The 72,089-nt window shown below is 39.3% G+C and overlaps 2 protein-coding genes across 2 annotated transcripts; both read right to left on the bottom strand.

Moving 5' to 3' along the window:
- Positions 1-23,173: 23,173 nt before the first annotated feature.
- LOC131428680 (uncharacterized) lies at positions 23,174-29,125 on the bottom strand. Its single transcript, XM_058592724.1, has one exon. It carries the CDS (start codon positions 29,123-29,125, stop codon positions 23,174-23,176), a length of 5,952 nt encoding a protein of 1,983 aa, XP_058448707.1.
- A 34,650-nt stretch (positions 29,126-63,775) lies between these two features.
- LOC131430758 (chaoptin-like) lies at positions 63,776-66,348 on the bottom strand. Its single transcript, XM_058595960.1, has 2 exons — positions 66,200-66,348; positions 63,776-66,140 (listed from the first exon to the last, which is right to left on the bottom strand). The coding sequence occupies exons 1-2, from the start codon at positions 66,211-66,213 to the stop codon at positions 64,616-64,618; spliced, it is 1,539 nt and encodes a 512-aa protein (XP_058451943.1). The 5' UTR covers positions 66,214-66,348; the 3' UTR covers positions 63,776-64,615.
- Between the last annotated feature and the right edge of the window lie 5,741 nt (positions 66,349-72,089).

Raw genomic sequence — 72,089 nt, forward strand, 5'->3', positions numbered from 1 at the left:
GACGAAAAAGACATTTTGACTGAAATGCTGAAGGAAAGCGTTGTCCGTGTGCAGCGAATCACCAGGAAAGAAGGTGAAAAGAGAGTTAATACACCCGCGCTGATCCTAACGTTCTCCAAAACCACGTACCCGGAGTACCTCAAGATCGGTTTGCTGCGTATTCCCACCCGGCCATATTTCCCGAATCCTATGTTGTGCTATAACTGCTTCAGCTACGGCCACACCCGTGTCCGTTGCCCTGGGCCACAACGCTGTTTTAACTGCTCTGGCGATTATCACGGAGAAGAGGAGTGCAACGAGGCTTCCCAATGTAGAAATTGTAAGGGTGATCACCGTCCTACCAGTCGACAGTGCCCTGTTTACAAGAAGGAGGTCGAAGTCATTAAAATTAAGGTCCGCGATAACGTGTCTTTCCCAGAGGCTAGGAAACGTACTGAGCTACAGACAGGTGGTAGCTATGCCCAAGCGGCATCGCGATTTAGTGAATTTGAAAAAAGATTGCGGGAACTTGAAGCGACCGTGAAGGCAAAGGACGAGGACATAGCCAAACTGCGCGAAGAAATCAAGCAGAAAGACGAAAAAATTAACAGTGTGAACAATCTCAACCAACTGCTGAAACAGAAGATTTCTGATGAACGATCGCGCAGCGCAAGCCGTGGAAGTCAACATCACAGCCAAAGACCAGTACCAGCACCGACGTGGTCGAATCCGGTCACTCGATCAAGTAGCCACTCTCCAGCCGTTCAGGAACCGAAGCGAGGCCCTGGCCGCCCCCGAAAGTACGACAAATCGGTCATATCGCCTGACCCTAGCCCGCCCCCGAAGAAAACTGCTGTCACTACACCCGATCCCATGATGATGGACTGTGTCAGCTATGAAGTGGAGATACCGGCCACACCCCCCAGTCAGTATCTTCGATAATTCCGCCACTCAACAACGTTTGGACCACCATGACGACCCTAGCACGAACACGGACAACGAGATTTATCGGTTCGGAAGCGGAGAAAGTGTAGTACCCCCTCCGACGCAAGTGCAGCAGGTTGAAGGAGTCGCCCGGGACGTCTTACCCCAACCCGTTGATGACGAATTCACCTCTGCAGCCGATCACACCACCGAAACATCTACGATACCGGAATCCTGGGATAGACGGCAGGGAGAAGGGATTGCCCTTCTTTGCCCTGGCCGCCGCCCTACGCAACCAACAATCAACCCTCTCATCGAAACCAACAGCCGAGAAACCAGCGAATCTACAAAAAGTCTTTCCCCAGTGCCAAGTGGCAACGGCTGGCACTGTGGGGCAAAGCGTCCCACAGGTCAGTATTCCTATTCCCAAGATTCAAACCGATACTGCTGCGCCCGTTGTTTCAGGCGACAACACGAATATTCCAGTTCTCTCGCCTGGCGAAGGCCCATCAAGATCCCGCACGACGTATATTACACAAAGCGCTTCCCCGGTGCCGGCTGTTGTCGGTAGTGGAAAATCTAGTGTAATGGTTTCGACAGCGGCTGGCACTGTGGGGCAAAGCGTCTCACAGGCAAGTCTCTCCACGAACCGATTACCAGTAGCGGTTACTGCGGCATCTCCCTATTTTCCAGCCGACTCATCTGCTGGAAGATCCACCATCAGTTCCGGTACGAACAGCTCCTCCGGCAGCTGCTTCGCACTCCAATGGAACCTGCGCGGCCTTAGGGCAAACATCAGCGAACTGAAGCTCCTCATCGCCAACCTCGAACCTTACGTCATTGCACTTCAAGAGACGAAGGTTAATCAAACGGTCATACCTCCAAACTTCGTTGGCAGAACTACACGCTACTGTTGGAGTCAAACAGCACCCATTACTGGCAACATGGGGTAGGCCTTGCTATCCGAGAAGGTATACCGTTCGAGCGTCAGCAAATCAACACCTCCCTCCATCTAGTCGCTGCGCGTATCTATGCGCCGGTGCAGGTAACTGTTGTGTCTATCTACATTCCGCCTAGTTCAGCCCAATATCAAACCGCTTTGAGCGAGCTCCTCGATAAACTGGATGGCCCGGTTATATTTCTGGGTGACTTCAACGCACATCACCTTGCGTGGGGGTCATCATCATCGAACGCGCTTGGCCGATTCATAGCTGACACGACATTAGACAGGAATCTTGTGATTCTCAACAGTGGCTCTCCCACACGCATCGACCCGGCCACTGGTCATACTTCGGCAATCGACGTTACCTTCTGCTCTAAGAGTCTGGCTCCCAAGTTTACATGGCGAACTCTTTCGGACACCCACAACAGTGACCACTTCCCGATAACGGTGACCATACCTGGATGGTCTAGCACGCGAACCGTGCGACGGAAATGGCTCTATGACCGCGCCGACTGGTCGCTGTATGAACAAATCACCGCTGAGACAATCTGCCCAGACGTCGAGTGGAATGTTGACAGCTTCACGGAGAAGTTGATAGCAGCAGCTAACACTTCCATACCACGCACCAGCGGCCGAGTTGGACCAAAAGCGGTACCATGGTGGTGCCCAGAAGCGAAGACTGCCATCCGACAGCGACGAAAGTGCTTGCGGGCCTTACGGCGCCTGCAGAGATTCGATCCAGATCAACCCGCAGCGTTGGCTAGTTTTCAGGAAGCTAGAGCAGCAGCACGAAAGGCGATTAAAGAGGCAAAGGAACATTCGTGGGAGAATTTCGTAGCAACAATCTCTCCGGACAGCTCGACGACAAAACTATGGCAGACGGTGAACTGTTTGCGTGGCAGCCGGCAACAACGCACCATAGTAGTCAAGGGAGCGGATGGTTTCATAGACAATCCCGAAGAAGCAGCGGAAGAACTGGCCAGTCACTACAGCGAGAGATCAGCGACCTCCAGCTACCCTCCATCTTTCCAGATGGCGAAGGCAAGAGCGGAACGAGAGTCCATAGATTTTTCGCCCAATACCGAGGATGTATACAACACCGACATCACCCTGAACGAACTTCTGTGGGCTCTCGACAAAGGACGAGGTGCCTCTACAGGACCCGACATGATAGGGTATCCTCTGCTTCAACGCCTGCCCCTGTCCGTGAAAGTGACGCTCCTCGAGCTGCTCAATAAAATCTGGAGTAACGGAGAGTTTCCCGCTAGCTGGCGGAATGCCATCGTCGTTCCCATCCCAAAACCTAATTGTCACGATACCGGGCCTGCTGCCTTTCGGCCAATCTCGCTCACCAGCTGCATGGCAAAGCTGCCACAGTGCGAACAGCCATCCGAATATATTCGCATAACCGGAATAACGGTACCCTTCCTCTGATCCAGCGAGCATCAGACCGGCTGGAAGAACTAACCGGTTCACCTCTTCCTGTTGTCGGCCAACTCACACGGCAGAGTAGTCGTGCATGGAACGCACGAAAGCCGGCGATTGTGTGGGAGGTGAAGGAAAATGTTCGCGCAGGAGATCCACCTCAGAAAGTTCATCCGATCTTTCGGCAAGTACTCGACACTCGTTTCCGCCATTCGACCGTCATCTATACTGACGGATCCAAGTGTGAAGACACGGTAGGGGCAGCATTCTACAACGTCGGGATAGCCCAGAAATACAGTCTTCCGAAAGAATGCAGTGTCTTCTCAGCAGAGGCATACGCCATTAAAATGGCACTCTCTATACCGAATGTTCGCAACGAAGTGGTGATCATGACCGATTCGGCTAGCTGTCTCCTGGCCTTAGAAGCAGGACATTCTCGCCACCCGTGGATACAAGAGATCGAACAAATAGTGCGAAACAAATCCGTTCGTTTCTGCTGGATTCCGGGGCATACTGGCATCAGCGGAAACACGGAGGCAGACCGATTGGCTAACGAGGGCAAAACACAACCTGTCACCAATATCCCAATTCCAGCGGAAGATGCTGCAAGGGCAGCAAAGCAGGCGATTCGCCTCCGATGGGAGAGGCAGTGGTTTGAAGCGAGAGACGTGAAGCTGAGGGAGGTCAAACGCGACACGCTTAGGTGGACCGATCGCGGCAGCCCTGCTGAACAGCGTCAACTTACACGGCTGAGGATTGGCCATACACGGCTGACCCACACCTTCTTGCTGAAAAAAGAAGAACCGCCGAACTGCGAATGTTGCGGTGTAGAGCTGACGGTGCGGCATATTATCCTCGAATGTAGGAAGTACGATGGAGAGCGAAGAAAATACAACATCGGCAGCAGTCTATATGAAGCTCTGGGAAACACCGATGAACAAGCAATCCAGTTGCTAAACTTCCTACGTGAAACAAAATTAAACAACAAATTGTAGATCAAAAGTGGCTGGAACAGTTTCGATTAAAGAGGCTAAGGGGAAAAATTAAATCAGAAATACAGAGATGAAGTCTAGATGATGATTAAGTTGAGAAGAAGAAGAAGAAAGTCAAAATGTATACGGAAATGTAAACGAAATGAAGGGGAGATGATAAAAGTAAATTGAAGATGATGATCAAGTTGAAAAAGAAGAAGAAAGTGAAAATGCATACGGAAATATAAACGAGACGAAGCGGAGAAGATTAAAATTAAACTCAAGATGAAGAAGAAAAATTAAAGGAAGAAGAAGAAAGTAAAAATGTATAAAAGTAGAGGAAAATAGGTAGATACGAAACGAAGAAAATGAAAGTAAAAGTGATTAAAACTTGCGCTGTAACATAAACACACAATAACACACTCACACACAACACCACATACACAAAAACACCCTTCTCTGACACGAATGCACGGCAAACACCGTGTAAAATGTCAATAATAAAAGAAAACAAAAAAAAACAAACATTATTATTATTATTATTATTATTATTATTATTATTATTATTATTATTATTATTATTATTATTATTATTATTATTATTATTATTATTATTATTATTATTAATATTATTATTATTATTATTATTATTATTATTATTATTATTATTATTATTATTATTATTATTATTATTATTATTATTATTATTATTATTATTATTATTATTATTATTATTATTATTATTATTATTATTATTATTATTATTATTATTATTATTATTCAGCACTACACAACGTGTACGAAATAGAACAAAGTGTTTTCTTCTTCTTTCGGTGTTGTACATATTGTCACTCTATATGGCGATTTGAAAACTTTGACACTCATCGCCCTGCAACTGCGGAACCGGAAGTCGGATCCGGATGAAATTTCACAGTAGGTTTAAAGACAGTATGAACTTTAATTCAACTCAAGATTTGTGAAAATCGGTTCAAGCATCGCAAAGAAATCGAAATGAACTTAGTTTTAGAAATTTTTCTTCTCCACTTTCGGTGCTCTTGGAACAGGAAAAGAGGGGACCAGTAGTGCCGAATTAAGTTTTCATGCCCACAAACTAACAAGCTCTGAAAACTAGAAGAATTTATTGGACAGTTTTATGGGATTTGTACCTGTTTTTAACCATCGTTCGTGGAAAAATACTAATAAAATTGGTAATTTTCCACTTATCACGCTTTAGTTCCGAAACCGGAAGTCGGATCCTGATGAAATGTTCCACAAATTTTTAGGATATTATAACCTTTCATTTGAATCATAGTTTGCAAAAATCGGTTGAGTTGTGGCAGAGATAATTGAGTGTAATCTTTTTCTCAAATTTTCACATATTACCATATAACTCCGAAACCAGAAGTCACATTCAAATGAAATTCAATAGCAAGCTATGGGACCATAATACCTTTTATTTGAATCTTAGTTTGTGAAAATCGGTTAAACCATCTCTGAAAAAAGTGAGTGCATATTTTTTTTCACTTTTTTTGGTACATATCATCTTATATCTCCGGAACCGGAAGTCGGATGAAATGGTCTCTATGGTCTCAAAACGCGTTCCCCGTAATGGCAATTTGAGTCTAGAGAAGAGGAAAAAGTCACACGGGACCATATCTGGAGAGTACGGTGCTTGGTTGATGATATTGGTTGAGTTTTTGGCCAAAAACTGCGACCAACCACGACGCTGTTTTTGAATGAAATTCAGCTTTTTTGGCACCAGCCGAGAAGCGACGCGTTTCAAACCCAAAACATCAAGGCAAATGTGTTCGGCTGATCCTTAAGGGATGCCCAACAACACAGCAATCTCTCTAATCGGTACAGAACGATTTTGCAACACGATTTGCTTCGCCGATTCAATGTTTTCTTCAGTAACAGATGTTGTTGGGCGGCCAGGGATCTCATCATGATCCAAGCTTGTACGACCACCTTTGAAGCGTTTATACCACTCGTATGACTGTGTTTTTCCTGGACAGGCTTTACCAAAGGCCTTTTCTAACATTTTCAACGTTTCGGAACACTTAAAACCATTTGCAACACAAAATTTGATGCACGCACGTTGTTCTAAATTTTCATCCATTATAAAAATCGCCACACGAAAATTTTTCAACTTCTTTGTATAGACGCCAAACAAAAACTAATCGTACGATATGCGTCAAAATAAATGAAATAATATGTTATGATACAATATATAACAGGTGATGTCGCAGTGTAAGTTATGCTCTTCTTTCGTCGTAGTACTGCAAATATATTCCTCTTTTAATAATATAACGTAATATAAATCAATTCAATTTATAATGAATAATGTAAAAAAAAACAACAGAATGTTGCAATAAACTATGACAAATAATGCATTTCAGGATGGGTTTTAACTTATATGCTATTTTGCACCCTCTCATTCCGCTACTAACGCAGTCGACGCCGTTCTATTGACCAAATGTCATCATAGACACACGGGGAGGCATGAGATAGGAACTTAACTCCTAAATGACCATACTGTTTTCCGGTTCCTACTCATCATATCCATTTACAACATTCATTGCACAAACTTTTGTTACAAAGAAAATTCTCAATATTTAAACTTTTTGCCTTTCTCATATAGATAGGCTCACTGTGAAAACCGACTTACCATTTGACTCAGCTCGACGAACTAAGCAAATTTTCGTGTGTGTGGCAAAAATGTACACTCGATTTTCACGGAAATGGCTGACTGATTTTCACAAACTTAGCTTCAAATAAAAAGTCTCATGGTTTCATACAAAGTTCCTGAATTTCATTTGGACCGACTTCCGGTTCTTGAATTACAGGGTGATATGCACCAAAAATGTGAAAATAATGCCACTCGCTTTTCTCAGAGATGGCTGAACCGATTTCACCACATTAGATTAAACCACAGATAACAGATATACAGGCTCGAACAAAATTTTTCAAATTCCTGTGTAAATTTCTAATTTGCTATACGTTGGAAACACTACTGCCACCTACTCGACTGTTCGCCGCGATCTTTCAAAACGTTCCACTACGTTCCGGAACGATAACAAAATCCTCCTGCCTGTTATAGAAAAATTCCAACCATTTTTACACTTACCACACGATTTTCCTAAGTGTTAAAGACAACTTAATTTCCATAGCGCATATATCACACGAGAATTCGATCGGAATAAAACCAAAATAAACTTGTCATTTTAACCAACAGCAAAACAAAAATCTAGCGTGAGTGAATGTTGCACCAAAAAATTGTGGCTCATGTGAAAGCGGCACCCAAATCGTGGTTCCACCTTGTGTTGATCGTGGTGACATCTGCAAGTGTTCGCCACGTGCTTGAGCAAATTTTACACACAGTTCATATGCGAGCCTGTATATCTGTTTTCTGTTATTAAACTGAAAGGTCTTTGGATGCCATAAGAATATTCCAATTTTCATTTGGATCAAACTCCTGGTTCCGGAGGTAGGGTGCTTAGTGTAAAAACTTCCATTTCAAGAATATTTGCAGACCACGAGAACCACGAATTTTTCCAAGTCCGACTACCAGTCCAAAATTCAAATAGTAATAGAAAATCGTAAAACAAATTGTAGGTCATATTAGTTTATGGTACCGAATGTCACTATGCCGATATCCAGCTTTCGGTTCCAGAAATACCAACAATAGTAATCAAATTTAATACAATGGAGCTAACTTCACCTTCTCACATATGATTGAATAGATTTTCACTAACTTAAATTCAAATGTAGTACATCAATGTAGTTGTAGTATACAACATAAATTTTTAAAACTCTTAAAAACTTGTTTAAATTGTAGTATTTCGGAAAATTTATACTGTAATATATAGGAAAAAATGAATAATATGATAAAGGCAGCATTACACCACTAGGTGGATTAAAGCAGGTTTTTATGAACTGATTCAAACTACCACTTTAGTTCATAAATGGAGGTTTCGGTGTAATCGCAATAGAATAATATTATAATAATAAGAGACTGTAAGTCATCATCTTGGTTTTTAGAACGAACTGTTTTTTTTTTCAGATATACGTGTAATATAAGATTTTGAGAAATACCGATAATCTGGAAATTCCCATACTCTTAAAAAGATTAACACAACATTTGGTCAATAGAATGGCGTCGACTGGATGCTTTTGCCTTCTGCGTTAGTAGCAGAATGAGAGGGTGCGAATTGGTTTTTATGTAATCACTCATTTGAAACAAAACATGAAACATGAAGCAAATTTCTTGTCTTAATTCCAAGCACCGGCAAGGTATGAAGTCGTTCAAGGTGAAAAGTGTACTGAACCGTAATGATAAATAGAATGTGTATTGTACCACGAATATTTAACGAAGTTTTCGTGCGTGATAATGGATGATGAAATTTTTATGCTTTTTATTTTTTGCAACGAAATAGCGTAGAGAAGCACTTCAGGACGAAGAAAAAGGCCAAAACTATTTGGTTTGACAGGCAGCTGTAGTCGAGCAAGCCAAAGCTTCATCACAACTAGAACGGCAAACACTTTCTTCACTATTCTAGCGTGATTTGGCGTCTTGTTACTACGCAAAGTTCGAAAAAATCTTGTGGTTTTACATCTTATAAGATGCACATAAATGCAGCGTCGTATTTCTCTCAAATCTGTATTCAAGAACATGTAAAATTGTGTGATTTGAAAATTATATGGCTTGAAATCAAATTAAATATAAAAAAAAGATCGATAGCAACAGCGAAACTTGAACCGATAAACATTAGATAACAAAGCACGCCAGTTATTGACTGAGCCACACAAGCACATACCTACATACCATACCGCGGCAATTAGTAGCCGAACGCAAATTACACTTGGAGCCTGCAAAATTCTGTACGAATGGAATATTGCGTCATTTGACAAGTTGAGTAGCTATTAATTGTATTGTTTGTAAAATTACGTCACCTGTAAAATTGATTTTTGTTTTCTGCGCGCCAAAGATGTTTTGTAATGGTTTAAAGTGAATGAAGTGCATGTAGCAGCATCAAAAGAGACAAATTCACCTAACTGCCCGGAGTATCAAACTATGGACAATCTAAGGAAAAATTCGACATAATAGACAAAAGCTAGATCGGTTGCAGAGAAGTCCACTCAGACTCTAATGGCTGAAGTAAACTTAAGAGTTCGTAGTTTCTTCATGCAACCTTATTAAGTAACTGTTATTGAGCTTGAAGCGTCTAGAGCAAATAGAGATTCTTAAATCAAATCACTCTACAGGTGCATCGCTTCAGATTACAACCAAACCAAGCCATGACGTAAAATTATGAACTTGTTGATAACTTCTTAGTCTAACTTATCAACCTGCTCAAATCTCCTACTAGCCAACCTGCCACCTACCACCAACAACTACTACTGGAACTATAATTAATAGTTCATTCCCAGCGAAACCAAGAGTTCCGCCTAATCACACTCAGCAAACAAATCATTTACAAATATCAATCAAAGCTAATACTTTATAAACGATTCGGCCATATCTTTTCTGTAATCAGTAATCTCCGCATCTAGGCGGTGGCGGTGAAATGAAACGAACGATTTGAACGAACGAGTGCTAAAGAAATATGTTTCAGCTCGAACCCGGTGATAGTAATCGGTTGGTGAGGTGAGGTAAATAGGTGATTGTTTTATCACAGCCAGCCGTACGAGTAACCTTCGGTTCGTTAGCCGTCCCTCGATCTTTGTCTTTTGATGTTGCACACATTTTCAATGCAGAAAGTCAATCTGATTCAAATTTTTGGGAACCACACTAAAACCTCCCCACTTTTTTCGGCCATTGAGATTAAACCGCAAAACGCTCAGGGTCCCGGCGATTAATTACGATTACGACTATTATCGTCGAGTTTGCCCCTGATTGGGGCTCTTTCGGAGGAAAAATATTCAGCTCACGCGCGCCTACCGAGCATAATCAATCACCGCTGACAAGGGAGAAAAATGGTAGAAATCATAAAATAATTATGATATAGTTTTGACATAAGTATTCTACCGACAAGGTGTTGTAACCCGTGAAGAGCCAGGGTCAGACCCGAACACGAATCATTGCACCTGTGGTATTCCGTCAGGTAGTTGTAGATGTATCAACTTTTGAACTTTTAACTACCGACGGTGACGGTGGATTCCGTAGGAAAGGTGAAATCGTTGCCCGGTTTGATCAAGGTTTGAGCTACCGCACGTAAATCACGACACTCTCGTCAGGATGTCAAAATATGTCTCGAATAAGTGCGTACAGCTAACGGAATCTTAGTCCGGCCGGGCTAGTTTCATAAGCACCATTTAAGCCGCGCCACATGGAATATTTGCGAAGGTCTCCCGAGCAGTGGTGAGTGACCTTTCTTTTGCGTTTTAATGGCGTGTCAGCCACTCCTTACTGTTGTCCGCCTGCCCGACGGTCCACAAGAGTTCAAGTGAAAATGGTCTGATCCGAAGAAAGCGATAACAAAATCCGGTTGGCACGAAAGTGCGGAGTACATTCCAGTTCATTACTGGGGGGGACCAAAAACTCACTTTCAAGGATCACATTGAAGGAATCCAGGCAAAGTGTAATAAATATATTAAATGTTTATATCCTCTTATAAACAGAAATTCTAAGCTCTGTCTAAAAAACAAATTGTTAATTTATAAACAAATTTTCAGACCAGCCATGCTTTATGCGGTACCAATTTGGTCAAGCTGTTGTTCCACCAGGAAGAAAACGCTTCAAAGGATTCAGAATAAAATTCTGAAAATGATTTTGAAGCGTCCTCCCTGGTTTAGTACAAATGAGTTACACAGACTCACAAATATAGAACCATTAGATGTAATGTCACATAATATTATAAGCAAATTCCGACAAAAATCGATGCAATCTTCAATTGAATCGATTCGCTCTCTGTATTAGTTAGTAAGTTAGTATATAAGTTCCTTTTCCCCATTACACAATACAAGTAGGTTTAGAATTTTCCCTACACAAAAATCTCAGAATTGCGGAAGCAAATAATGTCCTCATGGTAATAACCAAATCATATATATTTAGATGCACATCTCCTTCGAATTGGGCTCTCCGAGACTAATCATTGTGCTTGTGGCGAAGGTTATCGAGATATTGATCATGTCGTTTGGACATGCGTGGAGTATCGTGATGTCAGATCTCAACTAATAAATTCTTTGCGTACCCAAGGTAGACTATCCAATATCCCAGTTCGAGACATTCTTGCTTGTCGTGACCTTTCATACATGAAACTTATTTATCATTTCATAAAGAAAACTGGAGTTTCAATTTAATAAAGGCCCCTTTCAAGACTTAGTTCTGATCCCAGCTGCGTCCATGAGTTCAACCAATAGCTAAATTAGAATAAAAATAATGTAATGATACAAACAAACTCGAAACAGTTTATGAAATTATTAACAAAATGTCTGAAAATAACAGCTTATTTTATAATTTATAGAAGTTAATCGTTTGGTTATAACCTAAGATGATATTTAAGTAATAAGAGAATATGTTTTAATAAATGCAAAACGTTGTGACTATGTTAGAATTAAATTAGGATAAGAATATTATGTAAAAGTGATGCTACGGCGAAGAAAAACTTATGTAAACTGCCTTAAGAAATAAACGTATTTATGAAAAAAAAAAATCATATATATAATAGGGCTGAAAAGTCACCACTTGTGGCTGAACACCCAATTTAAATCTTAATAATTTAATTTTAACTCATATTCCAATAAATAGCTATTTAAAAAAAAAAAAAAAAAAACTGGGGGGACCACCCTTCAGGAGTGAATAAACGTTTCCCGTCCAAAGCGTAGCAAAGCGAGCGGCAGCGAGCTCAAGTTAGGAATCGTGGTCGAAGCTTTAGGAACCCGTAGTTTGCCAAGGTATCAATATGAGTAGTGATGACATGTGAGCCGCAGGAGTTGAAAGTTGTTTTAGCTTATGACAATCCTGCTTAGGCTTGACCAATGACGGATGGTTTCTTATTTTATGCTAAACGATTGGACATGGACTGTCATTCGCTTTGAAGATATGCGAGCAAAGTGAGAACGTTTGAATTCACATAAAGATTATAGCATTTGCACCGCCGTAAAAAGATTTCCAAACGAGCACGATGCTAAGACGTTATCCTGATTTGGCTGCTACTGTTCCGATATCTGTAATTTCTTTGCATTAAATAAAAAATCGTTTGTCTCGAAGTATGGAACGAAAGAATCCAAGTAACCATACGTATTGCATCACTGCACATTTACAACACTCAATCCAGTTACCGATTTTTTCTTCATTTCCTGACTCTAGTTCTACAGTTAAGTTCCATATCCAGAATTCAGGGCCATAATCGACTATCAGAAGTCTAGAACTTCAACAGAATTTGAACTGACATCAGGATCTTTATTCTAGACCTGGACTCTGGAACTAAATTTCAGAAATAAAATTTGATTAAGAACAAAATTCAGGAACTGGAATTAAAGTTGGAATCCAGTTTCAGAATTCAAGTTGGGAACGCTGAAACTCAGTTCTAAACCCGAATATCTGGAACCTCAAACTGAAATCCAAAACCAGAATTTAGATCCAAAACTCTGCTGCATTACCTGAATTCAGTTCTAAAATGCATTCCAAAATTAAGATTCAGAATGCAGTTCTAGGATGCAGGTCTAGAATTTGATTCCAAAATTTAGTTACACAATTCTAGAAGTGTAACTGAACTCAACAACTATATTCTGAAAATTTTTAAACTAAATTTTGAATCTGGATTCTAGAGCTGAGTTTCGGAGCTGAATTCTGGATCCGAAATTAAAAACTGAATTCTGTACGGGAATTCGGTAACTAAAATTCAGAATTCAGTTTCTGAATCCTGAAATTCAATTTCAAAATTCTGCTCCAGAACACAGGTTCAGTGATTAGTCCATCAATCCTGACCCAGAATTCAGTTTCAGAATTCGGTTCCACAATCTAAGTTCCAGAATTTCAGATCCAGGATTCAGATTCCTTAACATCAAAGAAACTGAATCATTCATTTTATTCCGTCATCCGGGTGAGTCTCTAACATTTCTTGAATATAAATGTGTGTCATGCCAATTTTTAATGATGATTACATACTAAAAATATACGATTTTTTTACGATTTTGATGTCTCCTGTTGACCGAAAAAAATTATGCACTCTTACTTATATCGTGAATATGCGGGTGAAAACGTGCTTAAGGTGACCATGAAAGCGAGCCACAAATGACAACCAAGAAACCGCCTACCCTCCCACTCCACCTTCCGCTATTTTGCCCTGCTCTTGATGTAAACAAACCATGAAACACATTTTTTCTACGCGTAGGGGTAAATATGTTGCGTAGAATTGCTACTGCAATTTGGTGACATAATCACTCGTCGTATTGATATATGTTTACGATAAACTATCAACACTGAAGAATGATTTGTGCAAAACTTTTTCGGACCTTCATTAGAAGGTTTCTTCTTAGAATGTTATTATTTTTCACTCACCTCAAGATTTCAACTGCTTTTTATAGCTCTGTGACATAAGTGAACTTTATGAAACGATTTTGAGTTGCTCTTCACTGGTGAACTTATCATCTGCTCTAAACATTTTATTATAAAACCTCTGAATAACTCACAGTTCTGGTTTTAAAAATTTTCCGAAAATCCACGATAAAAAGTTTGCCGGCCTGCTTTAGTATTGGTAATACCACCCTTTTATGTTGGCAGTGATGCCATACATAATTAGAGAAAAAAAACTTTGCAATGCACTAAAAATGGCAATATTTTTAATTAGTCGCACATTGATATAGTTAAAATTACGGATCAAAACTACTTTCGTACGTCACCGTCTAAAATTTCAAAATTAAAAACAAAACGATAACATTTGCCTAATTTCCATTTTAAATACTGCTTCCACTCCTAGTTATATTATTATGTTGTCTTATTTACCGTCGCTATGGAATGCAAAAAATAAACAAATAGTTAAAGTATTGCAATCTTTTCGAAATGCCTCGTCCATATAAGAAGAAGAAAGCAGCGCTCATTCGCGAAAATCAATAGAAAAATAGATGGAATATGTTGATAGAGTGTGTTTTGGGTAGTGAGTATGTGCGGGACTCATCAGTTCAAACAGTGGAAGAAGTGCCGGTTCAAAACAATACCACGGAATTTAGAAACTGTACTTGATCAAATAATTTGATATCAATAGGTAAAGTTCTAAAATATTTTCGTCAATATATGAAATTATATCTTCAAATTTGCATGATAAATCTTTTTAAAGCAAATAGCCGATTTATCATCAAGCCCTCTCGTCAAGTGCCACTTGACTGTTCTCTGGGTGAGGTTGCTTCGCTATCCGAAAACGATGATGTTGTCGACAAAATGGAAAATGTATAATTTGTTGGTTTGTATTTTTTGAATATGTGAGCTTCATATTCAAGAATAAAATTAATACAAAAAGCCATTGCAACAGAGTTTGTTCTGATTTCGTGTGGTGTTACTATACTTAATCCATCAATGTAACAGCTTCCTTTTTACTTTGTAATGTAAGAAAAATGCCAAGAACCAAACGAAGGCAAATAGTAAACTATCTTCTTTGGCACAATCATTATATTCTCATGATTGAAATTTGTTAACTTCAGAATGAGCATGAAGATGAGATAAGTCCACTCTGTTCAGCTAGGTAATTTGAATAGTTTCAATGTTTACATTTTATTCTTGCAACTGTATTCCTTTCAGCACACAAATATTATTATTTCATTCCTCTCTACTCACAAATACTATTACTATATGAAAAGTATTGTTTCACCAATATTTTTACATTTATTTTCCTTGGCTTCTGTCCACGGTCACCTTAAGGCCATCGTTCAACCATGCGCACGGGTGGTTTTAGAAAATTTAAAAAAAAAACATACAAAAAAAATTGCCAAAATCAAAAACCTTTGAAAAACTTTTATATATCTTCAGGGCAAAAGTGGCTGAAAAATTCGGAGGATTTTTCGAGTGTTATCAAAAACAGCTCTGAAAAATGAGTGTTTTTGTGATCTTTCACAATTATTTGGAAAAATAATGCGATGACATGATAATTTTTTCTCGAATAAACCTTTTTCTGGCTGCAAGGATTAAATTCAGACACATTTTTAAAAAACTTTCCACGCTTGTCATGGAAACTCAACCGATTTCATATAATCGATTTCGTTGCATTTTGACGAATTGAAAGTACTAAATGAAATACAAATTATTTCGCAACGATACTAATTTAATTTATAAACGGAATAAAGTTAGTGTTGTGAAGTTTTCTAAATTTAACACAGAATAGGATCAGATTTACAATGATCTGAAGAAAATAAGCTTGAGTTTGAATGTGTGAAAGATCACAAAAACACTCATTTTTCAGAACTATTTTTGATAACACTCGGAAAATCCTCCAATTTTTCAGCCATTTTTGCCCTGCAGCTTTTCAAAAATTTCAACGAAATCGGTTATATGATATTCGTTGATTTTCCATGAAAAGCGTAAAACTGTTTTCCAAAAATGTGTCCGAATGTGATCCTTGTAGCCAGCATAAGGTTTATTTGAAAGAAAAAATTTCGACGATGGCCTTAATCCATCTAGCAATGAGATGATATCTTTTTATCAATCCGCATGTGTTTTTTAGCGTGAATATGCTTCGATGTTTTTAGTTTTCATGAAAATGTTTCAATGACCGTCATTTTAAATGACAGTTTGAAATTTCAATCACTCATTACCTTGTAATTTTGAAACTGCAATGAAACCTTAAAATTATTCCTTTCAATCTAAACGTTTGACAATAGATTAAGCATTCCATCAGATGTAGAAGCGAGTTCCTCTTTAAAGTTCTTGTCATTATTTATGATATTTCCAGAAACGGTATTCAGAGACCAGCATAACCCAAAAATAGTTTATATTCCCATGAATTAGAATGCCGAATAAATTAAAATAGTTTTGATCTCAACTTTAAATATTTTTTTGTATCGTCATCTTCTATGACGGTTTGAATTTTAAAAACGCATCACTCTGTAATTTCAAAATTGGAAGTCGGAATCGGATAAAATTCATCAATTTTGTATGGGACCATAAGTTTATTATAATTTGAATTTTTGTTTATTAAATTCCTTTTGACTTTCTTTAGGCTTCTCTATTCCCGATACTTTTAGACACGGAATACGAAAATAAGTCAAATTCACCTTATGGATTGTAAACCAATTCATTTGACTTGAAATTTTTGAAAATCAGTGTGGTCATCTTAGAGAAATCGTAGTGCATTTCAAATAACATATTTGAGTACCTACCGTGCTAAATTCAAAACGTCATGAAAAAGGGTGCCGTGCATAGTCTTTCAGAGGCTAAGAAACATCTGCATGAAACAGTATTGAAAATCGTGTTTCACTACTACTACTTGAATAAGGCGAAAAGTCGCTTACACAAAAATATCGATATCGCCGTTAAAAATGGACGAATTCTGACAATCTATAGGTTGTTGGATAGCTATTACCGTGCGGAATCGAAAAACATATTCTGTTTTCAAGGTGAATTGTGACAGATATTGTCAAAAAACTGAAAATTTTGACAGAAAACTTAGTCAACTCAAAAAAGTAAACATCCGATCTAAAAAAAAGTTTGATCAAAATCGGTCCAGTCATCTCTGAGATCTCGATTACTATGTTGACAACACACATACACATGTACGTTTGCTCAGTTCGTCGAGCTGAATTGATTGGTATATGACACTCGGCCCTCCGGACCTTGGAAAATTTTTCTAAAGTTTAAGCGATTTCTATACCTATTTTTTATATTTATAAAAAAAGCAATTATAACTAATCGCCATAAAATCAATGTGGTTTTTGCCTAAGTCTGCATGATTAATAATTGGCCATTCATCATCATTTTGTTGTAAATCAATTTTGATGCGTAAAAGAATAATGCAGGTGTTACGAAAATTAAAAATGAAAGTCTTTTCCACTTGCAGGACGGCTCGCTGGAAGTGCATTTCCAATTCCGTTTTTAAAAAATGTAGCTGATAAGCTTTATACATACTAGAGGTGCACTTTCAACAAATACTATCGCTTCACTTCACCAGCAATTTTAAATCAATAAGCGTAGATAATTACATTAGAATTTCAATTCAAGCAAAGCGAAAATCTTAGTCTAAAACTCTTCCCTTTTTCTGAAAATTGTTTGAGAAAATTATTTCAGCTTCAGCTTATTTCCACTAGCACATTTGATTAGCAACGAACACATTTGTTGCTATAGATGGATTTCCTCTTGCAGAAGTTATTGCGAAATGAAGATTTACGTACCTTCTACTAGTAGTCCCACAAAATAGGAAGCTTTAATTCAACACACGAATGGCAATGGATATGGAAGGTTGTCGTCAGACTATATATTTTCCGGAAAACTGCTTTTTAACAGAAAAGTTTTATTCCATAAATACGTTTATTTCATAAGCAATATACATAAGTTTTTCTTCGCCGTGGCATCAACAATACATAGTACTTTAAACCTAATATATTTCGAATATCATATTAGTATGTTGGTACTCATTACTTAAACTAAGCACTGTATTTATCAAGCTTTATTTATATTGCTATTATAAATTTTATTAAATAAAATACATTTATTTTGTACATGAACTTATAACTATTTCAGGTTTGTTTGTATCAATTCATCACTTTCATTCAATATAATATAGTTGGCTATTGGTTGAACACATGAAAGAGAAAAAGGTCTAACATAAAATAAAATTTAAATTGTAACTCCAATGGACTTAATGAAATGATAAAGAAGTTTCATGAAAGGGAGGTCACGACAAGCAAGAATGTCGCGAACTGGGACATTGGATAGTCTACCTTGGGTACGCAAAGAATTTATTTGTTGAGATCTGACATCACGATACTCCACGCATGTCCAAATGACATGATCAATATCGCGATAACCTTCGCCACAAGCACAATGATTAGTCTCGTAAAGTCCAATTCGAAGAAGATGTGTATCTAACGTGTAGTGATTGGTGCAAAATCTAACATTCGGAACTACCGTGGAATAGCCATTATCTCATGCATTCCAAAATTATTTGAAAAAATTGTGAACGAAAAACTTTTTCATCTTAAAAATGTAATAACAAACAATCAACATGGCTTTTTTAAAGGCCGCTCGTCTACAACAAATCTCTTAGAATGACATTCACTCTGAATGCAATGGACGCTAGCAATTACGTAGAAACTCTTTACAATGACTTTAGCAAAGCCTTCGACCGTATTGACATACCATCACTTCTACACAAACTACAAAAATATGGCATAAAACATACTCTTCTGGAATGGCTCAAATCATACTTAACGAAACGTGTACAGGTAGTCCGCTCCCAAAACATACTGTCTGAATCAATTTATGTAACTTCTGGCGTACCTCAGGGTTCTCACTTAGGGCCTCTCCTTTTCATTTTACATATAAACGACATTTCCTTCATACTCAAAAATCTGAAAGTGCTTATATATGCAGACGACATGAAACTCTTCATTGAAATAAAAAATATCAAAAACGCTGTAATATTCCAGAACAAAATCAATCTATTCCACATTTGGTGCTGCAAAAGTCTACTCCAACTCAATGTAAAAAAATGTAACTCAATAACTTTCAGTAGGAAAAATGAAACTATACCTATAAACATACATCTAGGAAATCAACTTGGAGAAAAATGTAAAATTGTACGAGATTTAGGCGTAATCTTAGACTCCAAGCTCACTTTTGTGGAACACTACAATACCATAATTAATTAAGCAAATAACATGCTGGGCTTTATTAAACGCTTCAATCATAACTTTCAGGACCCATACACAATTAAAATATTATACAGTGCATATGTCAGATCTAGCTTGGAATATTGCAGCGTAGTATGGAATCCATACAATATTATTCACGAAGAACGCATCGAATCTATTCAAAAACAATTTCTTTTATATGCCCTTCGTAAATTAAATTGAACAGCATTTCCTTTACCACCGTATGAAGCACGCTGCATGCTCATCAATATCCAAACACTTAAAGAACGCCGTGACCTTGCAATGCTTTATTTTATCAGCGACGTAATTTCTCAACACATTCAATCACCGTCTTTATTATCGCAATTAAATTTTTATACACCTAGCCGTCAATTACGATCCAGGAAATTATTTTTAGAAAGAAACGCTAGAACAAATTATGCAAAATATAGCCCAATCAATCGAATAATGCGCCACTACAATCAATATTGCGAACATCTTGACCTTGATATGTCCAAAAATGAAATGAAATTCCAGCTTAGTCGAAGAAATTATGCGTAGTAGCTACATTTGCTTGACGAAATAAATAAATAAAAGATTTCCCAAGCACAAATTCTGATTTCTATCTGGATCCGACTTTCCGTTCCGGAATCACCGTTGCCGTTGCATAAAGTAACGATACAAAAAAAACATAAAAGTTTTCAAAACTTAGCTCAGAGCTATTCCAACTTGCCTATACTTAGATTCCTGTGTATCGGAAATAGTGGTCAAAAAATCCAAAATGGAACTAACTTCATTTTCTCGAATTGGTTTTTAAAAGCTTAGATAGAAATAAAAAATCTTATGGCTACAAACAAAACCTCAGAATTTCATCCGGATTCGTAATTACTGAGTGATGTTTGTTTCAAATTTTCAACAGTCATTTGAAATGACAATTCTTATAAATTTGGCTATAAACTTGATGGTTGACTGTTTCATTTCATAAAAGTCGAAAGTCGGATAGCAACCAAGATAACTCAACGAAACCAAACAATTTCCTTTGCCCGCCGAGGAAAGCAAACATTGAACATCCAAGCCAGACGATTGTAGATCGTAACTTCACGATACCGTCAACGACAAGAAGTAAATTTTTGAGCACAAATTGAAACATCACAATAAACAAATTTGCCAATGTATCCCTACTTTTCACCATACAGGGCCCCAACTCGCGGATCGTGATACACAAAGAGCGCTAGGGTCACGACAGCGAAGAGCCCACGACCGCCGCGCTCTGAGTGGACACGACGAGGACGCCGGACAACCGATGTCATCGTGTGTGCCGTCATAAAGTGTTTCCTCTGCCATAGTGCGGCGATCCTCAGGAATCTCCTACGACGACGACGGTGGCGGTGGAACTGCCGGCGCTTTGGAATGGTACCTAACGATGCGCTTTGGTGGTTAGCTTCAATATGGTATCGAGTGATTTCTCAAACCGCCGCAACCTAATAAGGAAAAGCACATCACCACCACCGCCAGCACCGACCTCGAAGCCACAAAATAAGCTGATGCCATCGGTTGGCAGGTGAAGATGCGCTGTTTGTGGCGTGGTCGGGAGGTCCCGAAAGAACCACATGGCACACCAATCGTCGACACGGTCGCTCGCACAAGATCGGTAATTCGCGACGAAGACGAAAGTGAAGATGGTTGTTAGCTTTTCGACAGCTCTTATCTATTCTAATTAATAGCGTGGCGTTACAAAACCACAGCCGACCGTCGTGAACACAAAAACCGTCCTCCCCGCTGCATCGGTCCATGTAAGGACCCTGTCAGGATTCGGGGGAGGCAGGTCTGTTCGAAAGAGTCGGCACTTTGAACAACCTGAAACCGAGGATCGACATCTTCAACCACAGAGCTCCACAACGAATCGAGAGGACCGACGAAGGAAGAAGAAGAAGAATTTGGAGCGCCTGGCCGTCGAACCACGTGTGGTGGTTAACGAGGATTATCATGCCGGTCATACCGAAATGGAAATGAGAAAAAAATAAAACGAATCTGCACACACAAACGGAGGTTCGCTGCAGCGGCAATTTATGGCTAATTAGTGTTAAGGCTGTTGAATTAAGCGATCGACGAGAAGAGCAACGACGACAGATCGAAATTCGTGACTGGTGAAGAGCGGTTTGATCCATAAATCGTACAACATGGCATTATTTATGTATTGTCGTTTGTTTATTTCTACATCGGGGATATAGCGGGCCGATAGGATAACATCTACCTATTCATTGCACCGTGCCGGACAGGCAGCCTTGACGGGTTAAGTGGTCTCTTCGAGCGGATCGAGTGCTGGTGCCACAATGTGAGGCGAAAAAGTGTGATAAAATAATAAAATAAACAGAAGACGGCACGAAGCAAGAAAAAAAATGTTGGGCAAGGTTATGTCTCAGGCTATTTTGTCATGATGGTATTTTGGCACGACTTTGTGCACCTTGCACATAATCAGTTCGATTATTTGGCAAGGAGGTGACAGGTCCGCAGTAAAATAGTGACCGAAAGTGTTACCTAAATGCCTGTTACCTGGGCAGCCTTGTCCGATCTGCTGTTGACAGTCGAACAAAGTTCCACAAAGGCTGTTTGAACATAAATTTGATTAGCAGTAATGCAGGTGCCCGGTCTGGCTGGTTGGAACGGATCTGGTAACGCCTGAGCCTATGGTTTGGTGGCCCCATGAACGCAGGTAATAATTTACATAATGTATTTATATTTTATCGATCTGTAGATTTAATTAGTAGCAATTAAAAATCAATTCCAGACTCAAAACATAGTTAGTTTGGGATCGTGTGTACCCACCAACTGTGAACAGGCCGTGACCGTTTAGAGCCTCCATTAAAAACGGGGCGGTTGCCACTGATCATATCTTTAAGTTGTAAAGTTACGATTTCTGCTGCGTAGGAAATGCTAGGGTATTAAGCAGACATCGACCAAGCGTGCTCGAGGATGAATAATTGATTGTTTCTTGTGTCGAACGGCTAATCTGGAGGATGTCCACCCTCCACCCTTGCTCTTGTTCACCACAGTGGACCTGCATACTATTTTACACGTTCCTGTCACACCCCCAAGGAACATAAAAACACCAATCATCGCTGCCGGGTTTGTGAGGTTGAAAAAAAAATCTTTCTCTTTAAGGTAACTACTCTACGCAAATTTATTACGTCCGAAGTTTGTCTAATTACAGCGGCCACTCCGTCCGATAATACGCACGGAGTAAAATAGAAAACAATCAGTTTGTTGATCACACGCTGATCACCGGGGAAAGTCACTGAAACGATGATAAATCATCGGCGACTTGTCATTATAAGCATTTGGTAAGTTGATTATAAACTCCAAGCAGTTTGATTAAGATTAGAGATTGCTACCCAATACTTCGTTAGCTCGAGAACAAACATAACAGTAACGCCATCTCGCGACAGAAAAGGTAGTTAATTTAATTCATTAACAAATAATTTTCTTTTCTTTTTACTAAGTGCTGGAATTTTTCTTCAATTTTGCTATTAACTGTATTACTACAAGTTGTTACTTGCGTCTCGCGGTAACAAGAAAGACCGTTAATGATTTCCAAATTCGTAGCGACGTTTATTCGTTCGAAGTTTAGCCGCTTTAAATTCCTGCATGTATATATATAACTTAGAATTAATGCATGTTTAGTTTAAATTTTACAATTATTTCATTACGTTTTAGTGCATATACACGTCTTTCGTCCTTTTGAATCCTTAGCTTGTCGTAACCTGCCTGCTCAAAAATCCCGATCAAATTCAACCGTACTACTGAACGTTCAGTCGCTCCGTACTATTAGGTTAAGTTTTAGCACGTTAGATTCTAAATGCATATATGATCAATGTTTAGCCAATTAGTTACTGATAATAATTATAATAATGATAATAATAATAATAATAATAATAATACCTTCGATTACGGTTCAGTTCAGTTAAATCAAGAGTATTATGTATGAAGCTCAAATCACTTAATCCGAAAGAAATTAACACGAAATTTCACACGAGCACGTCTTGCTCATTATACTATCACTTTTTCTCTTCTTTTTCGCCTACCAGTTTCTTTATTTCCCGTTTCGAGCTTGCAGTATGACATTTGTATAATCGTTAAGCCGGGTTGCCATTTATTCGCTGGTATCGACACCAAGGGGTTTCGGTGACACTCCCCCCCAGTTCGCTGACTCCACCACTGAGTCTGCTAACTCCTTCTTAGGTGCTTCACGTTGGGAACCACTGACGTCAATTACCGCGACGTTTACAGCTGCTCTCTCGTAGACACCTTTAGCTGTTCGTATCGTCACCTTGCGTACCTGCCCATCTCTATTTACTGTGCCAATAACGCGCCCCTTGGGCCAACAATTTCTTGGACTCTCCGGATCCACGATCAGCACTATGTCACCCTCTTTAATCGGTGGAACCTTTCGGTGCCACTTGCTGCGCCTCGTTATCTCCGGTAAGTACTCCCTGAGCCATCTCTTCCAGAAGTGATTTGCAAATACTTGGGATAGATGCCAGCCACGTCGCAGTGCGATTGAATTACTGTCCAGCAGAGACCACGGTTTTGATCCATCAGACGATCCCAATAACCAGTGATTTGGGGTAAGTGCAGGTGCCGCCTCATCTTCGATTGCCACGTGCGTGAGTGGTCGCGCGTTGAGGATTGCCTCAACCTCCATCAGCGCGTTCTTAAGCTCCTCGTCTGTCGGTCTTGTAGACAGTTTTATTTCCGATAAGGTGCGTTTAACAGACTGGACGAGCCTCTCCCAGCTCCCCCCCATGTGGGGCGTGGCTGGTGGATTAAAACTCCATACGGTACTAGAACTAACAAACTCCTGTGCCATTTTATTTTTGTCAATGGCCTCCAACGATTGCTTAAGCTCCCGCTCGGAGCCGATGAAGTTGGTACCTCTATCACTGTAAAATACAGCTGGAGTTCCACGACGAGCTATGAAATTTCTTATGGCCATTATGCATGAGTTAGTGGTTAAAGAGCTAGCTAATTCAATATGGACGGCGCGTATAGTGAGACATGTTAAGAGAACCCCCCACCTCTTCTCGACTCTTCTACCAATAGACACTTCCATTGGACCAAAATAGTCTATTCCGGTGTGAGTAAACGGTCGAACGAACGCGGCAAGTCTGCACGGAGGAAGATCTGCCATTGCTGGAGGACGGGGACGAGCATCTTTCAAATTACAGTGCTGACAATCACGTCTAACTTTGGCGTACACTCGGCGCAGTCGACTAACGCAAAACCTTTGACGAATTTCGTTGATAACCGATTCATGATTGTGATGGTGAAATTTGTCGTGATAGCTCCGTATGAATAGATGTGTTACCGGGTGGTCGCGAGGAAGGATGATAGGATTGATCGTGTCTGGTGAAACATATTCGCATGCCCCTATTCTCCCTGCCATACGTAGTAGCCCTTTTTCGTCGATATAGGGGGACAATTTGAATAAGATGCTTCGTTTAAGAAGCGATGCGTCTTTACCTTTCTGACGAAGTGTGGAGTACTCTTCAGGAAACTTAGCCTGCTGTGCAGCGCGAATATGAAATGTTTCTGCTCCACGAATTTCATCGCTTGTTAAGCCGTTGCTAAGTCTAGTATATTTGTTCGGTTGAGCGTTACGAAGGAAGCGGAAGATATATGCAGTTGTGCGAGTCAGTCGCTTCCAATCGCGGAAATTGTTCACTGGAAACTCCACTTTTATTGATGTGTAGTGAATGTGTATGTTGACTCGTAACTCTTCGGAAGTTTCGGCAGTTTCAGCGGGTGTAGCGGGCCATTCGTCTTGTCGTCGCCAAAGAAATTCGGGACCTTGAAACCATCTACTCTGATTAACAAAGGAAGGACGTCGTTGCCACTTGGTTCCGTCATCTGCTACGTTCCATTTAGTAGAAACCCATTTCCAATCCGATGCGTTCGTCAGATCTAAAATCTCACTAACGCGAGCAGCCACAAATTGGCTGTACTTACGGTGATCTGCGCATATCCAAGATAGAGCGTTTCTTGAATCTGTCCAGAAGGCGCATCGAGATACTTTGAAATCTAGTCCTTGTATGACAGAATTCGCCAATCTGGCACCAATGAGCGCTGCTTGCAGCTCCAATCTAGGAATGGTGGTATATTTGAGTGGAGCTACACGGGTCTTTGCGGTAACTAACGAACATTCCACTGTGTCGGTATTCTCGAAACGTAGATACGCCACGGCTGCCATGCCATTTTCGCTGGCATCAACGAAGGTGTGTAGTTGTATTGCTGTTTGTTTATCTATTGATATTTTGCGCCTATAGCATCGCGGTATTTCCAAATGCTCGATGTCAGGTAGAAGTTTCAGCCACGACTGCCATTTATCAAAGCACCTTTGATCAATCTTCTCGTCCCATCCAACGCCTGTGCGCCAGATTTCTTGATATAATACCTTTAGGTACATGAGGTAATGAGAAATTAGGCCCAATGGATCGTAGATGGACATCATGATGCGCAGTACTTCGCGCTTCGTGGGAAAACACTTGCCGCCCAACAGATCTTTTCCAAACCTCGTCCAATTCAACTTATAGGTGAAACAGTCAGACTTCGTGCACCACCACATGCCAAGCACTTTCTCAGTCGCTAAGGCTGACGATAGCTCGAGGCTTTTCTCAGTAGCTTGATCGCCACAAAGTGCATTTAGAACTGCTGGCGAGTTAGACATCCAATTCCGAATTTCAAATCCACCGCTTTTGTGAACAAACCAGACAGACCTTGCCAGCTCGATTGCTTCCTGTTCCGTTTCAGTACTACTCAGCATATCGTCGACGTACGTGCAACGTATGATTGCTCTCGCAGCAGCAGGATACTGATTACAAAATCGTTCTGCATTCATGTTTTTTACGAATTGCGCAATTGCTGGAGAACAGGAAGCACCGAAGGTCATAACCTGCATAACGAACGTACTGGGTTCCTCAAGTTCCACTTCATCCCGCAGGAAAAAACGCTGACTATGTTGATCTTCTTTGCTCATAGCTACCTGGTGGAACATTTCGCGTATGTCTCCGCATATCGCGAAGCGTCTCGCTCGAAAATTGTAGAGAACGTGTACCAACGGTGTAAGCAGATCTGGACCAGTGAGCAAAGCAGAATTCAGCGATATTTCACATGTCGTAGCTGCTGCATCCCAGACGAGTCTGATCTTCCCCGGCCTATTCGGGTTTGTTACCGGAAAGAACGGTAAATACCAGGTGCGTTCGTGAGTTTCTGCCAGTTCGTCGGTGGTCAGCTTACGTACATAGCCTTTGGCAATGTAGTCTATAAGTTTCTCTTTAACTAACCGTGCCAGATCAGGATCCTTGGCCAATCGCCGTTCAAGATGGTTGAAACGTTTTTGCGCCATTGTTTTATTGTCAGGTAATCTCACATTATCGTGCTTCCAGAGCAGTCCTGTTTCATACCTGTCTCCGTTGAAATGAGTGCGCTCTCGCAAGAGGCTTAACGCACGATCATCTTCGAGGGAACGAATCTGCTTAGCCGGTGACATGATGCCAAGACTTTCCAATGAGAAATACTCCTTCATGGCATGGTTCATATCCATGTCAGTAATCTGTTCGGTCTCATTTTCACAGCAGGAAACATGATACGTATAGTGAACCATGTTCATAGGCTGATCACTTGGAGCCCCTCCGTAGATTGTCCATCCGAGATTAGTTTTAACAGCTATCGGATCACCTGGTTTGCCTTCACGACTTTTCCGTACAAGTGTAGCATTCGCGTGTTGAACACCTATTAGAAGACGTGGCCGAACATCTCGATAAGATTGCACTGGAACTCTTTTCAAATAATTGTATTCCGTCTGTAACTGTTCCAGGTTGAGCGTTTGATACGGCAATTGAAGTTCTTTCACTGTCCGAACGTCCTCAAAAAGGAATCGTTTTCCTCTCAAACCAGAGATTTGGAATTTAACGCTGTGTGAATCATCTTCCGAACGGTGCATGCCTCCGGTCCATTTGAGGCATAATGGGCGGCGTTCACCAGAGAGATTTAACTCCTTCGCCAGCTCCTCATCCATAAAAGTCTTCGAGGATCCATCGTCCAGAAAGGCATAGCAATGCATCACAGTTCCATTACCGTAAATCACGACCGGAATGTACCGGAACAAAATAGAGCTTGAACAAGTCTGATGGGCGTTACACGACTGCTCTTCACGCTTCGGTTTAGTAATCGGTGACGTATCTGCATTCAGCTCTTTGTGTAGCAAGGGATGATGCTTGTAGGTACATCCATTTACTCCACATTCCTTTGATTCACATCCTCCGTTGTGCTGCTTCAAACATTTCCGGCAGACTCTAGCCTCTCGGATGGCTGCCCATCTTCCGTCATATGACAAATCCAGAAACCTTTTACACTTTGCGAATGAAGCGCAAACTCCTTTGCATACTATACACTGGTACACAGGCGTTTTTTGCTTGGAAGCACCGGATGCTTGTTGGCCTTCTTTCTTCCAATTCTGCTGGTCGATATGGGCATTCAAGAAAGCCTTTGGCTTTTTGCGAGAATCGGGATATTGGGTCGTTTCCTGATTCCTAACTGGTTCAGCTACCAAACAAGCATCCTCAGCCATGTCATAAATCCATTTACTGAAACCTGCTAACGTAATTTTTCGCAAGCATCTAGTATGCCTGGCCCATTCTAGCTTCATCGTGACTGGAAGTTTGCCAATCAGGTCGTTTATCAGGGATGAATCTCGCTTAAGCTCGCTTTGGCCACACGCATCGATTGTAGCTTCAAGGTTTTGTACCGACAGAGCAAAATCAATCATTTTATTCAGTGAGTCCGGTTTTACCGGGGGCATTGCCAAAATTTTCTCTTTTAACGAATGAACGACAAACCTTGGCTGGCCAAATCTCAATTTAAGTGCACCCATTGCTCTATTCACTGTCGACGGATGAAGTAGAAAGCTCTTTACTGCGGCGAATGCATCTCCCTTTAGACAGCTTCTTAGACGAATCATATTTTCATCGTTGGTGTACCCGCACATTTGCGTTGTACTCTCAAAAGTGGAAAAGAAAATTGGCCACTCTTCTGGATTTCCGGAGAATATGGGCAGATCTCTGGCAACAACTTGGCGGGCCGCGAGCTGGTTTCGAGTCAGGCTGAAATTCAGTTGATTACCACGGATACCAATTTTCTTCTCCTGCCTTCGTGGGACAGTTTTAGGAGTCGAACGTTGCGTTGGCTCAAAATCCTTGTCACTGGATGGTGGATCTTGTTGCTCTTTCTCGTCGGTATCATCTTTCATATCAGTCCTAAGATAGTCCTCGTTTGAATCCGCCGTCTCGTCTGTATTATTATCTACTCCGTCGCGTAGCCAATCCTCCACCTTGGAAACACCATCTACTGAGTCGGTTTTACCATCTTCATCTTCAAGTTCCGCTAACTCTTGTAGAACGCTGTATTTTTTGTCAATCAGCTTCTTTTTCTCTTCCAGTAGCGACTTCTCTGCATCTAGTTTTCGCAGCTGTAACTCTAGTTGAAGTCTAGTAGATTTTCTAGACGTATACGACATCACGGATATCGACTCTGGAGACTTAGACTGTTGATTACTCTCCTCCTGTTGTTTGTACTGTTTCACGGCATCTGGTTGCTTCTTCGTGAATCCATCTACCGCTGTATCTCCCTTCACGGAAGTTGAAGCCTTTTTATCCACTTTTTCCGCCTTCGATCGCTTGGATACTCGTTTCTTCACAACCGTAACGCACTTCAAACACCGCCACGATCTATCCTCAACTCGATCATCGACACCCACGCAATCGAAATGATGCCAACCATCGCAGGCATCGCACTGTACCATTTGATTAGTATCAACCGATTCACACGTTTGACAATTGTAACCAATCGTTTCAGTTACTACTCTACGAGAGCCGCGTGTTCGCGCCGATTTACCTTTGACAGGGAGTACTTTACTATTGCCATTGGCTTTGATATAATTATCTTTGCGATTGTCGAGAAGGGGGGTTTCTTTCGCGCTTAATGCTTTATTAGCTGAGCTCTTACCTTCAACTTCAATGGCGTCTATAGCAGGTCCTGGATCAGACATCCTTCCTGATTCGAATAAAACGAATTTAAAGATTTGTTACTTGCGTCTCGCGGTAACAAGAAAGACCGTTGATGATTTCCAAATTCGTAGCGACGTTTATTCGTTCGAAGTTTAGCCGCTTTAAATTCCTGCATGTATATATATAACTTAGAATTAATGCATGTTTAGTTTAAATTTTACAATTATTTCATTACGTTTTAGTGCATATACACGTCTTTCGTCCTTTTGAATCCTTAGCTTGTCGTAACCTGCCTGCTCAAAAATCCCGATCAAATTCAACCGTACTACTGAACGTTCAGTCGCTCCGTACTATTAGGTTAAGTTTTAGCACGTTAGATTCTAAATGCATATATGATCAATGTTTAGCCAATTAGTTACTGATAATAATTATAATAATGATAATAATAATAATAATAATAATACCTTCGATTACGGTTCAGTTCAGTTAAATCAAGAGTATTATGTATGAAGCTCAAATCACTTAATCCGAAAGAAATTAACACGAAATTTCACACGAGCACGTCTTGCTCATTATACTATCACTTTTTCTCTTCTTTTTCGCCTACCAGTTTCTTTATTTCCCGTTTCGAGCTTGCAGTATGACATTTGTATAATCGTTAAGCCGGGTTGCCATTTATTCGCTGGTATCGACATCAAGGGGTTTCGGTGACACAAGTAGTAACTTGATATGTTTATTTATTTCAACAGAAGGATATCAAAATCGTTCAATTTTGATTCCAATCCAGTCAAAAGGTCTTCAGTTTTTTTACGCTTCCCATTTGAAAGAAAGAAGAATGTCTTAAACTATGAATTTCTTGTATATAAACATTAACGAAGAAGAATTACTTTATTTTGAGTGCAATGAACTTAAACATTGAGTTAAACTCAATTTTTTTCCTTATTTTTAGTAATATACCTAAACTAGTACAAAAGAGGCAGCATCGCACTTTCAACCATCAGAAGTGACAAACTCAAGAAGGTTGCAAATAGCACACCGAAATACTAGTTTCTCTGTCTTTTACTATCACGCAACCTTAGTGGCGAAATAGTAAACATTTTTAAATATAATGGAATTAAGTAGCAAGACTCTTTGCAAACGTATAAGTAATGGCAACAATGTGTGCGTAAAACCAAATTCCGCCGCTTCTTTTCCTGATTTTAATCAATAAATCTTCCATATGGTTGGAAAAAAAACCGATCGGATCATTCTGCTTAAAATTACAATTCAAGAAAAGCGAAAATCTTAGTCTAAAATTCATCCGCTTTCGAGAAAAATTATTTCAGTTTCAGCTCACATCCACTAACACATTTGATTAGCAACAAACACATTCCTATATGGATTTCCTCTTGCAGCAATTATTGCGATATAAAGATTTACGTACCTTCTATAAGTAAACCCAAAAAAAGAAACCTTTAATTTAATACGCGAAAGGCAATGGATATGGAATGTTGTCGTAAAACTATTTATTTTTCCGGAAATTTTAACAGAAAATATTTAGTTTTGTTTATTTTGTGTAGCGCAATCTAATACAAATCCATTGAAGCAGTGCTGCTAACTTTTTTTTTATTAAAGAATTCAAATCTACATTCATAAAATGTAAGCAATTTTCCATCAAACGTTGGTAAAAAATTTATCAAAACTGATATTTCATCCAAAATGTCTGGCTTAACGTTCGTTTGAGAATAAATTATTGCCAAAAAAGATTGTTTGAAACTCAATCGTACAAGCCACTTTGATAAACTAGTTGCACTGCATCTATGAATACATAGATTTATGACATACGTACCAAATAAAATGTACATAATACACAAATTACCAACACAAGTTAAGTTCGTTTTGATCGATTTACTCATTGCGGTTTAGATTGCTTACGAAATGACAACTTGATCCGTTGATAATAATTCAATCTTCTGTTGTCCCTTTCTTTAAAAAAACACGTTTTAATCCACCTAGTGGTATAATAATGCCTTTCGCATTTTAATCACATCATCATAAATATTACATTATCTACCAAAATCTACAAACCCTGTTGTTGTACTATCCCCAAAAATCGAGGAATTCCGTATGAAACTGTAAATCTTTTACTTCGAACCTGAAAATAGATTTGGCCGTGTTGAAGTTCCGTGATAGAGATGTTTTTTGCAGTTTTTGATCACTATTTCAAATATTTCCGAAACCGGAATAGCCGAAATTGGATCGTATGACAAGCAACAAGTATGACCTACAAATTGGAACAGTTCCTCATTTGCTTCGTTGCTAAAGGAGGCGGAATAAAATGTTGAACGCTTAACCCAGTAGCTCCGGAACCGGAAGTCGGATTCAGATGAAATTCAGGAATTTCATATGGGACCATAAGACTTTCTACTTGAATCTAAGTTATCGGTTCAGCCATCTCAAAGAAAAGTGAATGCATATTTTCGTTACATGCATACACACATAGACTCACACAGAAATTTGCTAAGTCCGTCGAGCTGAAAAGTTGGTTTACTGCGAAAAGTGAGTGAGGTCAATTTTGGAATATATGACCAGTATTTCCAGTGCTTACAGAATCCGAAACTGAAAGCCAGGATAGCGAGAATCGGTTTGTTTGGCCATCTATTGAAATTATTACCGATTCGAACAGTTTGAGCAGAGTTTTGAAAGTTATTTACCTGTTTTACAATGATTTTTGAGGGAAGGGTGTGGTCTAAATTATGAAAAAATCATCTCGTTGTCCCCTTTTTCTAGGGAGAGAGGAGCTTCCAACTCCTTCCTGTGAGGATTGAGGGGCACTTTGTTCGTGGTTCGTCTCGTCATCCATTGCCGCATCGGTGGTATTGTTGTTGATTTCCGTCTTCTTTTTCGCTCAAAATGTCAGAATTTTCCTTAAAAAGGGCCGAATGCCAACTATGACACAACACACGATATTTAAAAAAACAGTTTGGAATCATTTCGACTTTTAAAATTTTTTGGAACGTTTTTATTACCTTTCGTTTCAAATTTAGAATCTTACTCTGCAGTTAATATGGAGAACTTTAAAAAAAAAACAAAAAAAGAATTGTTACTATTTAGGCATTAGCCCTCCTAAAAATACAAAATGCAGAACCAGAGATGCCATTTATACAGATTTATCTGTATTGTATAGATTTTTGCGTTCGCATACTGATTTAAATCAGATAACAGATTTTATACAGATTTTCTAAATTTAATACAGATTTGTAAAGGTTCATAAAAAGTGAAAAGTAAAACGTTAGACTTTTCTCTCTGAGTATCTATTAGTATTTGATTGCAGTACTTCTTTAAAAGCTTATTAATCAACGGACAAATCACATGTTAAAATGGAAATCTTTTGTGCAAGTGTCTGCTGATGAACACTGATAAACATTTATATTAAAATTTAAAACCAATTTGAATTTGAATTTGATTCATGTTATTAGTGAAAACAGATAGAGCAGATATATATTTTCTATGAAAATATCTGGCATCTCTGTGCACAGCCGATGAAACACACACATTTAACAGTGTTATGGTGACATATAGCGGAAAGAAACCAGTGCTACTAGATTTGCCACAATGGTTATTTGATTAGTAATGAACACGCTCTATTTCGTACTATTAGAATCCGAAACAGGTTTATTTCAAATTTTCATCACATTTTTTTAATTGCTTTTGTTGCTCATCAGATAATTTCAAAAGTCTTTAATCGTTGAACAAACAAGTGGAAAGTGAACATTACTAACTATAAAGTAATCCAACATTGAATAGTGGTGTAATTATGTGAAATAGTGATAATGTTTTGAGATGAATCGATTAGTAAATATACAGAAACATGATGAATTGTAAAACTTCAGACGAAAGTGATTCCTAAATCAAAAAGTGAGTTCATTTTAAATGAAAAAAGTGATCGTTTAAGGTTTTTTAACTATTTTTTTCAATCGGAAATTGTGGCAAAACCTAGAATAAATGTTTTAAGATGTTTCACAGTTTTTTTCAGGTACGCTTAAAAATAGGATTAATGTTCAATGTTATGAGGTGAAGGAATGAGATGGAAATTGGAGCTGAGATGAAATAGGGAGCCCTTACCCTATGAGAAAATACAAAGTAAAACATAAAAACATACCCACCCCTTAAGTGATGGTATAATTTTTTTTAAACTATTCGACCTGTTATTCCGAAATCGGAAGTCGAATCTCGATGAAATTCAGGAGTTTTGCATGGAAACCTTTCATTCGAATCTAAGTTTGTGAAAATCGTTTTAGCCATCTCCGAGAAAATTGAGCGGAGGAAAAAATGCATTTTGTCTGTTATGTCACTTATACCAGCATTTCTCTAGAACCGAAAGGGACAACCTTCGAACTTGATTCACAACCCAATAGTAGCTTTTAAACGAGCCTAAGTTTGTTAAAACCGGTTTAGGAATTTCCGAGAAAACTGCGCGGGGAGAAAAATGTTTATAGACGTGCACACACAGACATTTTTCGATCTCGTCAAGTTGAGTCGAATGGTATATAACACTAGGAGTCTCCAAAGCTGCACTCAAGAGTCGGTTCCTGTAGGAAATATATTACCTTTCTCTAGAGAGTTACTACGTAATGGTGATGGTCGCATGCTTGTCCGTATGGGTCCGCGGGAAATGGACCACATTCCCTCAACACTTAAAGAACTCGCAATGCTTTATTTTAGCCACGACATTATTTTTCAACGTGTCCAATCTTCTTCACTATTTTTGCAATTAATTTTTATGTATCAGCCCGTCAAGTACAAGTTTGAAAATTATTCTTAGAAAAATAATATAATAGAACTAATTATGCAAAAACTTCAATTTCGTACTTAGCACAACAAAAATTTGGTATGTCATTCCTTTACAGAATTACAGTACAGAACCATTGCATTGCAATGATCATACTGACACTGAGAATCCTTAGTCCTAATCCAACTTGACCTTACTATGTCCAAAAATTCAATTAAATCTTCCTGGCTGTCGACAAATGATGTCTGTTCGAATTTTTCTCATGTGCGTGACGGATTAAGGTGTGTTGCTCCTCTTGCTTCGACGCCATTTTCAAGATTCAACCAAAATGGAGGTTGTGTAGGTTATTTAAAACGATTCATATTCGGAGGAGGCCTATTTTTGATCGTAAAACCCTTTAGTCGAGATCCATCCAAGTCGGCATGACGAATGCAACAAAAATTAAAGTCATATAAATCAAATTCAGTAAGTAAGCAAGTACTTCATATAGGTAATAATCAGGGCCGGTGAAACATGTTAAGCCCAGATGGGTAGTTTTTCGATTTTTTAATAATGTTTTGTTTCGTTATTAATTTGCACGTGTAAATTCGAAGGTTGAAGCGTTTTCGGTATTTTGTTATAGGACTCCTTAACTAGATTTAAAATCACTGCCAATATTTGTTTTGAGTATTAGGGCAGTGGCCTTGTCTTGTTCCGTATAAACTTATTTGTGTGTGCGAATTTTCGAAATTAATTCTTTGAGAATTTTAGTTACTCTGACCGTTAAGTTCGTTGGGGCTGATGATGGAAGGTGCTGAATTCGCGCATGTCATCCTGCCGATTTTCGATCAAAATATGTCTCGTGCGAAGCGAACGGCGCATAAAACAAATCCATAAACAGTCCAGTCGCTGATGTGCATAACACATTGCTCAAAAAGTCCCAAGGCTGGCCCAAATGTCAAACTTACCTCATTTTTCGAAAGAACCAACCTTCAGATGTCGAATTTTCACCTTGATCTCACCGTGGCGTTACTTGTTCACTTATGAAAAAATGGAAATAACGTGTTCTGTATGCTGATAAAGCAACGGTTTGAGAGGTGTTACCCGCACTCGGATCCATTGAAAATAAAGATTTGTGTGTATTCTGATTTCAAACGGGACCAAATGATGCAATCGTCAGAAAAAGTCAAGCAAGTTTCGATAATCGCGATGAATGAACGCAAAATTGAGGTTCGTAAAAATTAAATATGCTGAAATGATTAGGACATTAACTGGAAGCGCCTTTATGATTTTACGCGAAAATCTGGGCATACAAAAGGTTTTTTCCAATCGAACAAAAGCAACAACGCATTAACGATCCAGATAGCTGTTTGGCACTGTTAAGTCGCAAAAAAAGGATTTCTTTCATTTGTATGAAACAGTGAACGAAACTTGGATCCACCATTTTTCTCCGGAGTCATATTAGCATTCATACGGAGAAAGTCGTCCGAAAATGTAACAGGTAGCTGGAACAATCATGGCGTCAGTTTTCAGATACTCGAGGTATAATAAACATTAACTATATTGAAAAAGAAAGTACCATCTAAAGTGATTATTACATTGAAGTATTGATGCGTTTGTAATGCAACATCGGAAAAACCATTTTTACCAAAGACAATGCTCCGTGCCACAAGTCAATGAAAATAATGGCCAAATTGAACTGATTGGTCTTCGTTCTGTTTCCTCACCCACCATATTCTCAATAACCTAGCCCCCAGCGACTACTTGTCCTACGAAGGACCGGCGGTGGCCCGCATGCTGGTCATCGACTGGAGCGGTCTTCCGTGGGCGGTAATGGTGATGTTACGGAAGAGGAACGTACTCACTGAAGAGCAGAAATCTTATGAAAACCGGGGAAATCCTGATAAAATGTTTTGGGAAACAAGAAAAATTAGACATGGTTCGTTACACATTGAAGTTTGAATCATCAATTATCTAAAATATATAGATTTACCTACTCGAATCGTTGCGTAAAAATATATCCAAACAGTATGTGTAATGATATCGAAAATCAGTTGAAAAATAGTTGAGATGTAAATGTTCAAACCACTGTTTGTATAGTTTTATTTCCTGTATTTTGAACTTGCACCTCGGTATAGCAAACAAGGACGTAGCCCTACGTCAAAAGATTTTGAGTAATTTTATTTTTTGTATCGGTACTTTCCAATACACGAGTGATTCATTGATCAAATGCTTAAGCTCGTCTCCTCTGGTTGGAAAAAAGTAAAAATTAAGTTACTAAAAGATTTCTGCTTACTCAAATGATCCTTGTCACATCTTACCTTTCTGCTGTATATCTTCACACCATTACTCTACTAGCTGAGTACTAGGGTTCTATAATTTTGATTTTATTTATTAATCGAGTTACATTAAAAATATTCTAATTGTTATGAATAATACTTACTCTTAAACCTTCGATATTCATGAATAATACTTATATTACCATTGTTTTTCGTTAGAAATTTCTGGTGGGTAATTACCTACCTTTGGAATTTTCAGGTGGGTAGAACTACCCACCGTACCCATTTCTTTCACCGGCCCTGGTAATATTGCCAAATAACCATATGCCTAACGCCAAACAACGTATTACTAATATTTGCCAATTGTCCATACGTATACTCGTAGACAATATACCGAATTCAACTGTTTCACTTGAACATTCCGTATGACGCTGAACAAGTATGAGTTTGAACACCCTATTTTTCATCGCATAGACAAATATAGTAGCCAACTGTCAATCCACTTTCTTTTCGCAATCTGATCGCCGTTTTCGAATTAACACAAATTGTCTTTTATTTTAACCTAACAGATCAACTTGGTTGCCGACAACATCTAGTGAAAATCTGACAGAGCATGTAAAATACTACATCGCTATCGGTTGAGATTTCTGATAAGTGAACAAGCTAATTTGTCCACCGATGCCAAGCCTTGCACTGTTCAGTGGTCAGAAGCCAATTTCCTAGGACGGCACGGATTCCGGTTTTGGTCCCGGTCCGAATCGAGCGTGAATGACAAATTTGCTCCGAAGATTTGAACGCATTTTATATTGTTAGGTTTAGGCTGATTAGGCACTCGTGCGCGACCCTTTCGGTAGAATCAAAGCACATACCAAACTCGATTATTAACGGGCCATGCCTTGCCACTATGCCTGTACGCGTTGGATCGACACGGCGAAAGCCAAACAGTGGAGCAGATTTAAGCGAGTCCACCACCCAACACTTGCCTTTAGCTTTTGAGATTGATATCAGATAAAACTGATCAGATAAGACGTTAGAAATCAGCAACAAATTATACCTCCGTTCGGTTAATTTAAATGTGGCTCCGATATACGCGTAGGGAGATCCGCATTCACGACCGAATCGAGGCGGCAGCTTTGTTCCCCCGGCGAAAACCTGACAGTTTTGTCAAAGGATCAATGGTCAAATCTCCGTTGATGTCAAATGATTGCCCAATGACCATCGACCACAAAGGTGCCGCACGGGGTTTCACGCAACATACAACACTGCTGGTAGAGGTGATTATGATATGAGTACTGTAAATTGATAAAAACCGGTAGTGATCATGTAACAATATATGATCGCAGTAAACGGACTGAGCATTCTGACACTGACACCGGAATCAGGTTTAGTAATACATTTCTATAGCTTTTGATACGCTGTATTTTTACACAAAAGCTGCTATAATTTTAATTTTAAATGTTCACAATTTCCTGACGACCAATACTTTGCCACTCGTTTGCGATCGGGATACCAGAAAAGACATTTGGTAATTTACGAGTACAACTGTGTCTTTCAATGGGGGAAGAACTAATGAAAACAGTAAACAATGTAAAAAAGTTTATAGGAAAACAGTGAAAACAGCAAACAGTAGGAATAGTACAACAGTAAAAAGCGAAAATAAGAAGTCAGTATACAGTGGAAGCTGTAAACCGTGAAAACAGTAAACAGTGAAAACAATACACAGAGATAACAGAAAATAATAAGAACGGTAAAAAATTAAAACAGTGTACAGCAAAAACAGTTAATAGTAAAATAGTAAAAAGCGAAAATAGTATCCAAGTAAAAGGTGGAAACAATGATGACATTAAACAATGAAAACCATACATGGAGAAAAGACTCAACAATAAATACGGTAAAATATGAAAACAATAGACAGTCAACAGTGCAAATAGATCAATCGAAAATAATGAAAATATTAAAACTATCTTTGAAAACGATAAACAGGACGAACAGTTATAAGGAAAACAGTAAACAGTGAGAATAATAAAACAGTGAAATAGTAATTCAGTATGAAATAGCAACAGTAAAATGTAGAAACTGTAGACAGTGAAGACAGTATCAGCAAACCCTGAATAGGGAACATTAAAAAGCGAAAATAGTGAGTCAGTGTATAGTGGAAACAGTAAACAGTGAAAATAATGCACAGAGCAAACAGTAAACAATACAAAAGGTGAAAATGGGATCAGCAAACACTGAAAACTGTAAACAATACTCAGTGAACACAGTAAACAGTGAAAACAGTGAAAAATTGAAAATGTTGATCTGCCAGGCCGTGTGCCATCGTACGGAATAGGTGGAAGTCAGAAGGAGCGACATCTGGGCCGAGCATTGTCGTATGAGCGACGTGAGGCCGAGCATTGTCGTGTTGGAGGATGACTTCAAATCGCTCTCGATATTGTGGCCGCTTTTATTTTAGCGCGCGACTAAGGCGCATTAGTTGCATTCTAATGCATTATGAGCTCGTAGTAAATCACACCGAGCTGATCCCACTAAATACAAATCATTACCTTGGCGCCGTGAATATTCGGTTTTGCTTCGACGAAGTAGCATGCCCGGGCTTTCCCCATGATTTTATGCGTTTAGGATTATCGTTTCGAACCCACTTTTCATCACCGGTTACGATTCGATGTGAAAACCCCTTAGAATTTTGTCTTTGAAGCAGTTGCTCACATACAAATAAACGGCGTACGGTACCCAGTTTCCTTCTTTCTGAATCATGCCCAGGGCCTTGAGACGTTTGGAAATGGCTTACTGACTCACTCCCAACGATTCGGCAAGCTCTTCTTGGATTTAGCACGAATCTTCATCAAGCAATGCTTCTATAGGGTGATTTTTTAAGAGCTTGAGAACTTTTTTAAACAATAAAACGCATAAAATTTGCAAAATCTCATCGGTTCTTCATTTTAAACGTTAGATTGGTACATGACATTTACTTTTTGAAGATAATTTCATTTAAATGTTGACCGCGGCTGCGTCTTAGGTGGTCCATTCGGAAAGTCCAATTTTGGGCAACTTTTTCGAGCATTTCGGCCGGAATAGCCCGAATTTCTTCGGAAATGTTGTCTTCCAAAGCTGGAATAGTTACTGGCTTATTTCTGTAGACTTTAGACTTGACGTAGCCCCACAAAAAATAGTCTAAAGGCGTCAAATCGCATGATCTTGGTGGCCAACTTACCGGTCCATTTCTTGAGATGAATTGTTCTCCGAAGTTTTCCCTCAAAATGGCCATAGAATCGCGAGCTGTGTGGCATGTAGCGCCATCTTGTTGAAACCACATGTCAACCAAGTTCAGTTCTTCCATTTTTGGCAACAAAAAGTTTGTTAGCATCGAACGATAGCGATCGCCATTCACTGTAACGTTGCGTCCAACAGCATCTTTGAAAAAATACGGTCCAATGATTCCACCAGCGTACAAACCACACCAAACAGTGCATTTTTCGGGATGCATGGGCAGTTCTTGAACGGCTTCTGGTTGCTCTTCACTCCAAATACGGCAATTTTGCTTATTTACGTAGCCATTCAACCAGAAATGAGCCTCATCGCTGAACAAAATTTGTCGATAAAAAAGCGGATTTTCCGAATGGACCACCTAAGACGCAGCCGCGGTCAACATTTAAATGAAATTATCTTCAAAAAGTAAATGTCATGTACCAATCTAACGTTTAAAATAAAGAACCGATGAGATTTTGCAAATTTTATGCGTTTTATTGTTTAAAAAAGTTCTCAAGCTCTTAAAAAATCACCCTGTAGTTGTTCATCTTGGAATGTTTTTTCTCTTCCACCACCATGTTTGTCTTCGACATCGAAATCACCACTTTTAAGACGTTGAAACCACTCCCGACACGTTCTTTTACTCAGAGCAGCATCACCGTAAGTTTCTGAGAGCATTCGATGCGCTTCAGCTGCATTTTTTTTCGAATTGTAACAGAAAAGTAATACTTCCCGCAAATGGCGAGAATGGGGCACATAAACAGACATTTTCGAGCGTGAATAATACGAAAACAAGAACAACTGTCACTGAAACGGCGATGACAATTCGTTAGGCACTGTACACACTCACTTTAAAGGCACTATCACCTATGTATTTTGACCAGCCTCAGCCGGTACAGCCACCTATCGGAAAACGGCGGAAGCAAAGTTGTACACCTGATATTAAAACAGTATATCGTGGAAGAATTATTTCAGTAATCTGTGAAACAATAAATAGAGAAAACAGTAATATTTGAAAACAGTAAACAGTAGAAATAGTAAAACAGTGAAAAGCAAAAGTAGAAATTCAGTAAGCAGTGAAAACAGTAAAACGTAGAGACTAGAAATAGTGAAAACAGTAAACAGTGCAAACACCGAACAGGGAAGAAGCGAAAACAGTGAAAAGTAAGAATAGTAAAACAGTAGAAAGTGAGAATAGTAATTCAGTAAGCAGTGGAAGCAGTATAACGTGAAAACAGTAAAACTTGAAAACACTATTACTATTTTCGCTATTGACTTTTTTTCTATTTCTACTGTTTACCATTGTCAAAGATTACTGTTTTCTCTATGTATTGTTTTACAGTTTACTAAAATAGTTTTTCCGCTATTTACTGTTTAAATATTTTCATTATGTTCTGTTATACTATTTCCACTGTTTATTGTTTTCACTGTTTACTGTTTTCATAATAAAATAAAACAACAGCTGCATAATATTCGCGTTAAAGTCATAACAAAACAAGTCGGTTTATGTGGATGACAATAGAATCAAATACATGTAACACACTTACATCTCATCGTACTTACTTACAATTATATTACACATTTGTTAACGTAGTTTGATAAATAAACCTTAATAGATATGAGACATCACAAAACAAAACTCCAGATCTAGAAAATATTGGCAGTAACACTAACTATGGAAAATAAAGTTTTCTTTTAGTTCCATGATTCATGAAATTCTAAATTTGGTCCAAGTGCCTTACATTTTTATATCCAGATTGGTTTGCCGCTTAGAGATTTTGTTTTATCACAGTCTTATAATGTCGTTTGTTTTTCAGTAAACGAAATTGTCTTCAGCCCAATAAAATGTAATATCCATCATAGATTAATGTGTTTTTCGTCAAAGCATATGTATGCTTCTGTGTCTCAGTCAAATGACGGACGTGCTGTGTGATACAATGATTCTCGGTTCAAGTCACCGTTGTCGTTATCATTTTTTTTTTCAACACAACAATACACATTATTATGCGTAAACTGGCGTAAACAGCGATGCTTTATTCATATGCACCTTTCAAGATGTAAAATCACAAGGTTTTTTAGAAGTGCATAAATATTAAATGCAGGTCGATATTTAAACTCTAAAATATCGATGGCGGACATATTGCCAAGAAGTACAATGATCAACTTCACATTGAATTTTCAATTTCATAAAAATTTACAGCCGCAATGATAAATTTTAATATGTTCAAAATGCATATTTAAGTTATGAACCTCGAAGACCTGAATGCATAAGTGCTGAAGTGCTGTAATTTTTCATATTCGCGTTCTGTTTTATCAAAAAAGTACGCATTTGTGAATTCCGAATAAATCAACCAAAATTTGTATTAAAATTTAAAACGAGACAAAATTTTAATAAGACTATTTAATTAGTAACGAAAAGGCATTATCACACCACAAGGTGGTTTCAGAAAGGATTTTCGCCTTTCTCATAAAGAAATGCTATGAAATTGTTAAACCCGACTTTTGAACGAAGGGCCGAGTTTCATATACCAATGGAAGCAGTTCGTCGAAAACAGTAAATGTCTGTTTGCATGTGCGTGTGTGTGGCAAATATTGTCGCTCAATTTTTCGGAGATGGCTGAATCGATTTTCACAAACCTAGATTCAAATAAAATGTCCTAAGGTCCCAGATAAGGTTTCTAAATTTCATCCGGATCCATTTTTTAGTTCCGGAATTACAGGATGATGTGTGTAAAAAAGTCAAAATAATGTAACCCACTTTTCTCGAAGATGGATCAACCGATATACACCATCATCTCAAATTCAACTGGAAGGTCATAAGTAATCATAAGTATATGTCGGTCTCATAAGACGTAAATTTACACGATTTTTTCTAGGTGTGTAATTATACTATTCTCATATTATTCATTATCTCCTCTACATTACGGCGGGATTAATTAAAATACTACCAATTAAAAACACTATTATACTACATTTGAATTCAGTGAAATTTTTTTTTTTTTTATTCAATAATATAATATAATATTAAGGCACACTGCTTAAGCTCTAAGATGCCAAGGGTATTTACTAATCTTAATTATCGTCTAACTTAAAACTAGAGTAGTATCATTATGTAATATAGTATCTGGCGATCGGTAGTGGCCGGTGAATTGAATTTAGGATGAGATGATTCCAGATGGCGATGGTAATTTTCTATGTTGGCCTTCAGTGAAAATTGATTCAATCGCTAAAGAATAAATTAAATGAGTTCAATTTTAAAGATTTTGACCACTATTTCCAGTAATTCCGGAACCGAAAACTGGATTCTGAACTTCGGTTCATTCAACCATGAACTAATATGAATTATAAATTGAAAGTTTTGAGCACAATCAAAAAGAATTTCAAAATTGTTGGCACCTACGATCTAATCAAGGACTTAAAACAGATCGTATGGATATAAGTTAACAAAACTACAAATTGAAATAGTTTTGAGCCTTCTAGTAAGCTCGCACGGTACGGGATGAGGCTGTCTTCTCGACGATAACAGATCAACTATGATCCATGATATCTGCGACAACTTCAATATGACAATCTTGAATACGGGAGAAATGACACGGATTCCTGCACCACCAGCAAGACCAAGTGCGCTGGATTTATCCCTTTGCTCGACATCGCTATGGTTGGACTGCACGTGGAAGGTGATCCCTGATCCCCACGGTAGCGATCATCTACCTATCGTGATTTCAATCACCTACGGATTAAGACCATCGGAGACAATCAATGTTTCGTATGACCTCACACGAAATATTGATTGGAAATGCTACACAAATTCGATATCTGAGAAACTATAAACAACACAAGAACTTCCTCCGGAGGAAGAGTACACGTTTTTGGCTGGCTTGATTCTCGACACCGCGACTCAAGCTCAGACGAAACCTGTACCCGGCGCGAAAACTAACATCCGTCCCCCCAACCCGTGGTGGGACAAAGAGTGCTCAAAATTAAACGCGGAGAGAACTTCATCATTTATCGAGTTTAGAATAAAAGGAACACCTGATAATTTTAGAAACTACGCGGCATTAGACGCTAAAATGAAAAGCTTGATTAAAGCGAAGAAAAGCGGTTATTGGCGTCGATTTGTAGACGGATTATCGAGAGAAACATCAATGAGCACTCTTTGGAACACAGCCCGACGAATGCGCAACAAAAACACCTCGAACGAAAGCGAGGAATATTCTAACCGCTGGATATTCGATTTCGCTAAAAAAAAATTGTCCTGACTCTGTTCCGGAACAGACGATCATGCTCGTCGCCTCATCTAACAAAAACGAAACAACTTTTTCGATGGTCGAGTTCTCACTTGCGCTTCTATCGTGTAACAATAAAGCTCCGGGGTTAGACAAAATCAAATTCAACTTGTTGAAAAATTTGCCTGACTCTGCCAAAAGGCGCTTATTGAATTTATTCAATAGGCTTCTTGAGGATAATATTGTCCCACATGACTGGAGACAAGTAAGAGTTATCGCCATTCAAAAACCAGGGAAACGAGCCTCCGATCACAATTCGTATCGGACGATTGCTATGCTTTCCTGCATCCGAAAATTTTTCGATAAAATGATTCTCTTTCGTCTTGACAATTTAGTGGAGACTAATGGCTTGCTTTCAGATACATAATATGGTTTCCGCAGGGGGATAGGAACGAACGATTGTCTTGCGTTGCTCTCAACCGAAATTCAAATGGCATTTGCTCGTAAATAACAAATGGCGTCAGTTTTCCTAGACATCAAGGGGACTTTTGATTCAGTTTCCATAAACATCCTATCTGAGAAGTTGCATCAGCATGGTCTTTCACCAATTTTGAATAACTTTTTGTATAATCTATTGTCCGAGAAATACATGTATTTCGCGCATGGTGATTTGTCGACAATACGGTTCAGTTACATGGGTCTTCCTCAGGGCTCATGCTTAAGCCCCCTCTTATACAACTTTTACGTAAACAACATTGATGAATGTATCAACACATCCTGCACGCTAAGACAACTTGCCGACGACAGCGTTGTGCCTATTATAGGATCCAAAGCTGCCGATCTCCAAGGACCATTGCAAAATACCCTCGACAACTTGTCGACATGGGCTTTTCAAATGGGTATCGAGTTCTCTACGGAGAAAACTGAGCTGGTTGTATTTTCAAGGAAGCGAGAACCAGCACAATTACAGCTTCAACTAGGGGGTGAAAACATAGCTCAGGTCTTCACATTTAAATATCTCGGGGTCTGGTTCGACTCCAAAGGCACCTGGAGATGTCACATTAGGTATCTGAAACAAAAATGCCAGCAGAGAATCAATTTTCTTCGCACAATAACCGGAACTTGGTGGGGTGCCCACCCAGGAGACCTGATTAGGCTGTACCAAACAACGATATTGTCCGTAATGGAATATGGATGCTTCTGCTTCTGATCCGCCGCGAACACCCATTTCATTAAACTGGGAAGAATTCAGTATCGTTGTTTGCGTATCGCCCTAGGTTGCATGCAATCGACTCATACGATGAGTCTCGAAGTGCTCGCGGGCGTCTTACCGTTGAAAAATCGATTTTGGGATCTTTCATATCGACTGCTAATCCGATGCGACATCTTGAATCCGATGGTGATAGAAAACTTTGAAAAGCTTGTCGAGCTTAATTCTCAGACCCGTTTTATGTCCTTGTATTTTGATTACATGACTCAGAATATTAACCCTTTTTCGTTTGTTTCCAACCGTGCTCATTTCTTGGATACTTCTGACTCTACTGTGTTTTTCGACATATCCATGAGAGAAGAGATTCGAGGAATTCCGGAACACGCACGCCCTCGAGTTACTTAATTGTCACGGACAGTCTAAGCTCAATAGAAGCTCTCCGGGCAATGAAGCCAGGAAAGTATCCCCCATATTTTCTGGGAAAAATACGGGAACACTTGCGAACTTTATCTGAACGGTCTTATTCAATATCGTTAGTCTGGGTCTCTTCGCATTGTTCCATTCAGGGCAATGAAAAGGCAGACTCATTGGCTAAAGTGGGCGCATTGGAAGGTGATATTTATGAAAGACGAATCTGTTTCAATGAATTTTTCAGTATCTCTCGTCAGAAAACTCTCGAAAGTTGGCAAACTTCACGGAGCAACGGCGAACTGGGACGATGGCTACATTCCATTATCCCTATGGTATCGACGAAACCTTGGTTCAGGGGGATGAACGTGAGTCGCGATTTCATTCGTGTTATGTCGCGACTCATGTCAAATCACTACACCTTCAACGCACATCTCCGGCGTGTTGGGCTTGCGGAGAGCGGTCTCTGCACCTGTGGCGACGGTTATCAGGACATCGAGCTTGTCGTGTGGTCGTGCGTAGAGTATCGTGACGCCAGGTCGGAGTTTCTGGAATCCCTTAGGGCCCGAGGTAGACCGCCTGAGGTTCCGATTCGGGATGTGTTGGCGAGTCGGGATAGTTTATATATGCTTCTCATATACCAGTACCTTAAACACATTGATATACAAGTGTAATGTGATATTTCTCGCTCAGAAAGTATAAACTCCACCTACAGGTTCGACACTAACATCCGCCCGATTCTCTCGATCCCCGTCCCTGTCCACCATCTTCATTGAAACTAACAAGATCTTTGTTTTTTGTCACTAACTTTTTCGTTCCCCCTTCCCTGTCTCTCGATGGCAACTAATTAAATCTCTATCGTTTTCAGACATTTTGTTCCCACACCCCCTTTATTACCCTGTTTCCACAATATTTACTTTTTTTTCATTCTCTTCCGTAACATCCCATCATCGTCCACAGAAGACCGCCCCAGTCGAAAACCAGCATACGGGCCACCCGCCGGGCCTTCGTAGCCTGGGGGTGTTTCCCGCGGACCCACACGGACCGAAGGATGCGGCCAACATGGATATTCGCGAACGCCATATGGAAGACCCTCATGCAATATTCAATTCACCGGCCACTACCGATCGCCAGCTGAAAGATGAATTCTCGAGAATCCGCTACCCCGATACTACATTACATAATGATACTATTCTAGTTTTAAGTTAGTCGTAATTAAGATTAGTAAATACCCTTGGCATCTTAGAGCTTAAGCAGTGTGCCTTAAAATTATATTATAATATTGAATAAAAAAAAGAATTTCTCAATTTTTGGCACCTACGATCTAAACAAGGACTTAAAGCAGCTCGTATGGATATAAACTAACAAAACTACAAATTGAAATAGTTTTGAGCCCGACTTGGTAGATTTTTTTTTCGATTTTCTATGACGGTTATTTTGAAAACCTATCACTTTGATCAATTTGTTAACTTAACTTGATGAAAATCTGATATGACTTTATTTGGCCATAGAATATCATGATCTGGAAACTAGTGACATTTATTAGCCAGTTTAAGAAATTCGCTTTTCATCACATGATTACCTACACTCCAAAAAAATTGAATTTTACAGGTGACTTAATGCCTCATACGATGTAATTCATAAAGACCTAATTTGTCAAATTTGATTTGGGTCATATGCGGATTTACGTCACCGGTAAATTTAAGAATTGTTTGCTGTGTACACTACTAGGTGGATAAAAAATAGGTTTTTGAGCTTATCACACGCTTATTAACACCCACGAACAAGTCTCGAATTATGATATCATTACTGGTTTAAAGGAAGAATGACGGTTATTTTGGAATCAGTGTCCATTTCTATTAAAAAATTATCGACTCATACATTTTTCGTTCAATATGTGACGAGTCCGAAGGGGGCGGTACTCCGAGATTTGAAATTCGAACAATTCCGTTATGATAAATCTTGAATGGAAATACTATTTTGAATCGAAATACTATTTTAAAAATTGGGATTGGACTAGAATGTTTTGGAGTGACAGCCACCATGAAAATTATACGAAATCATGTGGAATAGGTGCGACTGCGATAGATGAAACTGCCTGAGATTCACATTTTGACAGATTTGCTATAATAATTACAAGCAGTTACTGATGATCAGAAATAAAATTACAAGGGACTGCCCTATGGAGTTCTTTGAACTGTTGACGTAGGACTACACAACTATTGTCAAAACCACTGCTAAAATTTGTTTCGATATTTCGATAAAAATAAGTTTTTTTGTATTCCTTATGAACATACTTATATCTAGGCGAACTATTTGAATTTTCTATATAGGGGTGCCAATTCAAAATACAGAAAAATAAATCGTTCAAACAGTGGTCAGGTGTTGAATATTTACAGCTAAACCGATTTCAAACAGATTTTCGTTTACCCTATATCTATAGGATATATTTCATGTTTCGGTAAGAAGCTTTTCTGAAATATGAACATGTGAAATGTGGAATGCCTTTGACAACCGGGAACTTAAGAAACTGTAGTGTCGTGAACTTAAAAATGCAGTTGCTGCCCTCATGCATTTTTCGTGAATATGTTCGGAAATGCCAGCCAAGTAAAGCGACGAAAATCTTGCGTCAATATCAGTATTTGAAAAGGTCTCAAGTGCAAATGACAGTTTGTCTTTGTTTGCGTTCTCTTTCGATTATTAGGGTCCAATCGGCAATCCTTCACTTCACATAGAATAACGACTAAAACCATCAATTTCGATCTGCACTGTAGAATTTCTTTGAAATTACAGGGTCCGGCACTCGAAGTGTAACCAATTAAAAAGGCCATAAATTCAGTTTGGAAAATTACTTTTACTTAATTCAAAGTACAAAATGTGTAAAAATAATACAAAATTCAGAATCAATTCACTTTTGCTCGATATGACCACCTTTTGCCTTGACTATGGCCTTGAGACGGTCAAAAAACGAATCGCAAGCTGCCCGAATGTGACTTGCAGGTATTTTGGACAACTAGCGGACAATAACTTTTTTCAGCGCCTCGAGACTGGTGTATCTTTTAGTTCGGACTTTGCTCTCCAAAATGGCCCAAAGAGAATAATCCATTGGATTCGCATCTGGTGAATTCGAGAGCCATTGTGTACTGGAATATTCCGTAATAATTGAACTGGAATATTCCGTAATAATTGAAAGAGAAAGTAAACCAAGAGAAACTGTCATTAGCACATGGTACCTTTTCTAATGTTCATCGAGGTTTATTCACAAACCTACGAAATTGACGCCATTAAATGGTTACATGTACCCGATTACAGTGACTTGTCACAGTGACAGTTACGTTAAAACCACAAATTTCTTGTGTTATTTAACAACAAACCAGCCTACTAGAGCAAGCAAGAAGCATTTGCCACGGCATGCTCGGATGAACTAAATAGCGAAGACAGGTCATTCCATCAATGCACTTCGAATCTCAAATGGTTACCTTATTTTGATGAATCTTGCCAACGTTTGACGAGGATACATAACTTAAACGCTACGAGTGAGAGATAGACGCGTGCCGTCTGTAATTTGCCACATCCATCATCGTTCCGCAACCTGTGTCTGAAATGTGTACGCCTGTCCCACTGGGCCTGCCATGACTTTGATTAGTAGGCTTACCCGGCGAGAGTACCTACTGAGGACGTCAGAAGGTACTCTGCACAGCAAAAAATAAAGAGTTATTACAAGCAGAGAAGATGTAATTTTCAATTATTGGTACTGTTCTAATGGTTATATGTAATAAAGTTAAATTTGAAACACTTAAATTAATCTACGTATAACATTGTACTAAAAAGGGGATAAGATCGTTTAAAATATTTTTGATATAATAAACCACCACAACAAATGTATTGTGTTTGGTGATGTGCACTGCATTTTTACCAAACTCTTTTTTTTTTGCTGTGCACTCTACCATGATAGACTTTCTTGGACCTCCTACTCGCGTCTATCCCGTGAAGGTAATCAACGAAGGCGGTTAGCTATATAGTGCAGGTTTGATTGCAAATTGGTACTTTTTAACCGTCAAAACGATCTTAATGAAACAATTTCATAAATATATTTACTAGCTGCAATCGCAGACGCAGAATGTTTTATGGCCGTTGTGAAACGAGCCTCGGACCGCAAGCTTGTTTATGAGTACAAATTAGTGCTTCTGCTTATTTTGTACCTGTTGATGGTTTTCAGGTACTAATTGACCACTTGAAATAAGCTTTCCCGAAGATGATTAACTTTCCTTTTTATAATCACATATCTATCACAGCTATTGAAGCTAGTAGAACTACAAATATCATTTCCGGGTCAATAGAGTTGTCTTGGATGTCGAACGTATCTCTTTCCCGGCAATCGAGAAATTATTATCGGAAAAAAGATCCATAACTACGGGAGTAAACTCATCAAAACTTTCGGTAGAAGAATTTGCTAGATTTCTTGATGTATTTGAGGTAAACTACGGGCTTAATTACTGCACTTTCAATTTTTTGTTGGAAATGCGTATTGTTTTGTCAGGTAATCTTAACAAAAGAACGTGATGCGGGTCTGAGTATTCCTAAGGTTCGGATGAAGGGGAATCAGTTTGCATAAGCAGCATACGAAATTCGGAAATAGCATTTTAAGCAACGAGCTTTAAAGTTATTATCAATACTGGAAAACTCAAGGGACGCCACTGAATAAACATCCAAGTAGCGTCTGGAATACATTGCTCAATTTTTGCAGTGCAAAAATTTACGCAGAATTTGTTTGGTAGTTTCAAGATGTCGAAAATTCCAGGGGTACTTTCAAGCCACAAAAAAGGGGAAAACTTTTGATTAGTTCAGGTCGAGCTCGACAGGTTTTTTTCAGTTTTCTATAATCGTCGGATCCAAGATATCACATCTGATGAGCAAACGATATGAGAGATAAAAAATATGAGATATTTCAGAAGTACGATTATAGGTCAACAAAACAAGCGTAAATACCATCATCTTTCATTTGTCTTTATTTTAAGTCAATTCCAATTACAAGATTAAGACAATCGACGAATTCGGCAAAATGACCCTTCCGGTGAAATATCACTCGGCGGAATGACCCTGACCCCTTTGAAAACGTAAATAGTCCAATCACATTTCCCCCCAAAGCATGGAAATCGATCAATATAAATTATGGACAGAAGCAATTGCATTTGTAATAGCATTAGAGTCCGCACGTGTGGTCCAATTGAGCTTGCGAAATGTTCTTTTGAAACAACGTGTTTGAGATAAAACGTTGTTTCACATTGTGTAAGCTACTTGAAAAGGAAGGGTTGTTAGTTCGATGCATATTTCTACAAAAAAAAAACGAGGAATCCTTGGCATTCTCACATGCATCACAGAAAGGGATAGTAAATTATCACGTATATATTGCTTTGGACAGCCGGCTACCGAGAATGCGTTGAAATTACAATATTGAATTTTCTTCCACGTAAATTTGCGTGAACTGCGACGCTCCATTTATGTGCATCTAATAAGATGTAAAATCACAGGGTTTTTTTTAAGTGTGTATTTTCTACTAAAATACGACGCATGAAACGACCACTTCTCCACACTCCCGACAGCCGACTGCCGAGAGTAGTGTCTTTTATTCTTATATTTAATCTTCCGTGTTGTTTTCAAAATAGATAAACGTAATGCTGTCAACATATTAACATAAAAAACGAGGAATCCTTGGCATTCTCACATGCATCATAGAAAGGGATAGTTTGATAGTAAATATGCAAATAATATTATCACGTATATATTGCTCTGGGCAGACTGCTACCGAGAATGCGTTGAAATTCAATCGTATTTAGAATTAATATATACTTTCTACTAAAATACGACGCATGAAACGACCACTTCTCCACACTCCCGACAGCCGACTGCCGAGAGTACTGTCTTTTATTCTTATATTTAATCTTCCGTGTTGTTTTCAAAATAGATAAACGTAATACTGTCAATATATTAACCGATCACCATCAATTAAATAACCCCGCGTTAATAAGATATCTAATAAATACTTCTAGCTTTTTATACGATATCTACATATGTCCTAGTTGCACATAGATCATCAGACAAACATCCGTACGAAAATGAACTAATTTCACGCGCGCGTCTCCAATGTTTCTACTCTGTGATTAACCAGGAAAAGAACAGTCCTTATTGGTTTTCAAAATTGAAAAATAAATGATTTCATCAAATAAACACCCGGGTAATCGACGGTGCTTAGTCTATTCCCATTTTTTTATTGTTTTTAATCAAACCCTTCTGGAATGGTTTGTTCATTTTCATACATTCCATATGCACTACAGGGAGCATCGGAAGGGCTGTACAAGATTCGGGAAAGCTACTTTCAGAACCGGGAATTGTTCTACGAGCCCGATAAAGGCTTACGCAGCACTCTAATCACGGCCGGAGTACCACAAGGATCCATCCTGGGCCCGCTCCTGAGGAAGATAATGTAGGCTGGCATACTGCGGTTGAGACTCCCCTCGGGAGTCAAAATTGTCGAGTTTGTAGACGATATCACACTAGCAGTTTACGGAGAATACATTGAAGAAGTCAAACTAAGCGCATCACACTTGATCAACATGGTGGAGGAATGGCTGCGTAGCAGGAAACTGCCACTAGCGCATCATAAAACAGAGAGTCACGCACGTTGAATACGCCTGCAAGCGCGCTTCAATGATGGCCAACAGCTTGCCGATGCGCTCCAGTTACTGGCAGGAGTGGCAATTTCGATCCTCAGGTACGGCACAATTGCAACGTACAATTGCTAGAAATCACGCATAGACTAATGTGTCTTCGCGTGATCAGTGCGTACCGTACGGTATCTGGAGACGCAGCCTGCATGATGTCCATTGGTTTGCTCATCAAGGAGGACGCGGAGTGCTATAACATGCGGAGGGACAGGTACGCCCGTAGGACTGTCAACGCAGCGCAAGTAGCAACGGAAATGGAACAGCTCAACCAAGAGCAGGTGGGCCCATCAGCCGATTCACAGATCTCACGGTCTTCAGATGGTACCTCTACAGGTTCGGCCACGCGACATCCCCTGTATGTCCTGGCTACCCAGACGAGATCGAGACGGCAGAACACGTCTTGTTCGCATGTTCCCGTTTCGCGGCTCAAAGGAGTGAGCTACTGGAGGCATGCGGCACTGACACCACACCGGAGAACCTGATCCAGAGAATATGCCACAGCATAGAGAACTGGAACGCAGTGTCGACCGCGGTATACCAAATTGCGGGCATATTGCAGCGGAAATGAAGTGCGGAACAACAACTGGCAGCAGCGACCTCTAGCCGCGCGCAACCGTAGTAGGCTCAAGAGGGATCAGCGAATAAACGTCGGTCCGAGAGAACCTCCTTCGCCGGGGAGCTCTTCGTCGGAGTAGTCTAGATCCATCGTCGGGGACTAGATCCATCGTCGGGGACAACTGGTAGATCCCTTGAGAGCAGGATGCTGATCCCCATTCTGCATAAATCTGGGGAGGGTGCTGTGAGCACCAATTGCCTTCCACCCCGAAGTAATACCTAGCGGTGGTGCCGGGGAGGTGGGGTTGCAGATCCAAGGTGTTTTAGTGGGTAGTTCCAATCTACAGTTGGGTAGTCCTGTGGAGAGTCCCACGTAAATTCATTTCACCTTGTACCTTGTTCCGTGCGTAAATGCATTTCACCTTGTAAAAAAAAGCAGATCTCACGGTAAAGTGAACTTCGGCCTGATGCAGTTCCTCGCACGCCACGGTTGTTTCAAGTGGTACCTACACAGGTTCGGCCACGCGGTATTTCCTGCTTGCCCTGGCTGCCCAAATTAGCTAGGAACGGCTGAACACGTCCTGTTTTCTTGCCCCCGCTTTGCGACACAAAGGAGTGGTCTACTGGAAGTTTGAGGCAGAGAAACTATACCAGAGAACCTATTCCAAAGTATGTGCCACAGTCAAGAGAACTGGAACGTAGTGTCGCATTTTGCAGCGGAGTTGGATCGCAGACCAACAACAGGCAGCCATGACTGCCGGCCGCTAAACCAAGAGGGATCAGCGAATAAGCATCGGTTCGAGTGTTTTTCCGTTGTCGGATGTAGTTTAAATCCTTCACCGAGGATTAGACGAGTAGATGTAGCCCCGGTATGGATCGTCGGGTCGCCACTGAACCGGAAGCCATCCTCCAACCGCCGATCAATCCGTTCACGGGTATCGGAAGCTACAGTTAAGGGAAAACTTCCATCGTCGGGGCACTCTTCGCCGGTGTAGGCTAGATCTTTCGTCGGAGACTAACCGAGTAGAAGTCACAGCACCGAAGTCGAGTCGTCGGGGCGCCAGTGATCCGGAAGCCATGCTCCAAATGGAATCACTGGACTAACCTCGGTACGTATTCGAGTGTCCCTTGTGTGGCGTAACACGAGATTCGAAATCGGGAGAAATTCTTTCGTCGTGAAGCTCTCCGTCGACGTAGTCTAGATCTTTCGACGAGGATTAGACGAGTAGATTGCGACGTAGCTCCGGTATGAATAGTCGGGGCGCCATTGAACCGGAAGTCATCTTCCAACCGGAATCACTGAACCGATCCAGGCATCGAACCGTTTACGTGTAGCCTGAATCCATCGTCGGGGACTAGTCGAGTAGTTCATGACGTAGACCAGCCCTGTGCCGTCGAGGTGCCAGTGAACCGGAATCGCCGAACCGACCTCGACATCTTCCTAGTAGATCGCTTGGAGAGGAGCGAGTGGTTAAAAGTTGAGATCTAAATGGTCCAAAAATAGGAGAGAACAATGTAGACGTTCATGGCGATGCATAAGACCGTAAATCCGTTTCTCCTTGTGAAAAAAATATGCACTACATGATTGCAAACCCTTTCAGTTTAGAGAAAGAGAGTCTTAGAGTCTTCAGTTCAGCTACGCCATCGCACGGTATCACATTGAACATATCATGTCAACTGCATAGGTGCACTATTTTGGCGCACACGAATTTGACATCATCGTATTAAGAATCAGAGTGTTGTAGGTATCATGGCGATCGAGGATCACCTGGGTGGTAGATTCAAAGTGGATGGCAGCAACCCATGTAATGGATAGAATGCCTATCCTAGAAATGGTACACGGCTCAAGCGAAGGGTTCGTAATCGTCTAAATTAACGGGATCTTCGAAAACCCAAGGTGGACGCTGGATAACAGAATGTTGTATGCACTCACGGAACAACTGATCAGCTGAAGAGACCGGTAATTTTTGGTTGCTACTCCAATACACGGACGAAAGAATGGAGAAGCAGACTACCCAACGCAAGATGTTACAGATTATTGGAGGCATTGGTTAAACTGGAAGTCAGATTGAGCAATGAAGACATCGTTAGCACATTTTAAAAGACAGCAAAGATTGCACTATCACCGTCTCGCTCTGCAGTCCGTCGCTAGTCGTCACGTATTTCCACGGTACGACAAGAAGGCGCCTGGTTCCAGACGAAGTACTTCGACAAAGACCACTTCGAGCAGTGGTGACTACAATTCTGGTTACAGATGAGCTACGGAAAACGCTAGCGAGAGCTTGCGACACAACAATGCCGAGGAAACTGGAGTCAACGAATAACCGGCGTCCAAGCTACTGCTGGAATTAAATTCTTTCCATTACTCATGCTGTCTGTCTAAAGTTGATGTCAGACTGAGTGCGGAACGCGGACCGAAGCGAAGCGATTCAATGCAATGTACTGTTTTCGCATCGTATTCACTCTGACAGGTTTGCTTTGATCAAATGCAACTTGCTCGCACGCGCGTCTAAACGCATCGCGTGACGCTTTGACTCTGACAGCAACCTAAGGTTGCTGTCACAGTGAAAGCATCACGCGAAGCGTCTAGCAACGCGTACGAGTTTGTTACATTCAATAAAAGTAAACATGTCACAGTGAACGCGACGCGATCACAATGCATCGCATCAAAACGCTTCGCTTCGCTTCACAAATCGCGTTCACTCTGACAGCAACCTTAAACAGACAGCACGAGTAATGGAAAGACGATTTGCGAAGCAAAGCGAAGCGTTTTGATGCGATGCACTATAATCGCATCGCGTTCACTGTGGCATGTTTGCTTTGATTGAATGTAACAATCTCGGACACGCATACGGACGCCTCGCAGAACGCGTTCACTCTGACGGCATCCTAAAGTTGCTGTAAGAGTGAAAGCGTCACGCAAAGCGTCGATGCGCGCGTGCGAGCTAGTTGCATTTGATTAAACATCCATCTGTGGAACTGGTCAGGACTTTCCACAACCGAGGCCATCATGTTTTGACGAAGCACTGCTTCCTTGGAAACCAATACCCTCCAGACAGATTGTGATGAAACTTTGCAAATTGATATATTACACTCTAAACTAGTTTTACCCAGAATTTCATCAATTTTTAGCCATGCAATACAAAGTTGCATCCGTATAAAACTCCACACCTTTTTTTCCTTAGTCGAGGCGGTTAGTACAACATGAGAACAAAGGACGAATGCTAAGATCTACGAGTCAACTTGAGCATCGAACCTCGACTAGAAATGATGATATCATAACGTCTCACCAACTGTCATGCGATACGGAATTTACGACACCGAAAGATCGATATACTGCAGTTTATAGCATAAAAACGGAAACCAGTAAGATTAATGTTGTAACAACGATCTTCAACCAACATTCCGCATTATCTAGCAGAACAACTTGTACTATTTGTTCCGAAGAAAAATATGAAAAAAAACTATCGATCTTGCTCATTACAACTCCAAACCAATGATGGATTGCGGAATACCGTCGAATGTATCCCGCTGAGTATCACAAACAAACACCGCCGCAGCCGCCGCCACTCGACCGCCACGGTGTTCATAAATCAGTGGAAAAATATCCTAAGTAGTTAAACTAATATTTACATTAAATCTACCTTAATTACATCGTAAGCTTATAAATGCTAATACCGCTGCCACTAGGATTACGTACCGGTAATCGAAAACGAGAAAATCTTGCTCATAGATCGACCTACCGCAGATCAATGCCACCCCTTCAGCACCGGGACGATCGAAGCCGGGCTGGTCGTGTTCGAAATCCGTTCGAAACAGATGACCTATCATCCGATTTATTCCGTTGCCAATCGTTTTCCGTCTGCGTGTGGCTCATCACCGCGGCCATCACAGACAAACAGACACCGTTCACGAATCGTGAACCGGATGTCACTCGACGGAGTAATGACGAACATCCAAATGCCTGTGATCTGTGGGTAGGTACCGGGAAGTGGAATATGAAATCGGAATACCATCCATCAAACCGTAATGGCTCGAAGTAACACCGCCGTGCGAATGCAACAATGGTACCAGGCTTCACCCGAAAAGAGAACAGCATAAATCTGACACAAACAAGCCATAAATTTTCACCCAAAATCGGTATCGAAAATAGTTCAAACGTGGCTTCTAACTTGTTTATCGGCGAAGATCTTTATTTGCGTTTTTGGTCGATCGGACTCTCCCCCACAAAACCTGCCAATATATCAGATGATTAAACTATGATAATTGAACGATTATCAATTCTGCAAATGTGAAAGTAAATATCGGATATGTCCACTTATAAAATATATGACATTTTAGAAAATCAAACTTTTTCATTGAAATTCCCTGTTCTTTTCTCAGCCCACCGCTCGTTTCCGTGCAAACCGATACCACAAGCATAATTAACCTGATCCCGTCGAGCGTCTGCGTATGGACCTTGTAATTACCGAATGATTTATAGTATGGATCATTTATTACACCACTTTCTACCATGGTCACTGGATAGCTTAGCTTGATGGTTTTGACGGTTGGTTGTTCCGCAAGGTCGTTTAATTCGTGTAGAAATACGAAATCACTTCAATCTACACACTGATTAATTTCTACACATTGGGTATTAATTTCCTTGCTATGTCTTCTGGAGTAATTCAATTTTGGGAGACTGCAAAAGCGAACCACAATGATTTATTTTGTTCTGAAAATAGATAAAATTTGAATTTACCTAATAATAAGAGTTGAAATTATTGAAATGTTACCGTAGATCAGTAAAGCTTCTACCGTATAAAAAAAGCGGAACTGAAACCGGCGTCGAAATAGTCTAATTATTTGATTAATCCGAACAAGTACACACTTTTTTCCCGAATCTCGGCAAAACAACAACCGAGTGCTCGCAAAAATTAAAACAACTGAAATTCTCGGTATTTTTATTTGACAGATAATTTGCTTTTACCGAGATTTTCGATTTCGAGAAAATTAGAAATTACCGGGATCTTTGTCGCTTTTGAAAACAAATTACCGAAATTATCGGTGTTCAGGCATGTGGGCTAATGTCGAGATTTTAAGCAATAAATTAAAATAAAATTTTAAATATAAAATAAACATTCCAGTTAAAACTCGTTATCATTGATTTATTTATTTCAACATTATGTTGACTGTTGAACTAATAGGCTAGGAAATGTAAAATATGAAAAAATATGTTCCATGAAAAAAAATTTGCCAAACATATGTGCCGTAGAATGGCTGCACTTTCTTGTTGTTTACAGTGGAGAACACAATTCGATTTTCCGCAGAAAATCAGATTCAGACTACAACGAAAGTAATGGGTCAATAAAACATTGAATATTTAAAGAAATATATCATACCGGAGTCCTATCAATTTCAAGCACTAGATTACCAGCTTGTGAGGAATTCTGGCAACCGTCAGAAGGCTGGCTGCATTCCGGCTGCTGTCAAAATTGTCTAGGCGAAACTGCGTCATTATCTCGCCGTACGTGTCTTGTTTATTTCCCTCCTCTACTTTTTTTTTTATTCGACTTCATTTGATATATACAAAAAACGAATCTTGAGACGAGGTAAATGAGATTGGAATATGGGTATGTTTGGTAGTGAGAAAGCAATGTTATTGGCAATAACATTTTCCATGATCTGGCAGAATTCCGGCAAAAATGGCTGGCAGACATAGCCAGCCGTCTGGGGGGAAATCTACTCGCCGCGTACAAGTGGGTAGTGTTGCGAGGATCTTTACACACTTAGAAAATTTCGCAGAATTCGGTAATTTTTTACCGAATTTTCAACAGCTGAACTTTCGGTAATCAGTTCAATAATTTAATTGATTACCGATCGTTCGACTTTGGCTGAATTGCCAAACAAGTACCGCAAACTGCAAAAGAACGAATGGTTTTTTTAAATTTTTTGTGTTTGTTTTGGTTGAAATACTGGATTTAAATGGATTTTCGGATTTCAAAAAACAACACAGAACATTCAGCCAACGATTAGGTTTGACGGATTTGTTCGAACCAGTCTTGGTTGTGGGTTTATTGCACTGTATGTCCACGAAAAATTACCCTCGAACGATATGTATGGCAGCAAGTGGACAAGTGATACGAAATTATGATCTGCTTATAAGTAAACAAGAAGCTAGTTCTAATGTTTTAAAAACTTGTGCATCTGTACCTCGATCCATTCGTCGAATTCTTCAAGATTTTTTTCGTTTGATTAATGAAATACTGAACATTTTAATAACTGTTTGACAATTAGTTCTCACGACAATCAGTATTCACAGAAGTTCGGTTATTGGAAGATTATTTTACCATATAGACAGTACTATTTTTACCGTACTCAGTGACTATTCCGATTTACCGTATTATTTGTATATCTATTTACAGAATTCTGTAATGAAAACTTGAGAAAAACTGATCGTCCGGTAAAAATTTGCATCATTTTTGTAAAAAAAAATCATGTTCCGAAATATCGGTTATTTCTATTGATTACCGAAAGCTTTCGTCACAAAAAATCACCGACCAACGGATTCAAATCTTAGTGTGTACCCCTTAAAAATGCTCTGGAGGATTTCTTGTCACGAATAACCTTCGAACATTGAACAAATTTGTTCTTAATATCACGAAACATATCGCTATATTCGGATTCAGTTTTATTTGCAACTAATTCCACATATGAACACATGTACTTATTTACTTCATTCAGTTTTGCACTGCAGAAAAATGGCTACTTTGAGATTTCAGTAAGTTGATATAATTAATTTGCTGATTACGGCAAAACGACCAATTGCTGGTAAACACGGTTTCAGCATTTTTTTTTCGTCTAGATCAAAATTAAGTTTTAAGTGTGTAAGATGAAATTAGGAGCATTCACTTCAAGTTTTCGCGTCACTACAACAGAAGTATTGAACAATTTTCGAACTACCTTTTCTATGGTATTGTTTCTAATATCGTTTTCGTTTACTGATCAGAGCAGCCCGAAAGCTGATCAGAGTCGCCCAAACAACGTTTGATATGTTTGTTTTAGCAACCTGAGGTCGCTCTAGATCGGACTACAATCGCGTAGTTTCGCTCTGAAAATTTTCTCGGGTCGCACCACGCATCCATGCAAGTTTGTTTATTTTTTTCTTTTTTTCGTGAGTTGTTTCACTTTTTTCAAAATTGTTCAAGTGCCGGAAAATGACTATCGAACTGTCAAAAACAATCATACTCTCGAGCAGGATTATTATAGTCAACGGATTGAATTACTACTTGACTGTTAGATTCTAACCAATAGAAACAGTCTAACAATACCATGATTCTGGGCGATTTTGGAATCCATTTTTCGTATACAGCATTGTCACAAGCATATTTTCAAGTAATGAAGACTAACGTCGCATGGGATGCATACCATTTAGGCGTTTACAAAGCAGCAGCTTCAAACAAGCAGCTGAATGTCACAGTGACGCAGACACCGTGGTTATTTTATGTTTATGTGTTATAACATGCTGAAGGAAAAGTTCTAATTTTTTAGTTTTATCTTATACCGTTTTTTTTTTAAAAAACACTGGTGGCGTGGATTGCTCTGATTTTGCACTTTCGAGCAGAAATGCAATATTCTTACGGCGTTTCATTGCCATTTCTGCTCGAAAGTGCAAAATCAGAGCAATACACGCCACCAGCGTTTTTCAACGAAAAATGCCATTAGAATAATTGTACCTATTGTATCTATCCTAAGAAGCCACATCCCATACATATTCAAGAAATGGTCTTTGTATTCGGACCAAACATTCAACACGAGTAAAGAAATTTTGATCTTCATCTCCAAGTCAACGCATACAACAGAGATAGAAGATCATCTCTAACTAATGATTTTAATATATAAGATGAACGGTGGACATAAATAGTACTACTGTTACACTAATTACAATACTTACAGTTCAGCATTTTAAAAATCGAATTTTACACCCCGGAAGTTCACGTAGATTGTTTGACGTTTGGTCAATTCATGTAAGCCTTACGTGATTTTTCTATTCATTTTAGGAGATGTTCCCATATCGCATAAAATATTTACTTTTACATTGAGAATTTTTATTTGAGTAGTTATACACTTGTATCGAATCATATCGCTTTCGCGAAGTTTTGCTTATTATTCAATATTCTCTCTCTCTCTGAGTTGCTTTGAAAAAATTGTTGATATAGATCAATTCTATTCGAATTCTAAGAACGTTTTTCTTTTTGTATTTTGTTAATTTGATTCAAATTTCGAATAAGCATTCATCGAGACAACTGTCATTATCAGTTCAAAATTTTGAGTTTCTAACTCTACTTTTGAAAAGGGTATAAGCAAAAATTTCTCGCAAATTTCCAACAAAATCTCATAGATCATATATCTCAAAAACGGTTGGTCCGATTGATTTGGTGTCTTCGGTAATGTTTTATGTAATTATTGGGGCTATATAGCCTATATACACTGTAAATTATTCACACTCAAAACTTAATTTTGATCTCGACGAAAAAAGATCTCGAAAACGAACGTCGAAGCGATATTTTGTTGAAACTTCGGTCATTTTGCCGAAATCAGCAAATGATTGATGTCAACGTACCGGAATCTTGGTAAACTGCTTTAGTCAACCGAAATTCGGTAATTCATCAACAGAGCCATTTTTCTTTAGTGCAAAACTGAGCGATGTGAATAAGTGCATGTGCTCATATATGAAATCAGTCTCCACTAAAAATTAAATCCCAATATAGCGATATGTTTTGTGATATTAAAAACAATTTTGTTCAATATTTGGCAATTATTCGTGATAAGCAATCTCCCAGAGAATCCTAACACACACGGGATAAAGATCCTCATAACGCTAATCTACTGCATAAAATTATACATTCGATTCTGACATATTTCCTCAAATATTCAATATTTTATTGAGCGATTACTTTCGTAATAGCCGAAATGTGATTTTCAACGGAACGGAATATATCACTGTGGTCGAGCAAGCTATAGCTTCATCACTTCCGGAACAATAAACAAGACAAAATACCGTGGCCTGGCCTGATTAGAGATCTTGTCACTACGCCAAAGATGCTATTGAATGGTATAAAGCGACAGGAGTCCATGTTGTACCGAAAGAAGCAAACCTAACTGTCCAAAGTTGCGACCCATCGAGCGGTATTGGGAAGAGAGAACTCTCCCAATATGAACAACAAGCTAAAACTAAAGAAAAATTTCGAAAACCTTGGACATAAACTACCTTTTTAGATCTCAAAAAAGCTTTTGACACTTTGGATCACAGTCCTCCTGGACAAACTTCAGTGCTATGGCATCAGTGGCAGGGCCGCCGATAGAGAAGGGGGAAAGGAAGAAATCCTCCCGGGCTCAGACTTGTCCAGGAGGCTCGAAGACTCAAAATTTTTTTTTTTCATTATTCATAACAAAACAAAATATCAACAACCGAAACAAATTTGGCTTGCAAATTGTTTTTTCAAATAATGTAATTGAAAATCTCTTGATTCAATGATATTCCCATGCTCACAATGTTTTTTTAATTCTCATGTTTAGAGGACTGTAATATTGCAGTAAGCCGGGCCGGAACATTCTCTCGATGACCCTGATAAAGGGCATCACTAACTCTATCATCCGTAACTACTTGACAAATAGTAAACAATTCGTTTCCGTCGAAGTCGACTAAAGTCACAGGGTAGCAATATAGGACCACTATTATTTCTTTTGTACATTTATGATATAGGTAACCTACAACTCACGTGGACCCCTATCATTAACTTAATTGAGAGCGATTTAAGTATTTTAGATCAACATTTTAGTGCAAATTAATTGTCCTGGAATTTAATAAAAACTAAACACAAATGTTTTGCTTTCGGGCAGTTATAAACATTAGTCGAAGACGGACTTTTTTTTTTTGGTCCTACAAAATATAACGCACTTCCACTTGACATACAAAGAAAAACCAGCCGTGCCTTTTTCGGGTGTCTGAAGTGCCATTTTAAGCATAAATTGAACGAGATATTTAGTTTCCTTGTTTTACGAACTGTCGACAGTAAATTATTTTGTATAAATTCTTGTTAGTCTGTTCCATTTTGGATCCCTCAAAAGAATATCTTTTCCACTGGGATTCCGCTATATTTTCAATAATGATTAACTGCACATCAAAAAAATACAAACATCTCAACGTTTTATTGTTTCGATTTTTCGTTGTCATGTCATTGCAAAACTGAACTTAGTTATGGTGACTTTACATCAAAAGTCACCATAACTAAGTTCAGTTTTGCAATGACATTAGTGGAAACATATATTGGAGAAGCCAAATGAATGAGAAACTCGCAGAAAAGATGATTATTGGAAAAGATACGCTCAGATGTAGGACTCGAACCTGCGTTCTTATGCAATCCGTGCATACGCGTTTACCATTACAGCTCAAGGTGGCGAAAATGGTAAACGCGTATGCACGGATTGCATAAAAACGCAGGTTCGAGTCCTGCCTATGATTTTATCGTTTTCACAAAAAATCATCTTTTCTGTGAGTTTCTCATTCATTTGGCTTCTCCAATACATGTTGCCACTCAGTCGTTTTATTGTTATTTCAGTCTTTCTAGTAGTATTTTGCCAGATTTTTTTTGCTAAGGTTGTCCCGTTGTCCATTGTTTAAATAGATTGCTCACCCCTGCTCTAAATAATATTTAACACTATCTGCAGAAATGCATCGAAATCGATTCTAAGAAATATTTTTCTGTGGCATGTCACCACCCTCTACGAAAAAAACATCCAACGGAAGTCCTCGGTTTGGTCCAATATATCGCCCAACGGGAGACCGATTCAAGACTTTCGTTTTCACATTTTGAAGCACACCATTGAACCGGGCGCCATTTTTTTTCTTTCAACAAACCCGGCAGACTGAAGCTCATTTGTGAGCCATTTTCAATATGAGGAGTTAGAGCCCCGTTGGACTAGCTTTGCTGGAGAATTTTGAAAGTTTCCAATCACCTATTTTTAAATTAACACTACATACCTGTACAATACTTCTACTTTGCATAAAAAACAACACGGTCAACAAGATCTAACCGCTTTCTCAGTGGGCTCTTACGACATTGTATTAGAAACCCGTGGGATTTATAAAGTTCAATTGAGCGACATTCCGCCCCAAAAATGGACAGAATCACCTCAAATCTTTCGATTTTTGCCAAGTAAACGTTTCCAACCTTTATTAGACAAATAAACTGAAAGAAGAACGCTGACATAGTGTCATCATATATGGAAAATGAAAACTTATCAAACTTGTTGGCTAATGGACAAAACAGATTACTTTTATTACCTGGCAGTCTTACATGTCATTATGAAACCGATTTATAGTTTAATATGTTTTTTATGGCCACCATATAGTCTATTATAACTTTTGAAAGACACTTGCAGTATAACTAGAATTATCCAAATGATAATCTCCGAATGTGAACTAACTACTGTTCCAAGGGTTATTTCAGTGGAAAAATACTCACTTTCACTGTAACTCCAAATATGTAGCCTAATTCTAAGGTATTTTTGAAGCGATTTTTCGAACAATCTAATACAGTTTTAATTTCTCGTTGTTTAAAACGTATACCGAATGGCTATCTTTGGAGAGCTTTTCTTATTGAGTAATAGAAGCCTCGATTAAATGCCGAAGTCGTATTGTAAATCTGAACTTAGTAATAATTATCGGAGAAATTCGTGGACCAAATCTTCAATCGATATAGATGATCAGCGAAGGGAAATTTATAGCCGTCACCCCCGTTGAGACGTGACACCATTTAGTACACCTTCACTGTTTTGTCAAACGAATTAAACATTAAACATGCTTCTTGGCAATTCATCGATACTTTAATAAGAACGACCCAAGTTGAGTGACACCAACATCGTTATCAGTTCCATGAACAATCAATTTGCTTATTTGGCCGTCAGCTGTCGTTCCTGTGTGTTTTTCTTCTACGTCACATTTAGAACCACTACAAGCAAGCTGAACCCAATAAGATCGATTAGGAAAGAGCTTGTTTCCAAACACTGCCTTTGTTGTGCTACTTATTATTATATATACATCAATAACGATCTTCGAAACAAAGTAACTAATTCAGAGTGTTTTTGTCAACCATTTAAATCACAGCTCACTAGGCTTTCATGCGAAATCGATGATCGGCGACCGCGATCCTTAAACAGCTCCCGGTAGTAGCGACTATCAACAAACAATTTGGACATCAACCCGCAAACGATCAACACCAGAAGCACTATCACGACATATTCCACCGTCTTATCACTGCCAGAGCCGGTGCTAGAAGCCGCCGATTCTTCACGATCATCACCCGTTCCGCTAAAATTACGCACTACTTTCAGCGGACATACGGACTCTTCGAAGAGATAATCGTTTTTGATGTACGGCTTTATGTCATGCTTTTTCAAGTCCTCGATTGCTACCGACAGGGATGATTCGTTCCACGGTAGGTCGTAGATTCCCAGTGTTTTCAAGTTGGGGAAGTTTCGCTTGATCGAACTGATCGAAATGTTCCCCACCGGATTACCGCTGATCATCAGCCGCTCCAGCAATCGCTGCGAAGTAAGATTCTCGAAATCGATCTTCTTGATGTTGTTGTAGGAGATGTCCAGAAAGCGCAGCTTCCGCAGGTCGTGAAGGGTTGTGTACTCGATGGTAATGTTGGTGCATTCGACGTTCAGTGCCGTCAGCTGTTTCATACCGAGAAAATCGAAACGCCGCTGTAGAACGTTGAACGAGATGTCCAGTGTGCGTAACGTTTCCGAACACTTCCGAAGATCACTGAAACCGTGGATGTAGTTGTGTGCGAGATATAATTTTTCAATTGAACAATTGCCACCGACGGTAACGGATTCAATCGAGTTGAAAGAAGCGTGAAGTTCCGTGCAATTGCCGCTGATATGAATGCTCGTTAAGTTGTTGTACTTTAGGTTGACTTTCTTTACGGTGATTTCGCTCCAGGCTAGCTCTATGAGCTGGTTGTAGGACGCATCCAAATATGCCAACGAATGTACACCGTCCGGTGGAAACCAGCTATCGAAACTCAGCAGAACCAAACGATTGTGGTTCAAATCCAACGTTTTCAAATGTTTCAACCGGTGAAACACTCCGCTGGGTAAACGCGACAGGTTGTTGTAGGACAAATTCAGTTCCTCCAAGTCAACGAGAAACTCAAATGCATCATGTTTGATGTCAACTATTTTGTTGTGATGACAAAGAAACTGCTTCAAATTTGGCGTCTTCGGGAACAGATGACTGTCGAGAAAGGTGATATTGGTTCCCGTGATTTCAATATGTTCCAGTTTGTGACAATCGATGAAACTGTTTGAATCGATCTCCCGATAAAATAAGCTATTTACCACCACGAAGCTTTCCAAATTCGGTAGTGATTCGAACATGCGCGTCGGAATTCCAATGATCCGCTTGTTACTGATCGTTAGTTTCGTGATAAAACTCCAGTTAAATTTAATATCAGAACTTTCGAATACATCGTCGAAGTCAATGTATTCACAATGAGGCGGCTTATCACCTTCCTTTCCGAAGCAAGCATCAACGAAATCATCGTTTCCGGTACTCAGCACCTGTCCAATGACAGCTAAAACACCGCAGATGATGATGACCCTACAAGAAAAGAATTGCATGAACCGCAGCGAAAAATATCGTAAGTTCAAGATACTTACCAAAGGGCACTCATGACTTGATTTCCAAGTTGTTCTTATCACAAACGTCGTAATAACACTGAGCCCCTCCGGACGAATCAGATTTAGAGACAGACCGACGGATAAACTGCGCCGCGTCTACAACCAGACGACGGGCCGAGATGATCTCCATAGGCGCGAACGGACGTGGAATCACGGGAGAAACGCAGTCGGCTGATAATAATTGTATTATGACATTAGAGCAGGGACCGACCGTTGGAAATGTAACAGTTTCCTCCACCCACGACCAGAACGGCGGCATCGGTTGGACACCAATCATTGTGCGCATGTGTTCCGTACTTAACATCTTAATTGAAGATGATTGATCCACCGCCGTTATAACAATGCCGCACGATGCTGGCGACGGGTTCGCTGGGAATTGAAACATTTCTATTTGCAGCTGTTTCCTTTCCGAACCAACAGTATCTGTAACAATGTGTGCCGGTTCGGTGTTGACCTTGCCCCCGACGATATGAACTTTCACTTTTACAGACGAATACGTGCCCAATAAACATGGTTCTAAAATTCAACATAAACTGGAACAAAACGAAATCGTTCAAAAGGTAGAGGATACTGCCATTAAAAACAAATTTTAAAAAAATCAGACTTTCAGCCATTGTTGAAAAACGCAAATCATCAATTTGTTTAAAAACATGAGCTAAAGAACTGATCATTCTTTTTTGCATTTCCGCTCAACGCCAGTGGAGAACTGGTTTTGCGCTGGCTGTATTTCTAAAATTGTAAATTTCCCCGTCATTCAAAATGATTTCGCATGCAACTCGGCTTAGAAAACATACGGTTTACAATCCCGATGAAAACTAAATACAAGGACTTGTTCGAACTGTTGACGTAGGACTACACAACTATTGTGAAAATTGCTGTTAATTTTGTTTTAATATTTGAGCAGGTGTTTCACTATGTTCCACTTATGCTTATTTGTATCGTATTTGTATCAAAATATGCTTTTGGGAATATTTCTTGAAAATTTTGGATAGGTGCTGATCAAGATCACTCATCACTCAATAGTCAAGGTTGTCCAGCATTTTTCTAAGAATGCGAGGAATCAGCGGAATTCCGTTGAAAATAATTACCGCTTGTGCGAAGCGAACGGCGCTCTAAATAAATCCACAGAAGATTGAATCGCTGTCTAGTACAGCTACCTACTCTACAGTCGAGCATATTTGCCATCCCAATGCACTGATGAACTATTATTTTTTTTTTGCATGACCATTTGCAAGAGCCCACATGATATCGACCTAAATTTTTCGTAATAGGGGACCTAAATACAAATCATGTTTAGTGGAATTGTGGGAACCGGAATGGGAAAATACTTCATGTTCAACTCTCGCTGATTATTTTTTAGTTCGATCTCCCAATGGTCTAACATGTTTCTTTTCCATGAGAAAAACCTCTCCACAATAAATCTAGTTCTTACAGATAAAAGTCACATTTTATGTTTTCAGCCACATTATTTTCAAAACAATTGTAACTTGAAATCTATAGCTTCAAAAAACATGTCTTAGAAGAAGTTGTAGGCTACTATCGTATCAAAGAACGCTCACTAGTAACTCTTCAAACGATTGAATCAGTGCCATCAAAGAGAGACGGATATCATCGCAGCAACAAAAAACCGGCAAGGTTCATTTAACATAGAATAGACACCAGTGCGAGAGCGAATTTCTTTCGGTGACCTGTCTGAGAATTAAAGGTTAGCTCGCTGCTGTGAGGATTCTCTCTGAAGCAACAAACGGTTACTTATTATCGTTTTGCGATCCGATTCTGTATGGGCAGTGGATAATTGCGATAGAATCATTTTAGTATTGCCGCTTATTCTAACTATGTGCATATAACCTTGTATAAGTTGTGTCTATGAAAATGTATGTGAATGCTCCACGCAAGGGTTTTGAAATATTACAACCTAGTATGAGAATCATCAAGTTGAATCATCGATTCGATTTTCTGCGATAATTGTCAACTTGCGATTATCTCATGGTAAATTCCGCACAGCACCGATCATTATCAGACTGTAAATTTTTTGAAGGGCCGTGAAATACTCAGAGTATGAAGTGGAGCGAAGAAATGTAGAAAAATTCTCTCGCGGTTCATGCATTGAGAGAGTTCTTGTAGCATCTTCTACCAGATTGAAAATGTTGTATACAATATAGATAAAAGTCACGCACCTTATGTCAAATTTTCGGCAATCACCAACACTGGTTGTAGGTAATCAATTGAACTTTCTAAAAAAAATACACTGAAAAAAATCTTTCGATTTTTCGTGAAATCGAAAATAAAATTAATTTTTCAAAATTTACAGTTATTTTACAGTACGATTTTATTTAATTTTATATCACAAAAATGTCATACTACAAGGAAAATAATTAATGTTTTAGAAAGTTGGAGAGATGTCAAAATAAAGAGTTTCCCGAGGAAATCCTTTTTAACAATTTTCGAAAAACGATGTTTTTATAAGAATACGTTCAATGCAAAAGTTCATAAGAAGCTACTTCCTAAATGCAGTCATTTTCGAGATATATGAGGAACTAAATCGAGAAAATTGATATATCATAAGAATACGTCCTTTTTGCCTTTCTCTATAGAAAGGTATTAGGATTGCTGGAAAAACTGACTTTCGAACGGAGCCTCGGAGACCCATAGTGTTATATACCATTCGACTCAGTTTGACGAGATCGGAAAATATCTGTGTGTGTGTATGTGCACTTTTCGAAGCTATTTTTAATGCGCACAATTTTCTCAGAGATGGCTGAACCGATTGTAAAAAACTTATGCTCGTTTGAAAGCTACTGTCGGGCCATTAATCAAGTTTGAATATCAAATGGCTGTGACTTCTGGTTCCGGAGATATAATGGAATAAGTGACGTAACCGACAAAACGCGTTGTTTTTTTACCGCGCAAATTTCTCGGAGATGGCTGAACCGATTTTAACATGCTTAGGCTCGTTTGAAAGCTACTATTGAACCAATGATCAAGTTCGAAGATCAAATGACTGCGACTTCACTCAGTTGTTCCCGTATTTTCCCCAGGAAATACGGTGAGTACTTTCTAGGCTTCACTGAGTAGGTAATGGTCTGTGTGCAAAGTTTCAATGATCTCAAGGGTTTACTGAATTGCAGCATAAATAAAATAAACCTAGATTCCCCAGCATAATAGTACTGTAGTTGAGCAAGCCGTGGCACCAAAAGCGCCGTCTGGTGTAGAATGAGTGCGTAAATGCTCCTAAAATGCATGTACAAAGTTGCCTGCGCATTTAACACAACCACAGTAGCTAATGGAAAAAAGTACAACCGTTTCTCACTTGAAGCGCTGATAGTGCCACCGTACAGTGGAAAATCTAGGTTTACTTAACTTATGATTGCAGCTAGTTCTGCAACGTATCAAAGTATCAAAGAAATAAACACTGTGAGGATTATATGAAGAAGAATTATTGTTATGTGACATGAAATCAAAGTACAATGTCATAAACGGGTCTGAGAATTAAGCTCGACTAGCCGTTCAAAGGTATCGATATCCGACAGTTTTCAGACACTACATCGAATGAGTTGTCGATATGAGAGATCCCAAAAACGGGTTTTCAACGGTAGAATTCCCGCCAGCACCTCGAGACTCCTCGTATGAGTCGATTGCATACAACCTAAAGCTATACGCAAACAACGATACTGGACTCTCTCCAGCTTGATGAAATGTATTTTCGCGGCGGAACGGAAACAGAAACATCCATACTCCATCACTGATAATATCGTTGTTTGGTACAGCCTTATTAGATCTGTTGGTGAGCTCCCCACCAAGTTTCGGTTACTATACGGAGAAAGTTGATTCTTTTTTGGCATTTTCGTTTCGGATACCCAATGTGACATCCCCAGGTACCTTTGGAATCGAACCAGACCCCGAGATACTTGAATGTGAAAACCTGAGCTATGGTTTGACCCATTAGATGAAGCTGTAGTTGTGCAGGTTCACGCTTCCTGGGAAATACTACCAACTCAGTTTTCTCCGTGGAGAATTCAATACCCAGCTGTAGAGTCCATGTAGACAAAGTGTTCAAGGTAGTTTGTAATGGTCCTTGCAGATCTGTAGATTTGGCTCCTGTAATAGATACTACACCATCATCTGCAAGTTGCCTTATCGTGCAAGAGTTTTCAAGACATTTATCGATGTCATTAAAGTTGTAAAGAAGGGGAAGCCCATATAGCTACTTCGTGATGTTGTCAAGTCTTCATGTGTAGAAAACATGCACTTTTCAGACAATAAGTTGTGTAAAAAGTGGTTTAAAACACTTCGTAACGCCTATAGCTCACAAAAAAGTAACGCATGTAACGATTGTAACTTACAAACGAGTAACACTTCTAACGCTTTTAACGCTTCGTAACGTCTATAACTCAAAAAAAGTAACGCTTCGTAACTCCTATAGCTCACAAAAAAGTAATGCATGTAACACTTGTAACTTACAAACCAGTTCGGTTTTACATCTCATCCAAGTCAGTCGATAAAACAAAACCGCTTACGTTCGGGACAGAAGAAACCAAGTACAGTATTGTGTAGTGAACAATAGACCTCGAAATGATTGAACCAAACAAACAAAAGCTACCGCCGAATCAAAAGAATACAATTGTTGTTGACTTCAGGCAGTGCAAAATTCGACCTTCGATACGAGAACTTGAAGGTTTGCTTGAGGAGCAAATGCATCTTGGCATTAAACTTGTGCACTTACTTCAATGCAATAAGACGAATAATGTTGTTTACATCCAGTTTTATAAAGAGTTAGATGCAATTCAATTCGCAAAAGACTATAACAATGTGCACTATGTGGAGCACGAGAACATTAAGTACAACATTCAAGTATATATGGATGATAGTGCTATAGAAGTGCGTGTGCATGATCTTCACTTAAGCGTCACCGATTCTTATATTCGCAAAACTATGTCCCAATACGGAGAGATTCTCTCTATCGAAAAAGAAAAGTGGAAGAATTTTTTCCCCGGTATTCTAAATGGCGTACGTTTATTACGCATACACTTGAAGAAGGCCTTACCCTCTTATGTGATTTTCGGTCAAGATACAAGAATTCCGTGCAAATCACTTGTTACCTATGACAATCAGATGGCCACATGTCAATATTGCCAAAAAGCAGTTCATTACGGTAAGCCATGTGATAAACTGGACAAGGAGACAACCACACCAAAGGACAACGGTGCTTCCTTCACACAAACCCCAAGCAACCCCAGTACACCTGAATGAAGAATCCCCTTCAACGAAACCATCAGCATCCTCTATAGAACAAAGTACACCGGCTGCAGTTAACAACTTACCCTCCAACCAACCAGCAATTGCAACCAATATACAACAAGGTGCATCTACAGCAACTAGCAACGAAAAGAAGACGGAAATCGACAACAATACGTCGCAGGTACGAGAAAGATAAACATGCGTCATGAGTTTTCTTCTTTGATACTCGTTGATACCAAACATTTCATAAAATTTTAATTTTAAATTATTTGTGATCATGTCATACAACTGAAAAGTGACGATCATATTTCCGATGGCATGTAGCAAAAGTTATGTTGATACGTTAGATGCAACATGGGATATTTACGGTTAAAAACATATCACTTTCTCAGAGGGTAAATTTTGAAAAGGCACGGCATAGTATAGTAAGTTGTATTCAAAACAAAAGTATTTTGAACAATACCACAATTGAGATTATGAATGATATGAGAAAGCCATCATCCCATCTTTGAGATGATTAAGACAGACTTTATTTATTTTATCCTAAAACTTATCGAGCATTCCAATAACGAGAAGGGAATAAAAATATATCAATCTAAGGGATCCTAATCAGTGTTAATGATTGCCGAAA

The sequence above is a fragment of the Malaya genurostris genome, chromosome 2, assembly GCF_030247185.1.
Source record: "Malaya genurostris strain Urasoe2022 chromosome 2, Malgen_1.1, whole genome shotgun sequence".
Lineage (NCBI taxonomy): Eukaryota > Metazoa > Arthropoda > Insecta > Diptera > Culicidae > Malaya > Malaya genurostris.

Excerpts from the sequence above, each read along its gene's own strand:
- LOC131428680 (XM_058592724.1), bottom strand. The coding sequence starts at position 29,125 with ATGTCTGATCCAGGACCTGCTATAGACGCCATTGAAGTTGAAGGTAAG.